Here is a 72,089-nt window from a genome sequence, read left to right as displayed (position 1 = left end):
GGGGGGGTCGACTTATAGTCGCGTCAGACCTAAATTTCCAAACTTATAGCCAGGGTCGGGGTGCCACTTTCTCCTCATTAGGCTACACTGCACTGCCCCCTCTCTAGCTCTCCCTCCCTCCTGTCTCCTCCTAATCATAACTGTTGCCAGTTTTACCTACAAACCTCCCTTCCCAGCCGCTATGGTGCCTTCCGCTCTCTCCCCTGGTGGCCGCCTCTCTCCCCCGTGTTCAGTGACAACAGCGTAGCAGAGCTGACATACGTTACCTAATCCATCGCTGCGCGCTGTGTCCTTTGATCTCCTCCTCGTTCATGCCGGCGAGCATACTATAGCGTCTCTCCCGCTTCCAGTACCATGTGACATCGGGAGTCACATGGTACTGAAGCGGGAGAGACGCTATAGTATGCTCGCCGGCATGAACGAGGAGGAGATCAAAGGACACAGCGCGCAGCAGTGGATTAGGTAACGTATGTCAGCTCTGCTACGCTGTTGTCACTGAACACGGGGGAGAGAGGCGGCCACCCGGGGGAGAGAGCGGAAGGCACCATAGCGGCTGGGAGGGGAGGCTTGCAGTTAAAAAGAAATAGGTCACGTATGACAGCTCTGCTACATTGTTTTCACAGAACACGGGGGTGGGAGGCGAGGGGGCCACCCGGGGGAGAGAGTGGAAGGCACCGCAGCTGCTGGGAGGGGGAGTTTGTAGGGAAAACTGCCCATAGTACTCGATGCCTAAATATGTGCATATATCCGCTCTGCATAAGTGAAAAGCTGAAGCAGCACCTGGGGACCAGGAGGAGTTAATGGCCGCAGAGTTTTATGCACTACAGCCATTAACTTCTCCTGGTCCCTAAGTGCAGACATTACTTCTCTTGGACCGCAAGTGCAAAACCAGTAACCCCTCCTAGTCCCCACCTGCAGCCATCAACTTTCCTAGGCCGACTTATACTTGAGACTTTGAAAAATACCAGCTTTTGGGGATCAAATTTGGGGGTCGACTTATACACGGGGTCGACTTGTATCCGAGTATATACGGTATATATATATATATATATATATATATATATATATATATATATATATATATATATATATATATATATATTGGTGTGAAAAACTATTTGCCCCATTCCTGATTTCTTATTCTTTTGCATGCTTGTCACACTTAAATGTTTCTGCTCATCAAAAACCGTTAACTATTAGTCAAAGATAACATAATTGAACACAAAACGCAGTTTTAAATGATGTTTTTTGTTATTTAGTGAGAAAAAAACTCCAAATCTACATGGCCCTGTGTGAAAAAGGGATTGCCCCCCTTGTTAAAAAATAACTTAACTGCGGTTTATCACACCTGAGTTCAATTTCTGTAGTCACCCCCAGGCCTGATTACTGCCACACCTGTTTCAATCAAGAAATCACTTAAATAGGAGCTATCTGACACAGAGAAGTAGACCAAAAGCACCTCAAAAGCTAGACATCATGCCAAGATCCAAATAAATTCAGGAACAAATGAGAACAAAGTACTGTAATTGAGATCTATCAGTCTGGTAAAGGTTATAAAGCCATTTCTAAAGCTTTGGGACTACAGCGAACCACAGTGAGAGCCATTATCCACAAATGGCAAAAAAATGGAATAGTGATGAACCTTCCCAGGAGTGGCTGGCCGACCAAAATTACCCCAAGAGCGCAGAGAAAACTCATCCGAGAGGCCACAAAAGACCCCAGGACAACATCTAAAGAACTGCAGGCCTCACTTGCCTCAATTAAGGTCATTGTTCATGACTCCACCATAAGAAAGAGACTGGGCAAAAACGGTCTGCATGGCAGATATCCAAGGCGCAAACCACTTTTAAGCAAAAAGAACATTAAGGCTTGTCTCAATTTTGCTAAAAAAAAATCTCAATGATTGGCAAGACTTTTGGGAAAATACCTTGTGGACCGACGAGACAAAAGTTGAACTTTTTGGAAGGTGCGTGTCCCGTTACATCTTGCGTAGAAGTAACACAGCATTTCAGCAAAAGAACATCATACCAACAGTAAAATATGGTGGTGGTAGTATGATGGCCTGGGGTTGTTTTGCTGCTTCAGGACCTGGAAGGCTTGCTGTGATAGATGGAACCATGAATTCTACTGTCTACCAAAAAATCCTGAAGGAGAATGTCCGGCCATCTGTTTGTCAACTCAAGCTGAAGCGATCTTGGGTGCTGCAGCAGGACAATGACCCAAAACACACCAGCAAATCCACCTCTGAATGGCTGAAGAAAAACAAAATGAAGACTTTGGAGTGGCCTAGTCAAAGTCCTGACCTGAATCCTATTGAGATGGTGTAGCATGACCTTAAAAAGGCGGTTCATGCTAGAAAATCCTCAAATAAAGCTGAATTACAACAATTCTGCAAAGATGAGTGGGCCAAAATTCCTCCAGAGCGCTGTAAAAGACTCGTTGCAAGTTATCGCAAACGCTTGATTGCAGTTATTGCTGCTAAGGGTGGCCCAACCAGTTATTAGGTTCAGGGGGCAATTTCTTTTTCACACAGGGCCATGTAGGTTTTGAGTTATTTTTCTCACTAAATATAAAAAACCATCATTTAAAACTGCATTTTGTGTTCAATTATGTTATCTTTGACTAATAGTTAACGGTTTTTGATGAGCAGAAACATTTAAGTGTGACAAACATGCAAAAGAATAGGAAATCAGGCAGGGGGCAAATAGTTTTTCACACCACTGTATATATATAAACACCCTATGGATGATTGATATCGTGATTCAGTGTGGCTTATATTGATTATTTTGCGCATACTGTATACCTGTTCATCACGTCTTGTGGTTCTAATCTGTTTTTATGGGATATGTTCCCTAATAAAATGATTTGCTTATACTATATAGTTCCTCTCAGCAGCTCGCCGTTTTCTTCTTACAACGATGCCTTCCAGTTCTGACAAGATTTTGTCAGAAATGAAATATATCAGTTGCTGTCAATTACTCACTGAAAGGACAGATGTGCAAGGTTATGTCAATGTTTCCTTATGGCTCAAGTGAGCGATATTACAGTGTAACAGTGTGCTGACCAGAAAGCTGTTACACGGTCATTGCCATTTTCAAAATGGAGGATGGAGAATGCCATTGATCACAGCAGACACACAGGACGCAGGAGAGGAGAAAGAGATTGAGGAGCAGAATACACAGGAGGTAAGTATGACGTGAGTATGTTTATTTGGACTTTTAATTTTCAGTTCAGTTCAATGCCCAGCAATTCATTCTTAAGGTAGCCATACACTGGTCTATTTGCCATCAGATCCGACCAACAGATAGATCCCTCTCTGATCGAATCTGATCAGAGAGGGATCGTATCGCTGACTTTACTGCAAACAGATTGTGAATCGATTTCAGCATGAAACTGATCACAATCTGTGAAGCTGCTGCTGCCACCGCCCCCTTTCCCCACATACATTACCTGCTCCAGCCGGTGCGTGTCCCCTGGTCTCCGCTGTCTTCTCCGTGCTCGGCTCCTCCAGCTTCACTGAACTTCCTGCCGGGGAAGTTTAAACAGTAGAGGGCGCTCTACTGTTTAAACTTCCTGCTGGGACAGGAAGTTCAGTGAAGCTGGAGGAGCCGAGCACGGAGAAGACAGCGGAGACCAGGGGACACGCGCCGGCCGGAGCAGGTAATGTATTGCCGGTAGCGTTGATCGTCGGGCATTCGAACGCCGCTATCGACGCACTCCCGACCCGCCGGCGATCGAGCGAAATCTTCCGCACGGACGGATCAACGGGAATCGACGGGAACAATTAATTTCAGACGGAAATCGATCGTTCTGTCAGCGTTTGCGCAACGATTTCAAAGCAGATTCGAAAAACTAAAGGTGACCACTGACCATACATCTCTTGACTTGGAGGCCGATCGACCATCTGCATTGAATGAAAATCACAGTGACCGAATCTGCTGTATATCGGCAGGAAAATCGTTAGGTGTATGGGCCCCTTTAGCAAAATATTCTCATCAGTGGCTACCTACTGGAAAACTGAATTTTACAAACTGGACAGAACCAGACGGGAGAGTGGAGACAGCACACATAGGAGTAGCTACCAGGAACAAAGGCCACCAAATGCCTCCCCGTTAGTAAGCACAGAAAGACAAAGAGCCCCCAGCAGATTTAGGGTTTATCCTGAGCCTGGGGGCCATCAATTCTCACTTTAAGTGGATTGAATTACCAATCTGTTAAAGAGAACTCTTATTAAGTCCGGTGACCTGCTGCCCTAGCTAATACCTTAATTGTTCAATGTTTCACGGCAGGTACATGTTAGGTGTTACTGCTTTAAAAGGCAACTACATGTTGCAGAATCTTTAACAGCCAAACACTAAACAATACCTGAGTGGTTCAAACAAATGGTCAGTGCTCGAGATTATCTGGTCAGGTTGTGCAGGGTTTGCCCAATGCAAAATAACATTCTCTTCTTTAGATTAAATTTTGTACATGCGTATTCACATAGCTCCCAACTGTCCCTCTTTCAAAGGGACAGAACCTCTTTTGTAACCCAATCCCTCAGTCCGTCTTTCTTCCTTTCCTTATTTGTTCCTCTTTAAAGAGGAACTGTCGCGAAAAATTTAAACAGTGTTTAACTGACTATAAACTTTATCCCCATAAAACTGATATTTCTATTATTCAAATGTTAAAATTGAGAAGAACTAACAATGATCGAAAGGACCAGTGTGGTTTGAATGATAAAATGACATCTCTTGCTTCTGAATTCTGGAGATAAGCATGGTGAGGGGCGTGATGGGGCGCCCTTACACCTATTTCATGCCCTCCATAATTGAACCCCTATTAGAGTTGCCCGGTGGTAAGGTGGCCATAAATCTCATGACTTGGCTGCCAATCGACCATCCGATTCGATAATTATTATCGAATCGGATGAAAATCTTTGTTGCCAAGAGCATGCCCAATGAATGATGCAACCAATTTTGGTCCTCAGTTGGTCGCATGAATCTATTGGACATGCTGTAAGATGTTGGCCATCGTAGTTGATCAGGTGCATGGTGGTAGGCAGCAACGAGTGATATTGGATGAGCGACAAAACCCCGGAACTGTCCCCCCATGGTAGATTTCAGAGCCAGCGGCGGACATGGACCGTTACCACCATGCGCCCAATCAGCTACGATGGCTTGACATTTTGCAGCATGTCCAATTAGTACATGAAACCAATTTTGGGCAAAAATTAGTTGCATTGTTGATCAAGCATGCTCTTGGCGGCACCAATTTTCATTCAATTCTGTTGCACACACTTCCTTAGCTAGGAAATTCTCTCAACCTGCCAGCTGAGGCAGCTCAACTGGAAAAGGAAATATGCCAGGGAACCATTGCAAAGTATTCAAGGAACCCTGGGGTTCCAGGGAACTCTGGTTATGAAAGACTGCGCTAAATGGTTCTCGTCCAAGGTGGTCAACTGTGGCTGCCTCTGCTGAGAATCTAGAATGTGTATGGTGGACCTCCTCCATAGCAACATAATTCATTGTTGCCCATGGAATTGAGTTCCAAATCCTGTGGGAAACAGTAATTATGCATGCATATGCACTATAAAGAGGAACATTAGGGAAAAGGGGAAAAATAATAAAGCAATACATTGCAAAGTGAGAAGTTAAGAAATAGAAGAGAGATCAAAAAATGATTGCTATTCACCATGTAATTTGTTCTTGTTGTTTGATCCACAATGACCCTGTACGTAACCATCTTTCCTATACAAATCTCCGTCAGCATACCATGGGTTAGCCCCGCCCCCTAACCCCCTCAGGACATGTAACTATAAATTTGAAGATGACTGCCTGGCTCACTGCTTTTTTTCACCTGTCCAAATTCCCTCAGGACTGAAGATGGTAATATAGGAAGCTCCTGTTTTTATTTTACTCTTGCCTGGCTGTTTTCTTGATAGCCTCCGCTCAGGTTCTGTCCCTCTCCTGAGCGATGCTCTTGCTCTATATAACCTCTAAATGAGCGTTTTGACAAGAGACCCCTTCTGCTGGTCTGTGGGGTATGAGGAGTTCCTGCTTTGCTACGCACTAATAGTGCTTATATATGCCCTACGTTTTCGGTAGCTTTACCTTTTCGGCTGTCAGATGGGTATCCAGTGTGGAGCGCGCAGTCTGCGTTCCAATACAGCCCAACACGGGGGAACTACTTCCTACTTCCGGTCCTGCATTCCAACTCGGACAGGAACCGGAAATACGTCACGCGCAGGCGCTCTGCGAACAGGAGGACGCCGATCCGGACATGAAGAGAGTGCAGTCTCTCACAATGGCGCGGATCAACGGAGCGCGCACGCCTTCTTGGAGGAGGTAGGGGGAGTAATCAAAAGCTCCCAGCAATGTTACCTTTTTATTATGGGGCAGATTTATATCATTTGTTTGTCAACACTAGGTACTGCACACGCGTTGATCGGCCCATGCTTGTGACAGATCACATACAGCAGGTGGGCATTCTTTTATTATAGACTCTCCTTTACTGCACAGTAGTGACACACTCTGATTACTTATGGCTATCACAGTCGCACCCAGTTAAGGGCGGTCTCACCTATTATGATATGGGCTCAGGAGAACTTATTACATCTACAGGCAATACATATACCAGGAATACAGAACACAATAGCGGACAGTCTGAGTCGAGCTCGTTACGACAACAACGAGTGGTCATTGAATACGGAGATCTTCAAGATGATCTGTACATAATGGGGTCAACCACAAATAGACCTGATGGCGACACCGAACAATTCAAAGTGCAAAATATTTTTCTCCCGATACAGGTTCAAGGAAGCGGCAGGATGGGATGCACTGACAACAGAGTGGAGCACCAATTTAGCCTACGTGTTTCCGCCGATACTGATGATTTACCAGGTACTCAAAAAGATACAGCAAGAGCACACAGTAGTCATAGCGATCATACCGAATTGGCCTTGCAGACCTTGGTATCCTTTGTTACAGGAACTATTGATAGCTCCGCCAATGCCGTTACCCTGCCCATTGAATCTATTATTGCAGGGACACCTGTTCCACCCCAATCCAGCCATTCTATCATTGACGGCCTGGAAGCTGAGCGGCAAAAACTAAGAACATTAGGTTGTTCTCAAGAGGTAATAGATACACTGGTACAAGCAAGAAAGAACACAACGAATACTACTTATTACCGCATATGGTCTAAATTTATGGAGACAGCAATTAGGAATCAAACAGATCCATATAAACCAAAGGTGACGGAAGTATTACATTTTTTGCAGCAAGGTCTAAATCTAGGATTAGGAGTAAACACACTCAAGGTACATATCTCCGCAATATCAGCACTTACTGATCAAAGGTGGGCACTTCATCCCCTGATCATCCATTTCATCAAAGCAGTTACGAAATTAAGACCAGCAAGGAAAAATCTGTACCCACAGTGGGACCTGCCGCTAGTATTAAAGGCACTAACTAAAACACCATTTGAGCCGTTACAGCAATGTACGCTACAGAATCTGACAGCTAAGATAGTATTCCTCATTGCTATCACTTCAGCTCGGAGAAGTTCAGAAATACAGGCACTGTCTTGCGCTAATCCATATTTACAATTCTTCCAGGATAGGGTAACCCTCAGACCTGTACAGGGATTAATTCCCAAGGTGGCAACCTCCTACCATTTTAATCAGGAGTGGAACTTACCAAACTTCATAGACGACACAATGGAAAACCCAAAATATCTCGATATTTCTACAATACTAACAGCCTACCTGGAAAGAACCAAGGAGATACACAAGACGGAAAGACTGTTTATTATCCCTACAGGATACAGGAAAGGACATGCAGCTACAACAAGGACAATTGCCACTTGGTTGGTAAGAACAATAAGAATGGCATATACAACTAACGGTAAGGAGCCACCGGAGGAAATAAAGGCCCATTCGACAAGGGGAATATCCTCGTCATGGGCAGCATACGCTAGGGTATCTCCAGAAACCATCTGCAGAGCAGCCAATTGGTCTACCATTCATACGTTCATAACTCACTATAAAGTTGATCCAGCAGCAGGTACAACTGCGGAGTTTGGCAAAGAGGTGCTATCTTTCTTAAACAAGTCTCATATTTGTACAGAATCTTGAATAAAGAGTGATATTGTTTTCAGCATCAAATATTGCCCACCCTGTACTTCTTTCTTGTTAATAGCTAAATCCCATAGTATGCTGATGGGGATTTGTATAGGAAACCGGAAAATTGTATACTTACCTAACCGTAATTTTCCTTTCCTGTACAAATTCCACGTCAGCATATGGGATTTCCCACCCATTGTTCAGTAATGGGGAATAGATCTAGTTACAAAAAGCAGTGAGCCAGGCAGCCATCTTCAAATTTATAGTTACATGTCCTGAGGGGGTTAGGGGGCGGGGCTAACCCATGGTATGCTGACGTGGAATTTGTACAGGAAAGGAAAATTACGGTTAGGTAAGTACACAATTTTCCGGTTTACTGCTGGATGACATGAAAAAAGAAAAAAATAGGGATGGGACGAATCCACAATTTCTTCGAATCCGAATCCGGATCCGAATCTAAAAAGGTTCTCGAATATCTCGAACCTTTCGAATCCCGAATCTAACGAATCCTGCACATAAAAATTGTGCGATCCGTGGTATAGTTGCCCGCAGTATAGGTACCCAGGCATAGGTAGCGAGGTAAAAGTGCCTTCAGTATAGCTAGCTAGGTATGGGTGCCTTCAATATTGGTAGCTTTCAGTATAGGTAGCAAGGTATAGGGGCTTGCAGTATAGGTAGCAAGGTATATGGGCCTTCAGTATAGGTAGCAGGGTATATGGGCCTTCAGTATAGGTAGCAGGGTATATGGGCCTTCAGTATAGGTGTCAGGGAATATGGGCCTTCAGTATAGGTAGCAGGGTATATGTGCCTTCAGTATAGGTAGCAGGGTATATGTGCCTTCAGTATAGGTAGGTAGCTAGGTATAGGGGCCTTTAGTATAGGTAGTAAGGTACATGTGCCTTCAGTGTAGGTAGGTAGGTAGGTAAAGGGACCTTCAGTATAGGTAGCAGGGTATAGGGCCTTAAGTATAGGTAGGTAGGTAGGTATAGGGGCCTTTGGGTAAGTAGGTAGGTAGGTAGGTAAAGGAACCTTCAGTATAGGTAGCAGGGTATAGGGCCTTAAGTATAGGTAGGTATGTAGGTAGGCAGGTATAGGCAGGTATAGGTGCCTTTAGGTAGGTAGGTAAGTATAGGGGGCCTGTAGGTAGGTAGGTATTGAGGCCTGTAGGTAGGTATAGTGGCCTGTAGGTAGGTAGGTATAGGGGCCTTTAGGTAGGTAGGTAGGTATAGGGGCCTTTAGGTAGGTAGGTAGGTACGTATAGGGGGCCTTTAGGTAGGTATAGGGGCCTTTAGGTAGGTGGGTATAGCGGCCTGTAGGTAGGTATAGCGGCCTGTAGGTAGGTAGGTAAGGATAGTGGCCGGTAGGTAGGTAGGTATAGTGGCCTGTAGGTAGGTATAGTTGCCTGTAGGTAGGTATAGGTGCCTTTAGGTAGGTAGGTAGGTATAGGTGCCTTTAGGTAGGTAGGTATGTATAGGGGGCCTGTAGGTAGGTGGGTAGGTAGGTATTGAGGCCTGTAGGTAGGTATAGTGGCCTGTAGGTAGGTAGGTAGGTATAGGGTTCTTTAGGTAGGTAGGTATAGGGGCCTTTAGGTAGGTATAGGGGCCTGTAGGTAGGTATAGGGTCCTGTAGGTAGGTAGGTATAGCGGCCTGTAGGTAGGTAGGTATAGCGGCCTGTAGGTAGGTAGGTAGGTATAGCGGCCTGTAGGTAGGTAGGGATAGTGGTAGGTAGGTAGATAGGTAGGTAGGTCGGTAGGTAGAAATCCCTCGCCCTCCCGCCAACCCCCCCACAGCCCCCTCCGTCCCCCGTGCCTCCTCCGCTCACCCCTGCAAGAATCTACTCACCTTTCCCGTGGAGCGCAGAGCGGCAGACCTCTTCGTTACTTCTTTGTTCCCTCTAGTGGCCGGACCGGCTCTTACTGATGACGTCATTGTAAGAGCCGGTCACTAGGGGGAACCAGGAAGTCGGCGAGAGGTCTGCCGCTCTGCGCTCCACGATAGGTGAGTGGATGGAAACTATGCGGGCAGGGGGGGCGAGCGGAGGAGGCGCGGGGGGGGGGGGTCGGAGGAGGACGAATGCGAGCGGCGGATGCGCGGCGATGCGGCGTCGGGATTCGGCGGATTCGTATAGTGGAAAATGGCGTCGGGATTCGAATCCACGAATCTCGAATATTTCCTAATATTCGAGGGATTCGTGGATTCGCAGGATTCGTCGTCCCACCCCTAGAAAAAAACAAAACAGACAGCACCAACTGCCATTATCTATAACCACACCCCCTAACAATGCGATAGGCTAAACTTTTTTTTTTTTTATAGATCTACATATGTACAGAGGGAGATACTGGTTGCTTGACAGTTGGAAACAACACCTGTTATTTCCCGCAATGCAACAAGGTTCCCATACAGGAAACTTTCAGGATCTAGGTCCTGACATCACACTGTGGGAGGGGTTTCTCCACAATATCAGGCATACAGACACCCCCCCCCCCCCCCCCCCCCCTGATGATTTATCAGAGAAAAGGTAAAGATTTTTCATGGGAAAGGGTGTATCAGCTACTGATTGGGATGAAGTTCATTCCTTGGTTATAGTTCCTCTTTAAGTGCGGCAAATTGACTGGCGTTCTTCTTTCTTGCCCTGGGGGACAGAGATTAAATCGCCTAACACATTTGTAAAGACAGGCATGTGAAAGGATTAGGACAGGCATACATGTATGGCAGCCATTTATAAAATACAAAAAACACCAACAAAAATAGTTATGAAAACCAGCTGAGAATTGCGGACACAGCCAAAGATGGGCTACTTCCCTCAATCTGTCACCACCTTGTGGCAGAGAGGCTACACGGCTCGGCTACATGGCTCATCCCTCATCTCTTTCAATGCTTCAGCTACCTCCCCTGTGATATCTGTAAATAGAGGTCAGCAGGATGAGCTTTTCTGCATGACCCCTTCACCTGGAATAATAATCCATCTCATTCGGTAAAATCCCGCTACAGAGCCCTTCACGCACCTTCAGCTTGCCTTAGCTGATGACAGGTGGCTTCCATGCTTCATAGCTGCCTTTGATTTGGCTGCAGAGTCCCCCAACCACTCAGAGGATCAGCCTGTTATCCTGCAGAGAGTCTTCACCTGGATTTAGGATAAACTGAAAGGCTCTGTAAACAGGGCAGCTCAGATCACAAGTTTACATAATCTGAGGCGGCAGGCAAACAGATCAGCCAGATTTATGGTGGAGAGAGGAAATAACAGATTAAGCCTTGTACAGACGTTACACTTCTGTTGCCCAAAACAATGATTTGAGGTGAGGGTTTGGTGGCTGTACAGGATTTCCACATCGTGTGCTCCAGTTGCTGATAATTTTAAAGGACAACTGACCTGAGAGGGATATGGAGGCTGTCATATTTATTTCCTTTTAAAGCGGACCTGAACTCAGAACTCTTCTCTGCTCTAAAAGATATGCAACAGCATAATAACCTTTAAACAAAAAACATTTCTTTCTAACAGCTGATACAAATCCTGCAATAAACATAGAAGAGGGAGACCGCTACACTCTCAATAGGCTATATCAACAGTACATAGAAGAGGGAGACCGCTCTGCACTGTTTCTACTTCCTGATTTATGTAAGCAGCCATATTGTCAACATCCTGTGCTTTCAAATGAGCTTATCTGCCATCTCTGTTATGGCAATCCGCTTCAAAACGACAAGCACCATCTAAAAGGTTCCTTTATTAAAGCTCAATTAAAATCTCATAGAAAAACACACACTAGTGGGGCTGGTCATGATTTGAGAAAGGACCTGGAATGGCCCGAAACGCCTGTGCGTCATCAATGGAAACAGGCCCACAACACTTTTGTATTTTTATATGAGATTTTAATTGAGCTTTAATAAAGGAACCTTTTAGATGGTGCTTGTCGTTTTGAAGTGGATTGCAATGCACTTGTGACTCCAAAGTTTGACTGCAGCACATCTATTTCCATTGGTGCGGTGGCAATTATCATCGATCTCTGCCACATTCAAAAGAGCAAAAAGAGGAAAAACCGGCACCAAATGCAATGACCGGCAGACACTTGGAGGGGGTTACTGGGAATTCCTATATGTGCCTCCAGCATACAGCGATATCCAACAATCCACAGAAGAGGCAAGCCGGGCACCAATAGTTTTCAATTCACCAATTTATTTCATCCCATCCATAGACATAACACAGGCAACGAATAGCTAGTCTGACAGCCGTTTCGCAAGCTAAAACTGCTTGCTTCCTCAGAGACCGGTCTCTGAGGAAGCAAGCAGTTTTAGCTTGCGAAACGGCTGTCAGACCAGCTATTCGTTGCCTGTGTTATGTCTATGGATGGGATGAAATAAATTGGTGAATTGAAAACTATTGGTGCCCGGCTTGCCTCTTCTGTGGATTGTTTGATCATCGATCTCTGCCATGGCAGTCATGTGACACGGGGAGAGATCAAACTACAACTTGTGATTAGACACAAATGAGGGGGAATTAAACAGGCTAAACTCTCTAAATACATACAGAGTGCATTTCTCCATGTTTTCCTACTGTCCTGTGCAAGAGTTCAGGGCCACTTTAAACAATGCAGGGGCGTATCTGGAAATCTCGGGGTCCCCATCGCAACGTTTTGTTTGCTCCTTAAGGCATTTTTGTTCCCCTCCCCATAGTAGCCCCCCAAGTATAGGCACCCAGTTCTAGCCCCCCAAGTAAAGGTAGCCACAACAAGGAAGATTGGGGTGCCGCGGACCCCCATTTCAATGTGCACTGTGGATCCCGCAGTGGCTACAGGCCACATAGCAGCTGCTATGGTGATCCCTAGGTCAATAAAACAATGAAAATTGCCTTTTATTCATAGACCCTGAACAAGCATGTTTCTGACAGATGACCATCCTTCAGATCAGGTGTTTTTGTGGCTACGCCAGTAATGGGTGTTAAGATCATGAAGGCCACACATGTTTTATGGCCCTTGTGAGATGGGCCCCCAGGCAGTGAAGGACACCAAGGGGAGGCAAGGGAAGGGGAGTGACCATTGGGAGGGGGCATCAAAGTTTTGCTGGGGGGCCCCATGAATTGTAGTTTCATTACTCAATAGAGGGCTTGGGGCCCCATGTAAAACTCTCACTGGGGCCCCAAGCTCCTCAGTTACACCACTGCTAACATGGCCTCATGAATTGTCTGCTGATCTTGCGAGAATCTCGTTAAGTGAGATTGGAGCTGTGTCGCTGCAAGATCAAACTTGAACATTTCTCATCTTGCTTTTACGAGGCATAGAAGCTTTCAAACACCATCCTGATGGAAAAATATAGCAGGAAGAAGCGTTGATAGTTGATGGGTAGTTACAATGTGTATTGCCCAAGCGTTGCATGCAATCCTTGGCTCAGCACTATGGAAAGGAAATGCACCTCCATGTAGCAAGCTATTTAGCTTAGAATGCTCTTTAAAGACTCTTACACACGTCCAACCAAAGCGCTCAACCAACCCGTCGACCTGATCAGCCACATGACCGAATAATTACATGACTGAATGACCAGTGAAACAACGGACTGCACGATATAGCTGTATTCAAAACAAGTAGAAGTCATTCAAAAACAGCCCTGTTTCTAGGGCCGGGTGGGACGTGGGACCACCCCGGGGTGCAGTGAAGGAGGGGAGAGCAGCGACACGCTGTGACTCAGTCACGGAGAAGGAGACCCAACTCCTCGTTCCTTCTCCTTGGGTCCCCCTCCGTGCTTTCCCCTCTATTGCAGCAATGTATGAGTGGGGGAAGCGGTCTTAGTGGAAACTCACTTTCTGGGCTCCAACGGAGGAAGATGTACCGCCATGCTCTTCTGTCTCTAGTGCCTCTCACTTGAGCAGCCCGGCAGTACGTCATCCTCGCTGGAAGCCTGGAAGATGAGTTCCCACTAAGACTGCTTCCCGCCACTCGTACAATGCTGCAATAGAGGGTGGAGCACGGAGGGGGACCCAAGGAGTGGGAGGAGTCAGGCCCCCCTCCCCACAACTGAGTCCTAACGTGTCACTGCTCCCCCTCCCTCATTGTAATCCCCCAGTGGGAAGGGGGGCCACCTATGCCTGGCTACCTATACTGGGGCACCTATAGCTGGCTACCGACACTGGGGCACCTATACCTGGTTAACCTATACTGGGGGCACCTAAAGCTGGCTATCTATACAGGGGCACTTATAGCTGGCTACCTATACTGGGGCACCTATACCTGGCTAATCTATACTGGGGCACTTATAGCTGGCTACCTGTACTGGGACACCTATAGCTGGCTACCTATACAGGGGGGCACCTTTACCTGACTAACCTACACTGGGGGCACCTTTAGCTGACTACTCTATACTGGGGGTGGGGGCAGTTATAGCTGGCTAAAATATACTGTGGACAAATATATCTGGCTAACATATACTGGGACACATATAGCTGGCTACCTATACTGTAGACACCTATACCTGGATACCTGGATAGGGGCACCTGTACCTGCTCTGGGAGCAATTTAGCCTAGAAACTGCCCTGTTCAAACATCTTGTACACAAATGGCACACTGCACAATATCAGCCTAACAGTTGTGTGAGTTGCACGTGTGTAGGAGCTTTAAGATATTGCATTGGAGAAGACCAGGACTTGACAATGTTTGAAAAATGCTTTGAGAGCCTCCTTTAAGCGCATTTCTGAATGCAGCATAGAAGATGAAATGGCGAGGAACGAAAATGCAAAGAAAGTCTTTGGACTAAACTGTTGACTTGGGTTAGGAAGACATCAATTAGTAAGAGATCAAATAAAGGCCACAGTTATTATGGATCTTCCGTGTAACGTGACTGAACACTTCAAGTTTTGTCTAGCATCTCAAACGTTCCTCGAATGACCATCTCATTCTATGAATTGGCTGCATCTGAGGCGCTGATCAAAGACTAGACCCGGCTTCTGAAACCGCTTCAAATAGGTCTCCCAGCTGTCTAAATTCTCACCTTGCACCTCTGCTATGATCTCACCTTACTGCTTCTGTCACCAAAGACATTTGTGCTGCTTAACTTGCTGGCTGGACTCTGAGCGCTTGGGTCAAGTTACTAGAGTAATGACACAGAAAAGGGGCAGCCACCAGCCCTGGCTTTCCCTGGATTCTTTTGAAGAAATATATCCTTGAATCTTGTCTGCCTAAAAGTCCATTATAAACAAATACAGGTAAAACTCCAAAAATTAGAATATCGCACAAAAGTAAATTTTTTATCAGTAATCCAACTTTAAAAAGGTTAAACTAATATATAAAATAGACTCATTACGCGCTAAACAAGATATTTCAAGCATTTAATTGTAATAATTTTCATGATGATGGCTATGGCAGTGGGGTAACTACAATTCATCCCCCCCCCCCTGAAATACGTTGATTCCACCCCCCCCCCCCCAACCACACACACACACAATCACCACAGGTCTTCCCTTGCCTCCCCTTTTGGCCCATCTCCCAGGGGTCATAAAACAAGAGTGGCCATCATGATCTTCATACCCATAACAAGTATATCCACAAAAACACCAAATCTCCAGTATAGTCCCCTGTATCAGAGGAAGGGTAGGTTATCAAATTTTCCCACTGATTTTCCAGGTGATGGTTGATTTTTAGAGTGACGAGTTTTCGTTCCCGCTATCTCGCAAATGGGGTACAGGTGCGTGAGCACGCTAACGATGCTTAGCAATGTGCACTGATTAACGACCGTCATGGCGGATTGGATCTTTAACATCTCAGACAACATTTCAGAAGTACTGCGATCACTTAAGGGCTCGTTCGCGCCCCTTGTGTAACATCGCGCACACCCACCGGCCGGAAGATGGAGGAAGATGGATTGGGGAGTGCTTGTTGTCAGGGACATGTCGCTGGATCCATCTCCCTGCATCACTGCGGTATGTAGTCCCTCAGACAGCAGAAACGTCCCTGCGCTTTGGTCCTCCAAACTCCACACGGGCAGAGCACTCTATAAGCCTGAGACCAATGTCTGCCGCTGCTGCTGAGCCAGACAGAGGTATGGATGGAGGAGGCTGCCTGAGCTGTGCTGTGGGTACCGGACTGTGGGGGGAGCTCGCTGCACGGTGGGAGAGAAGGCACAGCACAGGCGGAGAGTCACAGGGGAGCGGGATCACTGAGTGACAGTATGGCTAGGTTTGCCCATAGTAAAATATTGGTACTTAAAGAGACTCTGAAGCCTCTTAAAAATCCTTTTTTATGAAACAATCTTGTTTAATACATTAGCCCTACCTAAACCGCCACATTCCCGCAGCTGTAAACTATCTGAACCCCCCCTAACCCGCCCTCCCTCTCCCTCGCAAAATCCACGACTTTCTTGGTCGTGGATTTTTCTGCCCTAAGCTCTTCTGTGTGAGGCAGAGCTATGAGCTGCAGCCCTGCCTCACACGCGTCTGTCAGTGGCGGATCTCCGCCTCTCCCTGCCCCTCTCAGTGAAGGAAGACTGAGAGGGGCGGGGGAAAGGCGATGATCCGCGCTGATGGATGCGTGTGAGGCAGGGCTGCAGCTCATAGCCCTGCCTCGCACAGAAGCGCTGCACGGATCCCCCCCCAGTGAGTTAGGGGGGTTTTAGATAGTTTAGGTAGGACTAAGGGCCGGTTCACACGGACGCTTGGCGGCGTCTACCGTCAAGCGTTCGGGACCCATCGGCTAAACTCTCCCATTCAAGTGAATAGGAGCGTTTAGCATTGCGCGGTTACCGTCGATTACCGTCGATTGCATAAACGCGGCGTTCTGATCCCGATTTAACGCATCGTTTCGGCTGTCCCTAGAAGCCGCATGCAACGTCCAGGGACAGCTAGCCGGCGCGGCTTCATGTCTGCGGGGACGAGAAACGCCGATCGCGACGATCTCTGTACCGCCGCCACTGAACGGGACGTCACAGGACGACGCGACTTCCTGGCCGCCCCAACGCCGCCTGCCGTCCGTGTGAACCGGCCCTAATGTATTAAACAGGATTGTTTAAAAAAAAAAGGATTTTTAAGAGGCTTCAGAGTCTCTTTAAAGTGGATCCAAGATAAACTTTTACTCATTGCATAATTGTGTTCCTTTCATATAGTTTATAGGGCATTCCTCAAGCCAAATATTTTGTTTTGTTTTGTGTTAATACTCTAATTTCCTATAAACTAAACAAGCCCTGCCCACAGCTCCTTTTGTGCCTTGGCACTGTAGCAAGGACTTATGGGAGCTCAGTCTGGGCAGGAGGAGGTTACTAGACAGAGATTTTAGAGGCAGAGGGGAGGAGGGAGAAGGAGAGTAGACTGAATTTACACACAGGCAAGCTCATAGCATCTCCAGCCCTCAGCCTGTGACAATGTGAGGAACAGAACATGGCTGCCCTTATTGTATCACAGGAATAAATAATCATAAACTTTTGAAGCTGTTTGCAGCTAGATATGCTGTGTAAACTATCTAAACTTTAGATAAGATATATAGACAAGTCACTTGTTATAGTTAGTTTTTCATCTCGGATCCACTTTAATAACAATATTTTACTAACAAGTTACTGTGCCCCCTTTTTTCCCCGGGCCTTCTTGGTCGAACTTAGTCTCAGCAGCTGGTGGTGGTCTTCTTTGTACCTCCTGTGGCCACAATACACAAGAAGCCATCCAACAGTCCAATAGTTTATGTAACATAAAATAAATACGCCCTCAAACTGTCGTATGCCAGCATAGAGCCCTGCCATTAGAATGTGTCTGTGTATTATGTCCTGGATTTAGTGAGCCTAGCTGTTGAAAGATGGGGCTAAATGGTTGTTTATTCTAATTCCAGGGCTACACAGAGTTCTCACTTTACTGTGTACCATTCATCATAACAAATAAGCTGACAATGGCCCAGATCACTTCAGGCAGCTGATGTCCCATTGTGGGCGGCCAGTCACCAGCACCAAATAAACAAGGATCACTGAGGGGGCGGAAGTGAGGATTCTACAAATCCAGCCACACTCTCTACATGTCACCTGACTCATAATTATCAGCAGAATAGATTATGTCAGCAGTAGCCGCATAACAAGAAGATAGGGACAGCAAGTATAAAGGTAGCCATACACTGGTCGATTTGCCATCAGATTCGACCAACAGACAGATCCCTATCTGATCGAATCTGATCAGAGAGGGATTGTATGGCTGCCTTTACTGCAAACAGATTGTGAACCGATTTCAGCCTGAAACCGTTCACAATCTGTGGTGGTGGTGGTGGTGCTGCCGCCGCTTCCCCCCCGCCGCATACATTACCTGCTCCGCCGGCACGACTCCCGGGTCTCTGCTCTTCTTCTCCGCTCTGGTCTGGTCTCCAGCATGCTTCCCTTCTTCCTGTCTGGGGGAAGTTTAAACAGTAGAGCGCCCTCTACTGTTTAAACTTCCTGCTGGGACAGGAAGAAGGGAAGCCGGACCCGGAGACCAGACCAGAGCGGAGAAGAAGAGCGGAGACCCGGGAGTCGCGCCGGCGGAGCAGGTAATGTATTGCGGCTCTATTGCGTCGGTCGTCGGGCACTAGAACGCCGCTAGCGATGCGCTCTTTACCCGCGGGCGATCGACGGTTATTTTCCGCACGGCGCGATCGACGGGATCGTACGGAATGGATCGAAATTCGGCGTGTAGTGCGAACGATTGGCAGCAGATTCGATCCCAGTGATCGAATCTGCTGTCGAAACGGCGGCAAATCGGGCCAGTGTATGGCCAGCTTTAGTCACAGGAAATGCAACTGAAGTAGCCGTATATATAAAGCAGAGCAATACATCGGGATATATATCACTGTGTGAATCATCACTGCATACAGTTCATTGTGATAAGGTATCCGCACACTATTCGATTTTACCGCCACGTTCGCTGTAACAGGGAACGCAAGGAAATGTAATGGGAAAGTGGCGCAGCGCATTACCCATGAATTGCATTGCATTCAGTGAAGTACAGTGAAGCATACGGTCAATAGACAGTATGCATAGTAAAGGTTTGCGCTCTCGGACTCTTCAATCTTTCTATGCACAACACAATGCAGGCCCCCCTTCAGGGTATGACTCAGCAGATCCTCTAGTCTAGTGCAAACCTTGAATATGCATTGTTATTTAGCAGCAAAACCTTGGACTATGTTTGCTGAACTTGGACTCTTTCTTACAATAATACTGCATACAAGTAGAGATGGCCCGAACCTCCGATTTTCGATTCGCGAACCTACCGCAAAAGTTCAGTTCGCGCAAACTTTCGCGAACCGCAATAGACTTCAATGGGGAGGCGAACTTTGAAAACTAGAAAAAATTATGCTGGCCACAAAAGTGATGGAAAAGTCTAACACCTGGAGTGGGATACACACCAAAAGTCCCGGGGGGAAAATTCGGATTGGACGCAAAGCAGCGTTTTAAGGGCAGAAATCACATTAAATGCTAAATTGCAGGCCTAAAGAGCTTTAAAACATCTTGCATGTGTATACATCAATCAGGGAGTGTAATTAGAGTACACTGACACACCAAACTCACTGTGTAACTCACTGCAAACAGCTGTTTGCGTAGTGACAGCCGTGCTGGACTGGTGCGCACCATGGCGAGATTGCTCTTCCTCACTCAGTGATGTCAGATAATGTCTGACTGCCTTATCAACATTTAATGGTTCTTTCTCTACTTTAAATTACTTTTTCTGCTAGCTGTTTACTGCTTGTAATGAGAATCTGTTATGGAGGGCAAGTCTGCCATTGTGAGTGACCACGGGTAATGGCCAGGGAATCAGGGTTCGATTCCAGTCCGGAGTGGGAGCCTAAGAACTGGCTACCACCACCGCACATCCAAGGAAGGCAGCAGGCATGCTGAGGGCAAAGGAGCAGGAACGGCTACCACACATCCAAGGAAGGCAGCAGGCATGGCATGCACGTCCCGAGGTTGTGACCAAAAATAACAATACAGGAGGACTTTTGAGTCCCTGCTGTAGATGACACTGATAGGCTGTATTACCTGTAACGAGAATACAATGTGCAGTCACACAGGTGCAGTTAACAGGTATGCACAGAGTGGTATATCACACTGCGTGCATTCACGTAGGTAGGTGGGTGCACTGAACACAACAGGTAGGTATATGCAGTACTGGGTATTACAATGTGCACCTGTCACACACACAGGCGCGCTGACGTGATCGGACATCCTCCGTGCTGTACTGCGCAGGCTCAGAACTACTGAGCCTGCGCAGTACAGCCCGGAGGACGTCCGATGATGTCAGCGCGCCGGCGTTAAACGAACAATGGAGCGCAGAAGAAGCCCGACCTGGCCGCCGGCCTGGCCGGGTCGGCCACCGGAGACCACCGGCAGGCACGTGCAGAGGGGGGTGCTCTGGGTGCCCAGGCACCCCTCCCTTTTTAAAATCAGCAAAAAAGGCCCCTCTGATCGCGCAAAATAGGCCCCGCCCCCTACCGCGGTAAGCCCCGCCCACCCGCGAGAAGCTCCGCCTCTGCCTGGGGCATTTTCAGGTGAAGAGGCCTGGATAGGAATCCTAGTGTGGCATACTGACCTCACACTCCACCTAGGACCCATACTGACATCTACCTCCCCAAGCACCCATAGTGACTTCTCCATCCACCTAGCACCCACAGTGACTTCTCCCTCCACCTAGCACCCACAGTGACTTCTCCCTCCACCTAGCACCCACAGTGACCTCTCCCTCCACCTAGCACCCGCAGTGGCCTCTCCCTCCACCTAGCACCCACAATGACCTCTCCCTCCACCTAGCACCCACAGTGACCTCTCCCTCCACCTAGCACCCACAGTGACCTCTCCCTGCAGCTAGCACCCACAGTGACCTCTCCCTCCACCTAGCACCCACAGTGACCTCTCCCTGCACCTAGCACCCACAGTGACCTCTCCCTCCACCAGCACCCACAGTGACCTCTCCCTCCCACAGTGACCTCTCCCTCCACCAGCACCCACAGTGACCTCTCCCTCCCACAGTGACCTCTCCCTCCCACAGTGACCTCTCCATCCACCTAGCACCCACAGTGACCTCTCCCTCCACCTAGCACCCACAGTGACCTCTCCCTCCACCTAGCACCCACAGTGACCTCTCCCTCCACCAGCACCCACAGTGACCTCTCCCTCCACCAGCACCCACAGTGACCTCTCCCTCCCACAGTGACCTCTCCCTCCCACAGTGACCTCTCCATCCACCAAGCACCCACAGTGACCTCTCCCTCCACCTAGCACCCACAGTGACCTCTCCCTCCCCAGCACCCACAGTGACCTCTCCCTCCACCAGCACCCACAGTGACCTCTCCCTCCACCTAGCACCCACAGTGACCTCTCCCTCCACCAGCACCCACAGTGACCTCTCCCTCCACCTAGCACCCACAGTGACCTCTCCCTCCACCTAGCACCCACAGTGACCTCTCCCTCCACCTAGCACCCACAGTGACCTCTCCCTCCACCAGCACCCACAGTGACCTCTCCCTCCCCAGCACCCACAGTGACCTCTCCCTCCACCTAGCACCCACAGTGACCTCTCCCTCCACCTAGCACCCACAGTGACCTCTCCCTCCACCAGCACCCACAGTGACCTCTCCCTCCACCTAGCACCCACAGTGACCTCTCCCTCCATCTAGCACCCACAGTGACCTCTCCCTCCACCTAGCACCCACAGTGACCTCTCCCTCCACCTAGCACCCACAGTGACCTCTCCCTCCACCTAGCACCCACAGTGACCTCTCCCTCCACCTAGCACCCACAGTGACCTCTCCCTGCACCTAGCACCCACAGTGACCTCTCCCTCCCACAGTGACCTCTCCCTCCCACAGTGACCTCTCCCTCCACCAGCACCCACAGTGACCTCTCCCTCCCCAGCACCCACAGTGACCTCTCCCTCCACCTAGCACCCACAGTGACCTCTCCCTCCACCTAGCACCCACAGTGACCTCTCCCTCCACCTAGCACCCACAGTGACCTCTCCGTCCACCAGCACCCACAGTGACCTCTCCCTCCACCTAGCACCCACAGTGACCTCTCCCTCCATCTAGCACCCACAGTGACCTCTCCCTCCACCTAGCACCCACAGTGACCTCTCCCTCCACCTAGCACCCACAGTGACCTCTCCCTCCACCTAGCACCAACAGTGACCTCTCCCTCCACCAAGCACCCACAGTGACCTCTCCCTCCACCTAGCACCCACAGTGACCTCTCCCTGCACCTAGCACCCACAGTGACCTCTCCCTCCCACAGTGACCTCTCCCTCCCACAGTGACCTCTCCCTCCACCTAGCACCCACAGTGACCTCTCCCTCCACCAGCACCCACAGTGACCTCTCCCTCCCACAGTGACCTCTCCCTTCACCTACCACCCACAATCACCTCTCCTTCCCCAAATCTAGCAGTGATCCTGCCTACACCAGCACCCACACTGACCTATCCTTCCCCCAGCACCCACAGTGATCTTTCCCTCGCCCAGAGGCTACCCTCCTGTCCCCTGCAGCACTTACAGGGACCTCCCATCCCAAAAGCAGCACCCACACTGATCTCTCCCAACACACAGCATCCACAACTACTCCCTCCTCCAATAACTACAATGACCTCTCCCAGCACCCACAGTGACCTCCGCTTCCTCCAGCACTCATACTGACCTCTTCCTTCCACAGAACCCACAGTGACCTACCCTTCCCCCAGCACCCACACTGACCTCTACCTCCCCTAGCAGCAACTATGCCATTCATAGCAGTACCCACAGTGACCTCCCACTCCCTGCACCCACCGCAATCCCACCAATATTCAGCACCCACATTACACTCAACCAGTAACCCCCACTATAGCAGGCACCCAGTACTTGCACCAAGCAACTTTCACCCAATACTTATATCCGACCTCCATATGGCACTTAGTACTTGCATCATTCACCCTATAGCTGGCACCCAGTACTCACACCCACTTGGCACAGTACTTGCACATTATCTGAACTCACATAAACCAGTACTAGCACCCAAAGTACCTGCACTCAGAATCCACATGACACACAATGCCCACCCATAGCTAGCACCTAGTGCAGGCAATGCACCAAGTATTCGCACCAATGTACCTTCACCCAACACCCACATGTTTCATCTGCAGTAGTTCCAGTTGCACTAAGCCTCCACTTGGTGCCCAGCACAAACACCAAACACTCACATATGACATCTAGTACTTGCACCCAGAACTCACAAGGGCTTGAGTAACTGCAATCAACACCTACATGATGCTTGACACCAACCCATACAGCCAGAATGCACATGACACCCTGTGCCAGCACCCAGAACCCACATGGCACCCAGGTTCTGCATTTAGCACTCACATGACAACAAATACCCCACTAACCAGCACCCATTACCCAGATGTTACCATGTACTGGCTCCCAGTAGTACTGGGCCAGTACCCACTTGGCACACAGTATTTGCACCTAAGACCCACATGACACCCTATAACCCCCATAATCAACATCCACATGGCACAGTACTCACACAGCACAAAGTTCCAAAGCCATTATATGCACCTAGTACCCATCCATGGCCAGCACCCAAATAGCACCCAGTACCCATCCTTGGTCTGAACCCATATGAGACTCAGTACTCTCCCATGGCACACATCCAGACCACACATGGCACTCCCTGCTCACTCATGTCCAACACTCACATGGCTCCCTGTACCAATTAGTACTCACATGGCACCCACTATTGTTTATCGCCTTCTGCTACTCATTCAGCACCCAATACAGCATAGCACCCACTACAAATAAACACCCAATACAAACCGGACCTTGGTACCCACAGCAGCTTGACACGGACTGTACTTTGGCACATCGGCACCCACTGCAACTTAGCACAAACTGGACCTTTGCATCTTACCACCCACTGCATCTGTGCACCCACTGCACCTTGGCACTTACTGCAGTTTTGCATCTACTAATGCTTAGCAACCACTGCATATTGGCAACCACTGCTTCTTTGCCTGAAAAGAAGCTTGGGTGCTGATCTAGAGGGACAGAGGTCCCAGTAATGAAAGGTGAATCCATGCCTACATCAGGCTCCACTGTGCCCACACTAATAGTGCGCACCTATGACTGCTGATTTGAGGGTGGTGGCACCAAAGAAGTTGGTTGGAAGAAGACACAAAGTCTGCCTGATACTTCTATAAAGGTGTGTGTGTGTGTGTGTGTGTGTGTGTGTGTGTGTGTGTGTGTGTGTGTGTGTGTGTGTGTGTGTGTGTGTGTGTGTGTGTGTGTGTGTGTGTTTTGGTGGTGGTGGTGGGGGGGGGGGGTTACGACTGCCTAGTGCTTTCTGGAGAAGGGGTATTACATACACAATTTAGCACGATTTATCGATTAGGGCCCCTTTTTCAAATTTGAGCACCCCCCCTTGAGAATCCTCTGCACGGCCCTGACCACCGGGAGCCTGCGGAGCGGCGCCGAGGGCACCCCCTGCCTTCCACGGGCTGGAGGAAGCCCCAGGTAAGTGGATATGGATTTTTATTTTTTTTTGTTAGTCCCTGAACCTTCCCTTTAAAAGAGCTGTTGTGGGTGCTATTTTAGCAATTAGAAATCAGCAAGGAGCAAGCTAACAAGCCTACGAGAGCTTAACTAATCTTTCCCTATGAGAGAGTCTACAGCAGCTGTCCCTACTCTAATTAGTGCAGGCACACGAGTGAGTGTAATGGCCGGCGGTGCCTGCCTTTTATAAGGGGGGAGTGGCTCCAGGAGGGTGTGTAGCCTGATTGGCTACAATGTGCCTGCTGACTGTGATGTAGAGGGTCAAAGTTGACCCTAATGGTGCGTTATGGGGGCGAACCAAACTTCTGGAAAAGTTTGCCTTAGATGGCAAATGCGAACCACCGGAAGTTCGCCGGTGAACCGTTCGGGCCATCTCTACATACAAGTTGGTGCATTGTCTTAACAGGTGTATAAGACACATTTTAAGTGACGACTATAGGATACACTTTTATCTGTCCATTCACTTTGCATATGTGAATTATAGTGAGCACTTTGTTTTATATTTTATAAATAGATAGTATGCCCCAGGCTGTGTTCCCACTACTTTTTTTGTCGCATCACAAAACTGACAGTGAACGGATCCTATTTAATAAATTGGATCCAATTTGGACCTGTTGCGGTAAGCAGCAGACCAGTGAGACCACACTTCTGTGCTGTCTGCCATTTTTCCCAACAGCCAATTGCATTTCCCATATACCCTATGGTTAAACACACCTGCCCCAGGCACCGGCTAGACCACAACAGGCCATCAATGCTGCACGTCGTCATACCAAAATGTACCCGCCGCACTGTTCAGGTTGCATAGGTGATGCACTGCAGTGTGGCAAGCTGCATTACAAAGAACCCGTCATGCTGCATTGGAACAAACCACTGTGAACGTAGCCATAACCACTTTATACACTACTAGTGACCAGGCCATTTTTTTACAATTAGGCACTTCACAACTTTAACAGTTTATTGCTCGGTTGTACAACTTAGTAACCAAATGAATTTTACCCCTTTTCTTCTCACAAATAGATCTGTCTTTTGGTGATCTTTGATTTCCTGCTGCGATTGTCAGTTTTGTTTTTTTATTTATAAAAAAGAGCAAATTTTTGTATATTTTTATCCCTTCCATCCCTTCCCCTTTCTCTGCTAAATTGGCCCATCACTATGTTTTTTTATATGGCTATGGCAGGGATTAGATTGTGAGCCCATCAGAGGGACAGTTAAGCTGGCCATACACTGGCCCAATTTGCCGCCGTTTCGACACCAGATTCGATCACTGGGATCGAATCTGTTGCCAATCGTTCGCGCTAAATGCACCCGCCGCTCTGATTTCCTCCCGAAATCGGATCGGTCCGTCGATCGCGCCGTGCGGGAAATTACCATCGATCGCCCGCGGGTAGGGAGCACGTCGCTAGCGGCGGCTGATCCGATACAGGTATACATTACCTGACGCTGGCTCCCGGCATCTTCTCCGAGCTGCACCGCTCTGTTCCTGCTTCCATCCCAGCGTACATTAACTTCCTGTGTCACTCCAGTGACCAGGAAGTTCAAATAGAGGGCGCTCAGAGTGACACAGTGTACGCTGGGATGCGGTGCGGGATGCTGGGATGCGGTGCAGCGCGGAGAAGAGGACTCGGAGCCAGCTTGAGGTAATTTATGGGGGGGGGGGGGGCAGGCGGCAGGAGCAGCTCAACAGATTGTGATCGGTTTCAGGCTGAAATCGATTCACAATCTGTTTGCAGTAAAGGCAGCCATACGATCCCTCTCTGATCAGATTCGATCAGATAGGGATCTGTCAGTTGGTCGATCTAATGGCAAATCGGGTCGGGGGAAAATGAGCTGAACTTACCCGGGGCTTCTAATGGTCCCCCGCAGACATCCTGTGTTGGCGCAGCCACTCACCGATGCTCCGGCCCCGCCTCCAGTTCACTTCTGTAATTTCTGACTTTAAAGTCAGAAAACCACTGCGCCTGCACGCCCGTGTCCTCGCTCCCGCTGATGTCACCAGGAGTGTACTGCGCAGGCACAGACCATACACAGACCATACGTTCCCGCCGCTGCTACCGCCGTGTGTCCGCCGCTACCGCCGTGTGTCCGCCACTACCGCCGCTTTTTCCGTCAGGCTTCCGTGCTGGGTGATTGGGGAAGAGGACCGAACGGTCCTCTACCCAATCGCAGTGCCTGGAGTGAATGGACGTGACCGCGAACAGTGGCTACGTCTATTCACAATAACAGGAAATGTAACAATTAAATAAAGTGAAGGAAAAAAAAAAAGTGAACATTTCCTATGAGTGTTCACTAGCGCCATCTTGTGGCCAAAAAGTACATTACACCTACAAAATACATTAATTTTCAAGTACATACAGATCTTAATAAAATTACACTTCCAACCCTCCTCCCCCCCCCCCCCCCCAAAAAAAAAAAACACTTGTAAAAAAAAAATCAGCTAAAAAAAATAAATAAATAGTTACCTTAGGGACTCAGCTTTGTTAATTTATATTTTATGGGGAGAAATTAATTTTAATTTATTACATAGGGGCTTGTAATTATGGCCAGAATAAAAAAAAACACAACAGAAAAATAACACTTATATTTCAAAATAATGTACTGTCGCCATACATTGTAATAGGGACATCATTTAAACTGTTTAATAATCGGGACAACTTGGCAAATAAAACGTGTTTGTTTTATCCACAGGAGAATGTTTAATTTTAAAACTATAATGGTTGAAAACTGAGAAATAATGATTTTTTTTTCTTTTTTTTCTGTTGTTCTCATTAAAACGCATTTAGAATAAAAAAATTCTTAGCAAAATGTACTATCCACAGAAAGCCTAATTGGTGGCGAAAAAAACGAGGTATAGATAATTTTCTTGTGATAAGTAGTAATAAAGTTATTAGGGAATAAAAGGGAGGAGCACTGACAACTGAAAATTGCTCTGGTCTGTTAGGATAAAAACCCTTGGGGGTGAACTGGTTAAAGTCTGAAATTCCAGAAGTGAACCGGAGGCGGGGCCGGAGCATCGGTGAGTGGCTGCGCCAACTCAGGATGTCTGCGGGGGACCGTTAGAAGCCCCGGGTAAGTTCAACTCATTTTCCCCTGACCCCCCTACAGTATCCCTTTAAGTGACAAGACAATATACTCTGTGCGGTGCTGCTTTAGATGTCAGCGCTATAGATATAATTCCTTTTTTTAAAAAAAAAATACAAAACAGCCTGCCAGCGCTAATCAGCCGCTGGCAGGCTGATCGCTGTCCTCCGCTCTGTTTACTGACGGGAGCTCATGCTCTTGCAGGCGCAAGCTCCCATCTACTCTTTGCGTTACTGAGGAACAAGGGAGCCACTCTGTGCCTACCGATCGGCGGTCGCAGAGAGGTTAAACCAAGTTCACTTTATTTGGGTTGCGTAGGGCCTGTGTAACAATCCCCAAAAATGTGCATACTTGTGTAAGCTAGCCTTTTTCTATATCCAATCAATGTCATATTTCAAAATCAATCTTTTTCTCAATCGGAAATAGAAACTGAAATCAAATTGCATTGCGTGGTACACAGCCCTTATGCTTAGTACACACCATGCAATTTCCCATCTGATTGACAGGAATTGGATGACTATTTTCGACATATCCGATCTGGTTCCGATCGATAGCGGGTTCTGAAGTTATCATGGGAAAAACTATCCCGTTATCGACTAGGAGCAGATTGGACATGGACACAAGATACAACTTCCTGCTAGATTACCCGTCAATTGGATCCGAAATTGAATGGTGCACACTCAGCATGAGGCTGTGTTCCCATTTGTTCTGGACCACTTGCAGTCTGCGGAAGCCAATGGTCCACCGCAGGGATGAAGAGAAACTACGCCAGTGCGAATTTACGCATCGTAGTTTGCATCTACGCTGCTACGCATCGTAGTTTGTAGGTGAAATTTCAAAACTACGCTTACGAATTTACGCGTAGCGAAGTACCATTACGCGAAGCTTACGCCAACTATGCGTAGTTAACATTTGTTTTGCGTAGTAAACTACGAATGCGTTACTCGCGTCTAATTTTCCGCGTGCGATTGTATGCTTACAAATTTACGCATTGGAAAGGGACGGTACGCATAGAAGAGTTCCCGGTATAAACATAATACAGAGAAATGAAAAATTTTCTGCATGCGGGCATAAGCATCCGCATACACTACGCTTCACACTATGCGTAATTGTGTATTTTAACGCGTAGTCTACGAAATGCATACAAAGCGAATATTTGATTTCAAAGTTGTAGTTTGGCGAAGCGCAATTTGCATAAAATTACGCGTAGTTCTAGCGTAGCGAAGTTGGCTGACTACGACCATCCCTGGTCCACCGTGGTCCGGCTGTAGGCTGGGACATATGTGATCCCTCAGATACTAACACATCCATGTGCCTGGGATTATCACGGACTGCACAGATGTCCGCTTACCACAACAAATCCCATGGATCCGTTGCAGTGTGACAATCATGAGCGGCTCCTATTTTTTAAATCCTCTGCTCAAGTGGGAACAGAGCCTAAAGGTGGCCATACATCTAGCGATTTGGCTGTACGATCGACCATTCAATTCGATCATTTTATAGAATCGAGAGGGAATCGAGTGTGCTACAGAATTCCCATTCAATGAAAAATAGCTGATTTCATGTCGAATCAACCAGCTTAGTCGATCGAGCAGGATGCAAGTTATCGGTCGATCGCACAGGAATCGGCTACTGTTCACACGTCATTCGATCAACTCTGAATCGATTTTTGTATTTAGAGCATGGAGACACAACATCGTTCAGATCAATTAGTGAAGGTGAATTGCATAGGATATCACCTATAGTGTGTGGGCCAGTAGTCGATTGACTTTCGATCAACCATACTGAAGTTGATTCCTTAATAAAGTCGATCACTTTGTCGATTGAATCAGAATCACTAGATGTATGGCTACCTTTAGGCCTCTTTCACAGTGGAATGGTGCGTTTGATGCGTTGTTAAGGTCGCATAACGTGCCCCTAATGCAACGCATTGAAAGACTATAACTTAGTACATTCTTTTTGCCCTGCGTTTGGTGCGCCGTTTTGTCGCACAGTGATGGAATGAAAACAGTGCATGCATTACAAAAAAAAAAACCATTACTAAGCATATGCAACACACAAAACACAGCAGATTTATTGACAAGACAAGACAAATAACATTTATATTGCGCTTTTCTCCTTGCGGACTCAAAGCGCATGTTATTGCTAAATGCACAGCATGCAGCACTTTCTAAATATTGCTACACGTTACACACAACGCAACGTGTGCACTGTGAATGTCGCACAGACTTAATTTTGCTGTGCGTTAGTCCACGTTAAAACCTTTTCTAATGTGTGACTTTAACGTCGCACTGTGAAAGAGGCCTTTTAGAGTGGAAAGGTGTGTGTGACAGTGAGCAGGTGTGGCGGGCCGTGCAGAAGGAGCAGAGTATAAATGGGCTGCTCTCCCATGCTGCCTGTCACTGATCTCCCTCTCTCGGTGTGAGTGACAGTGAGCAGGTGTGGCAGGCGAGGCAGTGAAATGCAGAAGGAGCAGAGTATGAATGGGCTGCTCTCCCATGCTGCCAAGGCCGGGCCGAGGCAGAGGCGAGAGAGGCTCCAGCCTCAGGGCGCAGTGTAGGAGGGGGCGCAGGGCGAGGCAGAGGCGAGAAAGGCTCCAGCCTCAGGGCGCAGTGTAGGAGGGGGCACACAACTCACTCAGCTATAATTCCCTTATTGTGTTTGAAGCAAAGAGAAATAAGAAAAGGAGATACATGTCAGTGACTGCAAGCCAGATAACTAGAGATTAAGGTGTTGGGAGGGTTGGGGGCCCTGGGGCGCCTCTTAGTCTAATAGCAATCAGTGTGTGACGGCTGGGGTGCGAGGGATGGAGGGGCGCACTTTGGTGTCTCAGCCTTGGGTGCTGGAGGACCTTGTCCTGGGTCTGCATGCTGCCTGTCACTGATCTTCCTCTACCGGTGTGTGTAAAGGTGGCCATACACTGGCCCGATTCGCGGCCGTTTCGACAGCAGATTCGATCCTGGGATCGAATCTGCTGCCAATCATTCGCGCTAAACGCACCCGCCGATCCGATTTCCTCCCGAAATCGGATCGGTCCGTCGATCGCGCCGTGCGGGAAATTACCCTCGATCGCCCGCGGGTAAGGAGTGCGTCGCTAGCGGCGGCCGATCCGATCAGGTATACATTACCTGATGCTGGCTCCCGGGCATCTTCTCCACGTCTTCTCCGCGCTGCACCCGCTCCATCCCGGCGCTTCCTGTCACTGCAGTGACCAGGAAGTTCAAATAGAGGGCACTCTATTTGAACTTCCTGGTCACGGAGTGACACTGGAAGCGCCGGGATGGAGCGGGTGCAGCGTGGAGAAGATGCCCGGGAGCCAGCGTCAGGTAATGTATGCGCGGGGGGGGGGGGGGGGACAGGTGGCAGCGGCGGCTCCACAGATTGTGATCGGTTTCAGGCTGAAATCGATTCACAATCTGTTTGCAGTAAAGGCAGCCATACGATCCCTCTCTGATCAGATTCGATCAGATAGGGATCTGTCAGCTGGTCGGTCTAATGGCAAATCGACCAGTGTATGGCTACCTTAACAGTGAGCAGGTGTGGCGGGCGGTGCAGAAGGAGCAGAGATGTATGAATGGGTTGCTTTCCCATGCTGCCTGTCACTGATCCCCCTCCCCTGATGTGTGTGACAGTGAGCAGGTGTGGCGGGTGGTGCAGAAGGAGCAGAGTATGAATGGGCTGCTCTCCCATGCTGCCTGTCACTGATCTCCCTCTCTTGGTGTGAGTGACAGTGAGCAGGTGTGGCGGGCGGTGCAGTGAAATGCTGGAGGAGCAGAGGTCAGGTGTATGAATAGGCTGCTCTCCCATGCTGCTTGTCTCTGATCTCCCTCTCCTGGTGTGTGTAATCTCGCAGAACATCTTCACTCTTGTTATCAGTTGGGGATAATAACCTGCTAAGATGCTGCTGTAAGAAGCGCTTGCTGAAAGCTTACACAGTCACAGCGAGGTCAACCTGCTATTAGCAGCCTGCTAAAGGCATTTCAAAGGAGGCTTCATCATCTGCACCAGGTGACTCCTGCAGGTACTCTGAATGGCTCCTGGAGAGAAACAGCTAAGGAACTGCATCTAAACAGTAAATAATGAAATTAAATAAAGTGTAAGCTAATGCTATTATTTTTCTCAGAATTATTGAGCAGGTTATCTTTATTGTTTGTTGCCATACATGTCTCATTTTACTTCATTGATATCCGTCCGATTCAATTATTTGTCTGAATCTGTTTTAAATCGTTGCTGCAAACAATTCCTGATTGAACAATTTCTGGCTGAAATTGGTCAATCATGTTGGAAGAAAATTTATTTCGATCAGCAGCGGTTCAGGGGCACGTTGCAATGCAGCTTTCAATTCGACGACTGATGAAGCTACTCTGACCTGTCCAAAACGGGGTTCTGGTCTCTTCTCTCCTCGCTGGCTGCTTCTTCCTGTTTTCACTTCCAAGTGTGATGTCCCAAATGCTAGTGGCCAAATACTAGAGACCTCTAGTGGTCACCAAGATGCACGCCATGGTGCCTCTAGTGTTTGGCTATCTGGCAGTTCCCCCCATAGCATTCCCTGATCTTCTAGTGGACACCCTCCCATCAGGGCCGGCCCTAGACTTTTTGCCGCCTGAGGCAAAATTAGAAAAATTGTCGCCCCCCCCCCCCCCCCAGCCGTGGGGGGGCGCCGAGCTGGAGGGGTAGCGGGCAGAAAGGGGGTATCGGACCCCCCTCCCTCGCCTGGGTCCCCCGATCTGCGCACCAGCCTGCATATGATGAAGATTTGAAGAGGCAACGGGTGGGGGAATCACTCACCTCTTCCGCGTTCCATCGTGCGCTCCACTGACGTCACTTCCTGCAAGGCCGTCCACTTACAATACAGTGGGCGGCGTTGCCGAAAGTGACGTCAGTGGAGCACGCGATGGAACGCGGAAGAGGTGAGTGATTCCCCCGCCCGTTGCCTCTTCATCATATGCAGGCTCGTACGTAACGCTGGAGGAGGAGTGCAGATCGGTGGACCCAGGCGACCCCCCTCCCCGCCGCTAGGCCCAATACCCCCTTTCTGCCCGCTACCTCTCCAGCTCGGCGGGCGGCCCCCAACGGCAGCGTCTATGGACAGGCGGGTGCCGCCCCCCCCAGATTTGTCGCCTGAGGCAAATGTTTCACCCCGCCTCATGAGCGGGTCGGCCCTGCCTCCCATGCTCCCACGGGCCTCCCATTGAGGCACTACAACTCTCAACATGCCACCATAGAAGACCCACAGCTCCCTGCATGGCCTCATCAAGGCATCACAGCACCCAGCATAGCAGCACAGCACCCGGTATGCTCAAATAGAGGCACCACAGCACCCAGCATGCCCACCACTGAGGCACCACAGCTGACTCTGCCTGGGGCCATCTGAGGTACCCCAGAATAGATCTGGGGCACGTGCCACTGATCTTTGGGGCTAGCAACGCCCCTGACTAGGGAGTGAAGAAATAGCAGCGGTGGAGAGAACTGTGACTGGGATTGCGCAGTGGACAGGTGAGAGTGCTGCCTTCAGCTACGCCGCTTGGCCTGGGAGGGGGGCGCTAGGAGACCTGGTAGGCAGGGGAGCACAGATCTTCAAAGATTTCTGCTGAAAATCTGTGTTCAAGCAGAGAGATCTTTCTCTGATCAGATAATGCTAGGAAAGATATCTATCTGTTGGCCATATCAATCAGTTTATGGCCAAGAGAAGTTGAGGCAAACTCTACAATTACATGACTGTCATTAACATTGGGAAGTAACTCTTATGCTGGGAATACACAATGCGTTTTTTCAGCAGATAGATGGTTCGATAGATAATTTCCGACATGTTCGATTACTTTCGATCGTTTTACTGATCGATTTCTCATAGAAGTGAATGGAAATTGATAAGAAAAGATAAGATAATCGAGCAGGAAATCAAGCGGAAAAAAAAGTCGAAAATCGATCGAACAGAAAATTGACCGAAAAAACGCATAGTGTATTCCCAGCATTAGAGGGCCATGTTGGCATTTCCCTCTCTTCCCTTGGGAAAATGACCTCTGTTTTTATGTGTGGGAAAAAAGTAAGAGGACCTCTCCCTGTGGGGACACACAAGTATTAAGGGTGGATTGGAGATCGGTGGGACAGGTTTTGTATCTGGTGCCATATTTTTGCTAGTCAGTTCAATTTCATTTTGAGATGCAGAGATTAGTGTTGGGCGAACATCTAGATGTTCGGGTTCGGGCCGAACAGGCCGAACATGGCCGCGATGTTCGGGTGTTCGACCCGAACTCCGAACATAATGGAAGTCAATGGGGACCCGAACTTTTGTGCTTTGTAAAGCCTCCTTACATGCTACATACCCCAAATTTACAGGGTATGTGCACCTTGGGAGTGGGTACAAGAGGAAAAAAAAAATTAGCAAAAAGAGCTTATAGTTTTTGAGAAAATCGATTTTAAAGTTTCAAAGAGAAAACTGTCTTTTAAATGCGGGAAATGTCTGTTTTCTTTGCACAGGTAACATGTTTTTTGTCGGCATGCAGTCATAAATGTAATACATATAAGAGGTTCCAGGAAAAGGGACCGGTAACGCTAACCCAGCCGCAGCACACGTGATGGAACAGAAGGAGGCGCAGGAGGAGAAGGCCACGCTTTGTGAGACACAACAACCCCGGCCTTGCATGAGGGCAAGAAGCGTGCGGATAGCATGCTTTGTACCGCCATGCAGTCATAAATGTAATAAAGATAAGAGGTTCCATAAACAGGGACCGGCAACGCTAACCCAGCAGCAGCAGCAGCAGCAGACGTGATGGAACAGGAGGAGGCGCAGGAGGAGAAGGCCACGCTTTGTGAGACACAACAACCCAGGCCTTGCATGAGGGCAAGAAGCGTGCGGATAGCATGCTTTGTACCGCCATGCAGTCATAAATGTAATAAAGATAAGTGGTTCAATAAACAGGGACCACGCGGCAACGCTAACCCAGCAGCAGCAGACGTGATGGAACAGGAGGAGGCGCAGGAGGAGAAGGCCACGCTTTGTGAGACACAACAACCCAGGCCTTGCATGAGGACAAAAAGCGTGCGGATAGCATGCTTTTTACCGCCATGCAGTCATAAATGTAATAAAGATAAGTGGTTCAATAAACAGGGACCACGCGACAACGCTAACCCAGCAGCAGCAGACGTGATGGAACAGGAGGAGGCGCAGGAGGAGAAGGCCACGCTTTGTGAGACACAACAACCCAGGCCTTGCATGAGGGCAAGAAGCGTGCGGATAGCATGCTTTGTACCGCCATGCAGTCATAAATGTAATAAAGATAAGTGGTTCAATAAACAGGGACCACGCGGCAACGCTAACCCAGCAGCAGCAGACGTGATGGAGCAGGAGGAGGCGCAGGAGGAGAAGGCCACGCTTTGTGAGACACAACAACCCAGGCCTTGCATGAGGGCAAGAAGCGTGCGGATAGCATGCTTTGTACCGCCATGCAGTCATAAATGTAATAAAGATAAGTGGTTCAATAAACAGGGACCACGCGGCAACGCTAACCCAGCAGCAGCAGACGTGATGGAACAGGAGCAGGCGCAGGAGGAGAAGGCCACGGTTTTTGAGACACAACAACCCAGGCCTTGCATGAGGACAAAAAGTGTGCGGATAAAGCAGCAATGCTTTTTGCCGCCATGCAGTCATAAATGTAATACAGATGAGAGGTGCAATAAACAGGGACCGGAAACGCTACACCATCCCAGATGTTCATTGGTCATGTTACTTGGTTGGGGTCCTGGAGTGTTGCGTAGTCATTTCCAATCCAGGATTGATTCATTTTAATTTGAGTCAGACGGTCTGCATTTTCTGTAGAGAGGTGGATACGCCGATCTGTGACGATGCCTCCGGCAGCACTGAAACAGCGTTCCGACATAACGCTGGCTGCCGGGCAAGCCAGCTCCTCTATTGCGTACATTGCCAGTTCGTGCCAGGTGTCTAGCTTCGATACCCAATAGTTGAAGGGTGCAGATGGATTGTTCGACACAGCTACGTCATCTGACATGTAGTCCTTGACCATCTTCTCCAGGCGATCGGTGTTGGAGGTGGATCTGCACGCTTGCTGTTCAGTGAGCTGCTGCTGCATGGGTGTCAGAAAATTTTCCCACTCCAAGGACACTGCCGATACCGTTCCCTTTTGGGTACTAGCTGCGGCTTGCGTTGTTTGCTGCCCTCCTGGTCGTCCTGGGTTTGCGGAAGTCAGTCTGTCTGCGTACAACTGGCTAGAGGAGGGGGAGGATGTCAATCTCCTCTCTAAAGTCTCCACAAGGGCCTGCTGGTATTCTTCCATTTTGACCTGTCTGACTCTTTCTTCAAGCATTTTTGGAACATTGTGTTTGTACCGTGGATCCAGAAGGGTATAAACCCAGTAATTGGTGTTGTCCAGAATGCGCACAATGCGTGGGTCACGTTCAATGCAGTCTAGCATGAATTGAGCCATGTGTGCCAGAGTCCTACCAGAATCCTCATCATCCTCTTGTGAGCGTTGTGATAGTTGTTGTGATGCATCATAGTCGTCACCTTCCTCCTGGTCTGCTTCTGCTGACCATTCGCGTTGAATTGTGGAAGTCCAACGTGCACCGCTCTGGCCCTCGTCAGTGGTGGCATGAAATTCCTGCTCCAACTCCAGCTGTTCCTCCTCCTCTTCTTCGTCATAGCTGCTGGGGCCAGCGTTCCCTGAGGCGGATGGCCTGATGTTGGTACCATCACGCTGATCGTTTTCTCCTTCAGATTCCCCCAGTTGCATCATGACAGCTGTTTCCTTGATTTTTAACATCGACCTCTTCAGTAAACACAGCAGTGGTATGGTAATGCTGACTGAAGAGTTGTCACTGCTCACAAGCAACGTGGATTGCTCAAAATTTTGGAGGACTTGGCAGAGGTCCAACATGTTGGCCCAATCGGATCCACAGAAGCTTGGCAGCTGGCCGGATGCGCCTCGGTACTGCGCCGTCATGTACTGGACCACTGCACTCTTCTGCTCGCAAAAGCGGGCTAGCATGTGCAGCGTAGAATTCCAGCGCGTAGGGACATCACACAGCAAGCGATGGTGGGGGAGATTGAAGCGCTCCTGCATCTTGGCGAGTGCCCCCGAAGCAGTACTGGAATTTCTACAATGTTTGGCCACTCGACGCACCTTCAACAGAAGATCGGCCACGCCTGGGTATGTCCTCAGGAACCGCTGAACTACTAGGTTCATCACGTGCGCCAGGCAAGGGATGTGTGTCAGCTTAGCCAACCTTAAAGCGCGAATGAGATTACTCCCATTATCACACACAACCATGCCCGGTTTCAGGTCCAGCGGTGCCAGCCACAAATCCGTCTGTTCCTTTATTCCCCTCCAAATTTCCTCCCCTGTGTGCTGCTTATCCCCAAGGCAGATTAGCTTCAGCAACGCTTGCTGACGCATGCCAACAGCTGTGCTGCACTGCTTCCACAATCCTACTGCTGCTGGGTTAGCGTTTCCGGATGAGGTACAGCTTTGAGATGCGTTGGAGGAGAAGGAGTCAGAGAGGTAGGTGCTGCTGTTGTTATCCAGTGGGAGGGACGGCGGTGCAGCTGTTTGCGGCGTGGGCAACACCCGCGCCGTAGCAGGTGAGGAATCGCTGCCAGGCTCCACAAGGTTCACCCAGTGCGCGGTAAGGGAGATGTATCGACCCTGGCCGAACGCACTCGTCCAGGTGTCAGTGGTGAGGTGAACCTTGCAGGCAACGGCATTCTTCAAGCTTCGGGTTATTTTGCTGACCACGTGCTCATGCAACTCAGGCACTGCAGAGCGTGCAAAGTGGTAGCGGCTGGGAACCACGTAACGTGGGATGGCCACTGACATCATGCCCTTGAAGCTGTTTGTCTCCACCACTCGATATGGCAGCATTTCGCAGGCCAGAAGCTTGGCTATGCTGGCTGTTACTGCCACGGCCCGGGGGTCATTTGCTGGCAATTTCCTCTTGCGCTCAAACATCTCCGACACAGACAACTGAACCGTAGCGCTGCACACGGAAGGGCTGTTGGCTGTTGTGTTTGATGAACACTGGGAGACCTCAAGAGCACTACTCCGGAAAGTGACAGTGTCAGCGTCGTCTGATGTTTGTGAATGTTGTGAACCACGCAATGGCTGGGCTACTGCTGCTGCTGAGGCGGGTCTGGTGGTGAGTCTGGTGAACCCAAGGGAGGCAGTGTTGTTGCTGGTACCCTGTCCTGACGCGTTTGCTCACAGAGTGGGATGTTTGGATAGCATGTGACGGCTCATGCTGGTGGTGGAGAGGTTGTTAATACTTTTCCCCCTGCTCAGGCGGGTCTTGCACACCTTGCAAATCGCCATGGTAACATCCTCAGTGCAGTCTTCAAAGAAAGCCCAGACTTTGGAGCACCTGCCTCCTTGCTGGCGATTTCTGTTTGCTCCTCTTTTGCCTCTCACTTGAACTTCCACGCTTGTGGTGCCTGAAATAGCGCGCCGCCTACCTTGTGGCACAAGGCGAACTCGTGCAGCAGTGGGTTCTTCAACAGACTCATCTGTGCTGCTGCTACGACGGCGATGTTCTCGTTCACAAACAAAATCTGGGTCTCTGTCCACATTGTCCATACCCTCCTCTTCCATCTCCTCAAACTCGTCATATGTCATTGTGGACCGCCGCCGTGGAGTAGAGCTCCCCACAACAACCTCTGCGCAGCACACTCCAACGTCGTCTTCCAGATCTTGTCGGCCGACCTCCTGCAATTGCAACCCCTCCTGCCCAAATTGCTCTGGGATTTGGGTTTCCGAGTCCTCCTCGGACTCGCCTTGTATTTCAGTGCGCGGTGCATTTCCCACAGTTAACGGTTGTGAATCCAGGCACAACATTTCTGGCTGTTCCTCCATTGACCTTTGAAAGGTGGAAGTTTGTTGGGCTGGGAATAGCTCCTGCGAATACCCCATTGTGTCCTGAGGTAATTCATCGGACTGGTTATCTGGCAGTTGTGTGCGTGGTGTCGCTGCCGGTTGTGTCAGCTTTGTGCCCACTGGCTCCTTGTAACTGGCTGAGGACTCGGACCTCGTGCGTGATGTGCTGGTGCTGCTTAACCCACTGCTGGACGCTTGAGAGGTCATCCAAGTAATTATCTGGTCCTGTTCTTTTGGATTTGTGAGGGTTGTTGTCCTGGACAACATGGGCGGTATTGAGTGGGTTTTCTTGGGTGCTCCCCTGTGGCCTGTACGTGAACCGTCAGGGGAAACACCTCTTCCCTTGCCCCTCCCTCTTTCACCGGATTTCTTCCTCATTTCACTTATTCTTACAGTACACGCTGACTGGCAGCAGTACAGTGGCAGTACAGAAATGCTATACAGTACCACTATTCCCAGCAGCGACACAGAGCACAATGCTATACAGTGACGGGTGAGCGGTGTACCACTATTCCCAGCAGCGACACAGAGCACAATGCTATACAGTGGCGGGTGAGCGGTGTACTACTATTCCCAGCAGACACAGAACAGTAAACAGAATGCTATATAGTGTGGCTGAGCGAGCGGTGTACCACTATTCCCAGCAGACACAGAACAGTAAACAGAATGCTATATAGTATGGCTGAGCGAGCGGTGTACCACTATTCCCAGCAGACACAGAACAGTAAACAGAATGCTATATAGTGTGGCTGAGCGAGCGGTGTACCACTATTCCCAGCAGACACAGAACAGTGAACAGAATGCTATATAATGTGGCTGAGCGAGGTACACAGAGTGGCAGTAAACAGAATGCTATATAGTGTGGCTGAGCGAGCGGTGTACTACTATTCCCAGCAGACACAGAACAGTAAACAGAATGCTATATAGTGTGGCTGAGCGAGCAGTGTACCACTATTCCCAGCAGACACAGAACAGTAAACAGAATGCTATATAGTGTGGCTGAGCGAGCGGTGTACCACTATTCCCAGCAGACACAGAACAGTGAACAGAATGCTATATAATGTGGCTGAGCGAGGTACACAGAGTGGCAGTAAACAGAATGCTATATAGTGTGGCTGAGCGAGCGGTGTACTACTATTCCCAGCAGACACAGAACAGTAAACAGAATGCTATATAGTGTGGCTGAGCGAGCGGTGTACCACTATTCCCAGCAGACACAGAACAGTGAACAGAATGCTATATAGTGTGGCTGAGCGAGCGGTGTACCACTATTCCCAGCAGACACAGAACAGTAAACAGAATGCTATATAGTATGGCTGAGCGAGCGGTGTACCACTATTCCCAGCAGACACAGAACAGTAAACAGAATGCTATATAGTGTGGCTGAGCGAGCGGTGTACCACTATTCCCAGCAGACACAGAACAGTGAACAGAATGCTATATAATGTGGCTGAGCGAGGTACACAGAGTGGCAGTAAACAGAATGCTATATAGTGTGGCTGAGCGAGCGGTGTACTACTATTCCCAGCAGACACAGAACAGTAAACAGAATGCTATATAGTGTGGCTGAGCGAGCGGTGTACCACTATTCCCAGCAGACACAGAACAGTAAACAGAATGCTATATAGTGTGGCTGAGCGAGCGGTGTACCACTATTCCCAGCAGACACAGAACAGTGAACAGAATGCTATATAATGTGGCTGAGCGAGGTACACAGAGTGGCAGTAAACAGAATGCTATATAGTGTGGCTGAGCGAGCGGTGTACTACTATTCCCAGCAGACACAGAACAGTAAACAGAATGCTATATAGTGTGGCTGAGCGAGCGGTGTACCACTATTCCCAGCAGTCACAGAACAGTAAACAGAATGCTATATAGTGTGGCTGAGCGAGCGGTGTACCACTATTCCCAGCAGACACAGAACAGTGAACAGAATGCTATATAATGTGGCTGAGCGAGGTACACAGAGTGGCAGTAAACAGAATGCTATATAGTGTGGCTGAGCAAGCGGTGTACTACTGTTCCCAGCAGCGACACAATGACAGGGGGGACCCTGGCTAGCGTGGCTGGAGCGCGAACTACCCTGCCTGCCTACCCAAAGCTAAACCCACAGACAAATGGCGGAGATATGACGTGGTTCGGGTATTTATTTACCCGAACCACGTGACAGTTTGGCCAATCAGAGCGCGTTCGGGTCCGAACCACGTGACCCGTTCGGCCAATCACAGCGCTAGCCGAACGTTCGGGGAACGTTCGGCCATGCGCTCTTAGTTCGGCCATGTGGCCGAACGGTTTGGCCGAACACCATCAGGTGTTCGGCCGAACTCGAACATCACCCGAACAGGGTGATGTTCTGCAGAACCCGAACAGTGGCGAACACTGTTCGCCCAACACTAGCAGAGATACAATGCTGTTTTCATAGCTGCTAATTAGGGATGCTCATTCGGATTCCGCGGAAATGCAATTTCCGAAATTCCGATCGGAAATTGCATTTCCGCATCGGAATGCGGAAATCAGTAATGCAAGTGCGTTAGGCGGATTTCCGCCAGAAATCGCGGACATTTCCACCGGAAATCGTAGAAATTCCGCCCGACTTTAACATTGATTTTCTCAAAAACTATAAGGTCTTTTTGAAAACTTTTTTTGCATCTTGTTCACAAGATTCAATTTAATAACCCCTGAAAATTTGGTGTTTCTAAGACTTACAGGGGCTTTGCTATTAACCGCTAAAGTCGGCGGATTTTTACTGTAATGTAAAATGCAGAAAATCGGCTTCTGCCTATTTTCTGCATTTACATTACAGGAAAAATCTGCCGACTTTAACGGTTAATAGCAAAGCCCCCGTACGTCCTAGAAACACCAAATTTTCAGGGTTTATTAAACAGAATCTTCTGAACAAGATGCAAAAAAAGTTTTCAAAAAGACTTTATAGTTTTTGAGAAAATCGATGTTAAAGTCGGGCAGAATTTCCACGATTTCCGGCGGAAATTCCGCATTGGAATGCGGAAATTGGTAGCGGAAAGTGGAATCGGTATTTGGCAATGGCGGAATGCGGAATTACCGCGGAATCGGAAATTGGCATTTCCGACCATCCCTACTGCTAATTCCAGCATTTGTCTCCTCCTCCCCGCCCTTCATCCTCCTAACATTATACCACCCCATTGATGATGAAAACCCACTTCCTGACACCTAAATTCAACCTGTCACTTAAAGAGGAACTGCAGTGAAAAATGACATAATGAATAAAATTGCTTAATTTTTACAATATTTACATATAAATTATTTAGTCATTGTTGGCTTATTGTATAATCTTTCCTCTCCCTGATATACATTCTGACATTTATCACAGGACAGGTGGTGTTATTTTTAGTTCTGCCAGGTGATCTGTACGGAATCGTTTGTTACTGAGAGTTCTATGCACAGAGAGAGCTATTGCTTGCTTGGCAGCTGGAAAAAAAAGCTGTTATTTCCCACAATGCAACAAGGTTCATAGACACAAATTGTCAGGACCATGGTCATGACATCACACTGTGGGAGGGGTTTCACCACAATATCTGCATACAGACCCTCCTGATGATCTCTAAAAGCTTAAGGCTTCTTACACACTAAGACGTTGCGTCAGGTGCTACGTTAAGGTCGCATAACGAGCACCTAACGCAACGCATGGTGGTGGTGGCAGAGGACGTTAGCAAAGAGCCGCGTTAAGTAGCTCTTTGATGCGTCCGTGATGCGTAATATAGTACGCATGCGCTGGTGGAGACCATGTGAGTGGAACACTCCGCATCACGTGGTCCCGCCAGTTACATTGCTGTGCGTTGGGGAGCGTTACAGGCTGCACTAACGTGCGCCTGTAACGTCTCACTGTGAAAGCAGCCTAATAGTCAGAGTGCTCAGGCATTACATTTCTTTTGTGTTAAATGAGCTGAAGCAGCTAAAAATCTGTCTTGAAATTTTGATCACATGATCACAACTAAGTATATGGTTATTCAGCCGTTGTAACTGGGGTTAATTCAGCTGCCTGTATTGCACTGTCCCCAATGTCCAGACTGCAAGAAAGAACACACTGTCTGAATCTCTATAAAACATACCACCCTAAAGCAATGGCAGCCTGTGGTGCAGGAGATGGTCAATGTCTAGGCCCCTGACCAATGTCCAGACTTCTACCCCATGTCCAGGATTCTACTCAATCATCAAGCTCCTAACCAATGCCCAGGCTTCTTCCTAATGCTCAGGCTCTAGGCCAATGTCCAGGCTTCTAACCGATGTCCAAGGTCCTATATAATATAAAGGCTCCTGACTAATGTCCAGCCTCTAGGCCAATGTTCAGGCTCCTAACCAATGCCCAAGCTAGTAACCAAGTATTTTTACAAGTGATTTATTTTGTCATCTTATCAAGAGCTATCAATCCGGACAATAGCAAGCTTTGCCTCTGAGTCCCTGCACAGATCTAGGAAAATATTTTTTGCATGGAGTGGCCCTCTTTACTGACACCCCCCTCTTTCTGATTCCGAACTTTAGCCTCTTCATTAATGTAAATCCCCTTCTGATGATGCCTTAGCCAAACTGCCAAACTCTCCATAATATTCCATAACATGAACCCTCCCTCACAATGCTTAACCCCAACTTATATTTTTGATTATTTTGCTTTTGACTTCAGTGCTGGAGTGTAACATACTGTTCCTCCACCAATATTCTCAGCACCAAATCCAGCACTGCATGGCGATTGTCATGCCTTCATGGATTAGGCAAGAGAAGTGGACTTCCTGTGTTATTCTAGTTAATGAGGTGTGGATGTCAGTTGGTGACAGTGGGACCATATGCACGGTACAGGGATAGAAGGCAAAAGTATCAACATGGAACAGACCAGATATCCAAGCAGGCAGGAACTGTGATACTTTGTAGACAAGCTAAGTTAAAATACATTTGTGGACAGAGCTGTGGACAGAAGCACAAAAAGGATCAGGGAAGCCAGAGGCGTAGCTAGGGTTTTCAGCAACCGGGGACAAAGACAATATTTGCGCCCCCCTCTGGACAAAATGGGCTTGGCCACGCATCAGAATGTGGTCGTGGTCATGGGTGGAGTAAAATGTTCAAATGCTGTTTAGATAGCCAGATGTGCCCCCCGTTGCCCATTCAGATAGTCAGTTGTGCTCCCCTTTAAATAGCCATATGTCCCCCCTTTAGATAACCAGATGTGCCCTGATTTTTCTGCTGCCGTTAATGCTTCTGCCCTCCTCTGCAGAGGGAGGGAAAGAAGCAGGGGCACTTCAGGTAGCCAATGAGCCGCCTCTCATGCATGTGGGGGTGCAGTGGCTGTGTTGAGCACCCTCACAGCGCTGCGCCCGGGGACATATGTCACCCTTGTCCACCCATAGCTACGCCTCTGAGGGCAGCAAACACAGGTGGACATGGACTATGTTGTCTGTAGAGGCACTTATCAAGGTGTTGACCTTTGCATATTTTTGCAGGCTCAAAAACTTTTTTAAGGTGACATGGACTATCCTGTGACATTTGTGGTGTAGTCCAATAGAGAATGTAACCCATTCCTACACTATTAGTTCAAGGGACGTATAAAATGCTACATATGGAGTTCAGGTAGTCATCGAATACTAAGTAGTAAGCATGAGCCACCTGGACACACCTGAAACTGCACTAAATGATCAGGAACTAAAAACAAAACCTTTATCATGAGCGTGCCAGAATTTATGTTTGTTCTCTATTGTATGCACAGTACTTTGCTATCATGTACCACACTTTTTTCATTAATACTTTGTAACTTCAACACCTTGCACTCAATACTTCACTGACAAAGCCCCTCTGGGGTGAAACATGTAGGGAACGTTTGAGGTGTTTTTAGTCACTGCTCATTTAGTGCAGTTTCAGGTGTGTCCAGGCGGACTTTGGCTCTACTCAAGCTTAAGCCCCCTCTACACCATGAGATTTTTTGTGCGATTCGACTTTGATTGCATGATCTTCTTCAACGGTATGATCGAAGACCCAATAAAACTAATGCCTCCACACTATGCGTTTTTTCTATCAATTTTGAACGGTTTATCGACTTTATCGGTTTATTTGCATCAGTCGCATTCAATAATCAGATAAAATCCAACCTGTCCAATTCCATCTCGTTCGAGAGTTTGGTCGAAATCGACCTAATAATCACAAAGAAATATTTGATTCCGCCGTTTACTGTATTCAGGTGCAGTTTCGATTTTGATGGATTTTTCGATCGCAAGTAGAATCGAACACTCATATTGCATGGTGTAGAGGGACCTTTACTCAAAGTCCCAACCCAAATACATGTTACGATTGATTGTCCACTACCTTTTCTTTTCATATCTTAACATGAATACTATTAAGGCCATTTTATTAATATGAGTATAAAGTTTTTCACCTTCAACAATCTGAATAGAAATGGTGACCATCATAAGTGTTCTGCCCTCTGCTTATCGGTCATCACTGGGTGGACTTTTTATACTTCCACAGTATATTGTTGTGAAAAGCAGGTCATCAAATACGTTTAGAGAGAGATTATTGACACTCCTACAAAGACTTATAACCTCTTTACACTGCCATGGGATATAAAGTGCCGTGAAAGCAAGCACAGGTTGTTGCACTTCATATAATCTGAGTACAGGGGGGAAAAAAGGTTCCTTTTAATTACAGGTATAATGTTATATAATCCTCCTCCTGGGGGCTTCCCATACAACATTAGCTGAACTAAGAAGGAAATGGAGGTTAATCCTTCTATTGAACCCAAGGGACATGACACCATGTTCCATTAAAGGGAATTTTATTTAGGAATGAATTTCCAGCTGTAACAAAAAGACACGTAGTAGTGCTCCCTCTAGTAATGGCATTCTCTTTTTAACTGCTTTTTTTAACAGCTTTTTTTCTTTGTTTGTTGTGTTGCAGCACAGTGGCATAGTGGGGCAGCAAGGGGGCGCAGTGGTTAGCATGCTCGCCTTGCATTGATGGGTCCTCCCCAGTCCAAATCCCAGCCAGGGCACTATCTGCATGGAGTTTGTACATTCTCCCTGTGTCTGTGTGGGTTTCCTCCAGGCACTCTCGTTTTCTCCCACATCCCAAAAACATACAGATAAGTTAATTAGCTTCCCTCTAAATTGGCCCTAGAGTACGATGCATACATAGATATATGACTATGGTAGGGATTAGATTGTGAGCCCCTCTGAGGGACAGTTAACTGACAAGTAACTGACAAGACTATATACCCCGTACAGCACTGTGGAAGATTTCAACGCTATATAAATACTAAATATAATAATAATATTGTACATAGTGCATGCTGTATGGTACAGTAACAGTCAGAGTACGAGAAATGAATTAATATATGAAAAATGACAAAGAGCAAGCAAAATGTTCAAGTTTGGACTGGCTGCGAATCAGCCCCAATCTTGCTAAAAGTGGCACTGTGGCAAGACAATTTTTCTGTCCGATTTTACTGCAATTCAAATGGAAACGATCAGTTGTACAGCAAAATCAAAAAGGTTTTTTCTTTTATTATTATTCGACTGAGAAATCTGATCACGTTTCTGTTTCTTTCAATTTATTTTTGAGATTGGACATGTTGGAATATTCAGACCAACTTTACCAAGAAATGTATAGTGTGTGATAGATACCGTAAGTTGTATTTATTTTTATGAACAACAAAAAGGATGGAATTACCATATAAAAGAATGTGTGGGTATTTAAAAAAAGATGGAAATAGCATGGCATGTAAAGCAAAAATAATATATTCAGAAAAGTGACTGCAGTAGAATTATAATAAATTGTAACTGTATTGAACTTGGTTTAGTTATTTAATAATCCGATCCGAACATTTGTATAGCGCTTTTCTCCTGTCGGACTCAAAGCGCTCAAGAGCTGAAGCCACTGGGACGCGCTCAAGAGGCCACCCTGCAGTGTTAGGAAGTCTTGCCCAATGACTCCTTACTGAATAGGTACTGACCCTAGCCAGGATTCAAACCCTGCTCTCCCATGTCAAAGGCTTGATAAACATTCTCTAAACTTTCAAACAAGCAGTAAATAGGATTAGTTTCATTGAATCAAAAACATTCAAATAGATTCTTGAGAGATCAGCAACCAATTCTCACTGTTATCAACTGTTATAAATCACCTTTTCCTCCGGCACCAGCAAACTCATCAGCGAGAGTTGCACACACGACTCATCACAGCAAGCAGGAGATAGACTTTCTCAGGCTTCTTCAAAGTTTGATGGAGTTTATTAAGTACACAGCTAAACAGATATAGTTCATCATATCCTAGCCAAGCAAATCCTCATGTTGCGTTACATGTTGCGTTACAGCAGTGTGATTATCTTCCTGCTGAAGATAATCAGGTCCTCTTATGTCTATTCTAAGTTACATCTAGACTAACTATGTACAGCATACATTATATCAGAGTACATAAAGAAGGAAATTATTAGGTGTTCCAGTCAGCAGATAGAAGAGCATGAAAGTAGAAATCAGAGTGAGCTCCGTCAGCCCCTCCGGCCCTTTAATACCGACTAGGAAAGAGTTAAATGTGACCTCATCTTAGCCATCCCCCAGACCCGGCTATTGGCTTTGACCCCTCGTGGTGTCATAATACACACCTACTCGATTAATATTTAATGACCACTTTTCACTTACTTACAAGAATGTGGTATTTTGTAAATATGGCCTATGTTGATTGTTCTCGTAATCCATTTGTCTGTGGCAGTGTAGGCCTGTGGCCTTCCTTCAGGAACATGTTCTCAGTATCTGCTTGTTATTCATCTGCTTCAAGCAGACACTGAGATGCTTCTGCCTGCATCACAAGAAACTCTATTTATTTTAAAGGTATACTCTGCGGACAAGCCTTTTACCTAAACTCAGTCCAAATAACTGAGGCCTACTTAAATTATAACACTCACCATGAAGCCACATTATTGCAGCCGGACGTACTGTATATCTCCAGCAAAAGCAGTGTACTATCTTCTGGACACATTTTAATGCTGGGGATGGCTGTACTACCACAATAGTGCTCTATAGGTATATCTGGCAAATATACTACAAAGATTTTTTTTTAATAAAAAATGATATTCAATAGAAGTAAAATGATCATAAATAGTAGTAACATTTATTATTATTATTATTATTCATTATATTTATAAAGCGCCAACATATTACGCAGCGCTGGACATTAATTTAGGTTACAGACAATATTTAGGGGTGACAAACAGCAATATGACAATACAGGAATACAAGAAAAACCAGATCACACACCATAGTATGAGTACAAGGTAATGCTTAGTCAGTCACTGGAGGGGAGCATGAAGATTAGGCAAGTTAGGCTCACTCAAATGCATAGCATGGGTTCACAGTAATGGAGGTGCATGATCAGGTAGGACACAAAAGGAGGAGGACCCTGCCCAAAGGCTTACAATCTAGAGGGAGAGGTAAGGACACGAATGGTAGGGGACCAGAGTTCAGCTGTGGGTTTAGAGCACTTGTGAGGGGTGGTAGGCCAGAGTGAAAAGGTGAGTTTTGAGGGCTTTCTTGAAGATGTTGAAGGAGGGGGCTGCTCTAATGGGTGGAGGTAGGGAGTTCCATAGTGTTGGATTTATTAGGATCTTTTGATTGAATTATTTATGTGGTATGAATCTCAGTACAGTATTTCCTCTTTGTTCTTAAAGATTATTTACAGCGTAAAATCTACTGCCACATAAAAATTGTAGCTGAACAGCATTCAAACAGTTAAACACAGCAGTACATAAGGGTGGGACTGCATAAGAATATAAAGCAATATATAATTATAGGAAGCGTTTCTGATGCTGAAACCAGGATAATTACCATAAAAGTAGGTATCCTGATTAATATACTGTAATTTATACTATATGTCATTACAGTTCCTCTTTAAAGGGAATCTGAAGTGAATATAAACTTATTATATAATTATTTGTATGTGTAGTACAGCTAAAAAATACAACATTAGGAGCAGAGACATGAGTCTAATATTGTTTCCCGTATAGGAAGAGTTAAGAAACTCCAGTTGTTATCTGTGCAAAAGAGCCACTGATCTCTCAGACTTTCAAAGTTGCAGAGAGCTCTGTCTTCTGAAGCTTATGATCTCAAGTGCCTGTCTCTGTATTTTTTTTTTTCTGCAGAGGAAAGTTTAAAAGTTCACTGGCCTGCTCTGTAAAATCATTTAGAATGCTGAGTTGTGTGTAACCTGCAAATATTAGAGAATGATGCAATGTTATAAAAATAACAAAAACATATAACTGAAAATAAAAATATGAGAACATTTTCTTTGCTACTAATGTTCTAGTAATTATCCTTACTACAAATACAATTCATTATATATATATTTTTTTATTTTTATTTTTTTTGCTTCAGTGTCACTTTAAGGTACTGCTGTGAAATGCAGGCATTCGTTTTTTGTTTTAATTTTTACTCCCGATACACCCGAAGTCAGCATCTTCTTTTTTATTATTTGATCTGCTAAATCTAATCTAAGATGCTAAAAAATACACTTACAGAAATTCTGGCACCTGTAAACATTATCAAAATCATTTATATATTCATCTTTTTCATTTATGACTTTAGCATATTTCTTTGATCTCATTAGGATAAGTGATCCTCCGAGCAATCAATGCGTAATGCAATTTCTGCTGAATCTGAATTTGTTTTGCGTACATTAAACAAAGCAAAAAAAATCAGAGATAGCTTTGCTGGCACAATTATGTGTTCCTGATAAAATAGCGCGGAGAACTAGCAATGATGATACTTCCAACTGCCAAATCTGATGAGCATTACGGTAGTAACCACACGCATGTCAGTGGTTGGCACGCGGTGTGGTTATTGCCTGGCAAAAAACCAGCAGCATGTAGCTTCCAGGGTCGGTGGCTGCCAGCTCAGATGCACATGCAGTGGTGGCTGCAAGTGCTGGACGCCTGCAGAAAGGTGCATGTGCAGGGCCGGATTTACCATAAGGCACTGTAGGCATATGCCTACAGGCGCCTGATGATGGAAAGGCGGCCCCACTTCCCTAGTGCCTCCCTCCCTCCTTCCCTATGAAGACTCCAGAGCTGAGTGTAAATGAGAAGTTACTCACCTAACTCTTGTCATTCCACTGACGAGATTTTCCTTCAGTTGGGGGACACCTCTAGCTACCTAATACTTGGGGTACCTCTGGCTACTTAATACTGAGGGTAGCTCTGGCTACCTAATACTAAAGGGCACCTGTAGGTACCTATGAAGGGCATGGGGACTAAGAGAGAAGACAGTTTGGACAGCCTGCACACTTGCGGTGCGGTTCAGCATGGCTGTAGGTTCATTTAGGGCGAAGTCTAGGGAGCCAGGGCATCTGTGCCTATAGGCTCCTGTGATGTAAATCTGGGCCTGTCAGGGCCGGATTTAGGGCAAGGCCACATAGGCCATGGACTAGGGCACCACAGGAGCAAGGGCACCAAAGCAGCAGGCTAAACTGATGCAGCATTTGTTAGCTTGAAAATGCTGCAGTGCAGGGAGATCAGGCAAGCGCTTGACTGCAGTACTCTGCTGCCAGCCCCCTGTGCAGCGGCTGCCCTCCTCTTTGTGCACGTTGGCATTGTGGCCAGCAGCTACAGACTTGGGCAGCATTGCAAAGCAGCAAGTGGAGGAAGTGGAATATCAGCTGCCAGTCACTCACATATCCGCTCGTCTCCAATGTAGAAGCTTCCTCTTCCCCTCTGACTCGCTTGTGCCGATGATGAGTCAAGTGTTGAGAGATGCCAATTGGAGGGACAGATGCACAAGGGCAGCTGATGGAAACAGAGGGGAAGAGGAAGCTTCTGTGCTGAAGATGAATGGAGAGGTGAGTGACACTGACAGCTCCTGCGGTGTGAAGGTGAGCTGGCTACCTATACTGAAAGGGGGGTGGGAAAAGGAGGTATTAAGGGAGTCATCTGGCTACCTATACTGAAGGGAAAGGGGTGAGGAGTCATCTGGCTGCTTATACTAGAGGAGTCATCAGGCTACCTATACTAGAGGGAAGGGGAGGAGTCATCTGGCTACCTATACTGGGGGGGGGGCATCTGACTACCTATACTGAAGGGAAAGGGGTGAGGAGTCATCTGGCTGCCTATACTGGAGGGGTCATCAGGCTACCTATACTAGAGGGAAGGGGGGAGGAGTCATCTGGCTACCTATACTGGGGGGGGAGGGCATCTGGCTACCTATACTGAAGGGAAAGGGGTAAGGAGTCATCTGGCTGCCTATACTGGAGGGGTCATCAGGCTACCTATACTAGAGGGAAGGGGGGAGGAGTCATCTGGCTACCTATACTGGAGGGGGGGGCATCTGGCTACCTATACTGGAGGGGGGGGGGGGCACCTGGCTACCTATACTGGAGGGGGGGGGGCATCTGGCTACCTATACTGGAAGGGGTGGCTGGGGGCAGTGGCCTTGGGCGGTAAAGTGTACAAATCCGGCCCTGGGGCCGGTGCATGTGCCCTGCACAGAAACAGAGACACCCAGCCGTTCATCTGAAAGAGCCCATACTTTTCACATAAATGTTTGCAATTACGGACATACGTAATTACGAATTGGACATTTAACTGATTTAGTGGAATTTATTAGTAGCTTTGCTTAATTTCTGTGTAATGTTAGCATCATTTCATGAAGACTTTATTGGGTTGATAGCAAAGCTCCATACATGCTATTGTGACCAAAATTGCAAGATATGTTGAGAGGAAAGTTGAGAACAAAGCAAAACTTTTTTTTTTTTAAAGACCTTGTAGTTTTTTGAGAAAATCGATTTTAAAAATGCAAAGGAAAAATGTTTTTAAAACTCAGAGGAATGACAGTTTAAAACCATTTTGCCTTTGCATTTTTCAAATTGTTACACTGGTGATGATGGTGCTGATAGTACTTATGGGGGATTTGCTATTAACCACTCAAGTCAGCATGAAATGAAATTAGGCAAAATTGTGAAAGTACGGTTCCTGATTGTAGGTTGGTTATGTATTAGAGAAGACACTAGCAGCTTGTGATAAGGCAGAACTTTAAAGTGGACCTGAACTCTTGCACAGGACAGAAGGAAAACACAGCAAAATGCACCTTGTGTGTATTTAGAGAGTTTAGCCTGTATTCTCCCTCATTTGTGTCTAATCACAAGTTGTAATCTGATCTCTCCCTCTGTCACATGACTGCCTATGGCAGAGATGGCAGATAAGGTCATTTGAAAGCACAGAATGTTAACAATATGTCTTCTTCCATGAATCAGGAAGTAGAAACAGTTCAGAATTATTTTAGGATTTGTATCAGCTGTAACAAAGAAATGTTTTTGTTTAAAGGTTGTTATGCTGTTGTGTATCTTTTAGAGCAGAGAGGACTAAAAGATAAAAGGTAAAAGAGCGTTCTGAGTTCAGGTCTGCTTTAACTGGTAACCTTAGTATTTGCAGCAGTGCCATCTACTGGTCAGGTGGTGTTAATACTCAATACTATATAAAGTACATGCAGTTACCTCCAACACTGATTATGTTTACAAATGAAATTATGATTTTACCCAAAATTTTGCATTACGATTTCACATCTTATTTGTGAATGACAATGCGAAATTACAATTATTATCACTACCCGACTGACATGTGGCAGCCTACTACTGAAATCACATAGAAACAACCCTGCTTGCTACAAGAGATGATAAACAAAACGCAAATAATTCTGAGTTGATGCAAGATTATGTAAATTATGTATGTACATTTCGATTGGACTATTTTTAATTTGCATTAATACACCTATGACATTTCCATAATCCTGCATAAACTCTGAACGATTTGCATCTCATTGATCATCTCTTGTGGCAACCAGGGTTATTTCTAAAGCTACGTACACACATACGACAACGATCGTTGGTTGTGAACGACAAAATAACTTTTAATTGACGAAAGAACGACCTAAGTAAAGTTAGCATTTAAAGGTGTGTAACGATCTGATCGTTAGAACGAACGTTACATCACGTAAAGCAACTATTGCGCTTGCGCATAAAAATGAAAAGTTCCATGGAGAAATAGCGAAATGCGCATGTCAAGCCTAGTATGAACGACCGTTTTCAAACAATGTACTACTTTTGCAAACGATCGTCGTTGGAAAAAATCCGCCAAGCTAAATCGTTCGTTTTTAACGATCTCGCTCGTCCGTCGTTAGACTTGATGGCCGTTGGCTGCTTTTTTTTTAAACGATGGTCGTTTGAAATGATCGGGGAACGATCGTTTCAAACGACTATAGTCGCATGTGTGTACGCACCTTTAGTAACAACAAAGCCATCAAGGAAGTTTGCATTATAGATTTTACTATAGTTTTTTTCTAATCTTATCCCCATGGTACTTTAATTCTGACTCATTTATGGGAGCAACAAAAATGTTTCACAAAAACAATTCCATAACGATACTGATTCTTCCCTTCCATCCTTGTGTGCCATCTTCTAACTACTCCAAGTTAAGTTTAATTTTACCATTTTGTCATTTCATACAAGGAATGACCCTATTGTGCTATTCAGCTGGTAGTCTTAGCGTAACAATGATCGTGTCATATCGCTAAGCCATTTCCTGGAAAGCCAATTGTCGCCCGCGCTCTGCCAATCAGGAAGGCTTAAGTCAAATTACACCGAACAGAGATGAAATGCTGACAGCACTTCACAATGATTTCCACGAGGCTGACTTAAAAATGTCACATAATAGGAATTTATGCTCTATAGAAATCTGAGTATCTATACATACATTCCTTATTTCACTAGATGTAGAATGAATTGCATTGGAGGCATTGACAGTGTATTTCCAATCTTAGTTCATTTTTCTAGGGCCTTCACCATCTGAAAAGTAATATGAATAATTTTTCTAAGACCTGATTCAATTCATTTTAAGTTTTCTTATCAGAGATATTTGGCCCTTATTCAGTTAAAGGAATACTGTAAGGGGGTTGGGGGAAAATGAGTTGAACTTACCCGGGGCTTCTAACAGTCCCCGCAGACATCCTGTGCCCACACAGCCACTCACCGATGCTCCGGCCCCGCCTCTGGTTCACTTCTGGAATTTCAGACTTTAAAGTCTGAAAACCACTGCGCCTGATTTGCCATGTCCTCAATCCCGCTGATGTCACCAGGATCGTACTGCGCCGACACAGACCATACTGTGCCTGCGCAGTACACTCCTGGTGACATCAGCGGGAGTCAGGACACGGCAACGCAAGCACAGTGGTTTTCAGACTTTAAAGTCTGATATTCCAGAAGTGAACCGGAGGCGGGGCCGAAGCATCGGTGAGTGGCTGTGCGGGCACAGGATGTCTGCGGGGGACCATTAGAAGCCCCGGGTAAGTTCAACTCCTTTTCCCCCGACCCCCCTACAGTATTCCTTTAACTTCTTCAAGCAAGCTACAAAACCTTGTGGAGGCCATCTGTATCCCGATGGTATGACAAAAAGGTGATCTGAGTCTCTGAAGGCCTGTGTTGTTTGGATATAAGCTTTAACTAGAGATGAGCGTAATGACGTAATTACGATTTCGCGAAATTTCGCGTAATTAGTGTAATTACGATTATGGCCGTAAGTACATAATCGTAATAAAGAAGGATTTCGCGAAATTTTGCGTAAGCGTAATTTTTGCGTAATTTTCGCATTACAGTGGGTATTACGAAATTAATGCGTATGGCCATGCTCCCAAGCGGAAAAGTTGACGCATGGATCAATGTTAGGTAGCCGCCGACTTTAAGGGTTAAATCTATGAAAATCTATGAAAATAATACACTATTGTTACCTGTGCAAAAAAAAAACATTTTCCGCATTTAAAAGACATTTTTGCCCTTGAAACTTAAAAATCGATTTTCTCAAAAACTATAAGGTCTTTTTGAAAAAAAAAAAATTCCTCTTATTCCCACTGATCCCCTTAATATACCCTGGGAATTTGGTGTTCCTTAACTTTAAGCAGCCTTTGCTATTAACCGTTAAAGTCGGCGGGTTTTTAAATGTATACATTTTTACTTTGAAACTTTAACATCGATTTTCTCAAAAACTATAAGGTCTTTTTGAAAAAAAAAAATTCCTCTTATTCCTTCTGATCTCCTTAATATATTCTCCAAATTTGAGGCTCTTAGCATTTAAGGGGGCTTTGCTATTAACCCTTAAAGTCGGCGGCTTTTTTATATTATACGGAGCGTTACGGTTTAACGCGAAATTACGGTAGCGTTTAATGCGAAATTACGGCATGAACGAAATGCGAAATTACGCGTTGAAAATTACGCTTACGGTATTTTCAATCACGATTTTAATGGCAATTACGCTACCGTAATTTCGCATCGTAATCGCAAATTTCGCATGCGTAATTATAGTAATGCGAAATTACGAAAATTTCGGCTCAACTCTAGCTTTAACTGTAGATGGTACATCCAACTAGTGTTGGGCGAACAGTGTTCGCCACTGTTCGGGTTCTGCAGAACATCACCCTGTTCGGGTGATGTTCGAGTTCGGCCGAACACCTGACGGTGCTCGGCCAAACCGTTCGGCCATATGGCCGAACTAAGAGCGCATGTGATTGGCCGAACGGGTCACGTGGTTCGGACCCGAACGCGCTCTGATTGGCCGAACTGTCACGTGGTTCGGGTAAATAAATACCCGAACCACGTCATATCTCCGCCATTTGTCTGTGGGTTTAGCTTTGGGTAGGCAGGCAGGGTAGTTCGCGCTCCAGCCACGCTAGCCAGGGTCCCCCCTGTCATTGTGTCACTGCTGGGAACAGTAGTACACCGCTTGCTCAGCCACACTATATAGCATTCTGTTTACTGCCACTCTGTGTACCTCGCTCAGCCACACTATATAGCATTCTGTTTACTGCCACTCTGTGTCTGCTGGGAATAGTAGTACACCGCTTGCTCAGCCACACTATATAGCATTCTGTTTACTGCCACTCTGTGTACCTCGCTCAGCCACACTATATAGCATTCTGTTTACTGCCACTCTGTGTCTGCTGGGAATAGTGGTACACCGCTCGCTCAGCCACACTATATAGCATTCTGTTCACTGTTCTGTGTCTGCTGGGAATAGTGGTACACCGCTCGCTCAGCCACACTATATAGCATTCTGTTTACTGTTCTGTGTCTGCTGGGAATAGTGGTACACCGCTCGCTCATCCACACTATATAGCATTCTGTTCACTGTTCTGTGTCTGCTGGGAATAGTGGTACACCGCTCGCTCAGCCACACTATATAGCATTCTGTTCACTGTTCTGTGTCTGCTGGGAATAGTGGTACACCGCTCGCTCAGCCACACTATATAGCATTCTGTTCACTGTTCTGTGTCTGCTGGGAATAGTGGTACACCGCTCGCTCAGCCACACTATATAGCATTCTGTTTACTGTTCTGTGTCTGCTGGGAATAGTGGTACACCGCTCGCTCAGCCACACTATATAGCATTCTGTTTACTGTTCTGTGTCTGCTGGGAATAGTGGTACACCGCTCGCTCAGCCACACTATATAGCATTCTGTTTACTGTTCTGTGTCTGCTGGGAACAGTAGTACACCGCTCGCTCAGCCAGAGTATATAGCATTGTGTTTACTGCCACTCTGTGTACACCGCTCAGCCAGACTATATACCATTGTTTACTGACACTCTGTGTACACCGCTCAGCCAGACTATATACCATTGTTTACTGACACTCTGTGTACACCGCTCAGCCAGACTATATACCATTGTTTACTGCCACTCTGATTCTGCTGGGAACAGTAGTACACCGCTCGCTCAGCCAGACTATATACCATTGTTTACTGACACTCTGTGTACACCGCTCAGCCAGACTATATACCATTGTTTACTGCCACTCTGATTCTGCTGGGAACAGTAGTACACCGCTCGCTCAGCCAGACTATATACCATTGTTTACTGACACTATATAGCAGACTATATAGCATTGTGTGTACACCGCTCAGCCAGACTATATACCATTGTTTACTGACACTCTGTGTACACCGCTCAGCCAGACTATATACCATTGTTTACTGCCACTCTGATTCTGCTGGGAACAGTAGTACACCGCTCGCTCAGCCAGACTATATACCATTGTTTACTGACACTCTGTGTACACCGCTCAGCCAGACTATATACCATTGTTTACTGCCACTCTGATTCTGCTGGGAACAGTAGTACACCACTCGCTCAGCCAGACTATATAGCATTGTGTTTACTGCCACTCTGTGTACACCGCTCAGCCACACTATATAGCATTGCGTACTCTGCCAGTCAGTGTGTATATTGCTGGGATCAGTAATACTCCACTCACCGTCAACCACTATATGAGCTCAACATGAGTTCCCCAGAGACCTCCGCTGTGAGCAGCACTCCCAACAACAGCAACAGCCAACGCCCCACGCAAGCTATAACATCCACCCCAGCAGCCAGTGGTCAGCAGCAGCCCTCCCCGGAGGAGAACGTTGTGTCCATCAGTCCGTCGCCAGAGCGATTAATGAGGGCTGCCATTGAGGAGATGATGGGGCCTGATGTGGAGGAGGAGGTCTGGCTCAGGCCAGCATCCCAAGTTAATGTTGAGGACGATGAGGGGTCTGTGTCTGGGGATGTTGGGGTGGCAGAGGTGGTGGGTGGGTCAGACTCAGGAGAAGAGTTGTATGATGAGGATGATGATCGGGACCATCTGTATGTGCCTCAGAGTCCGACCCCGGAAAACATGTTGTATCGTGTGTTTAGGTACTAAAATCTGCGTTCCCTCCCAGTAGTGTTGGGCGAACAGTGTTTGCCACTGTTCGGGTTCTGCAGAACATCACCCTGTTCGGGGTGACTATATAGCAGACTATATAGCATTGTGTTTAATGCCACTCTGTGTACACGGCTCAGCCACACTATATAGCATTGTGTTTACTTCCACTCTGTGTCTGCTGGGAACAGTAGTACACCGCTCACCCGCCACTGTATAGCATTGTGCTCTGTGTCACTGCTGACAATAGTGGTACACCGCTCACCCACCACTGTATAGCATTTCTGTACTGCCACTGTACTGCTGCCAGTCAGCGTGTACTTTAAGGATAAGTGAAATGAGGAAGAAATCCGGTGAAAGAGGGAGGGGCAAGGGAAGAGGTGTTTCCCCTGACGGTTCACGTACAGGCCACAGGGGAGCACCCAAGAAAACCCACTCAATACTGCCCATGTTGTCCAGGACAACAACCCTCACAGATCCAAAAGAACAGGACCAGATAATTACTTGGATGACCTCTCAAGCGTCCAGCAGTGGGTTAAGCAGCACCAGCACATCACGCACGAGGTCCGAGTCCTCAGCCAGTTAAAGTCTGGGCTTTCTTTGAAGACTGCACTGAGGATGTTACCATGGCGATTTGCAAGGTGTGCAAGACCCGCCTGAGCAGGGGGAAAAGTATTAACAACCTCTCCACCACCAGCATGAGCCGCCACATTCTATCCAAACATCCCACTCTGTGGGCAAACGCGGCAGGACAGGGTACCACCAGCAACACTGCCTCCCTTGGGTTCACCAGACTCACCACCAGACCCGCCTCAGCAGCAGCAGTAGCCCAGCCATTGCGTGGTTCACAACATTCACAAACATCAGACGATGCTGACACTGTCACTTTCCGGACTAGTGCTCTTGAGGTCTCCCAGTGTTCATCAAACACAACAACCAACAGCCCTTCGGTGTGCAGCGCTACGGTTGAGTTGTCTGTCTCTGAGATGTTTGAGCACAAGAGGAAATTGCCAGCAAATGACCCCCGGGCCGTGGCAGTAACAGCCAGCCAGCATAGCCAAGCTTCTGGCCTGCGAAATGCTGCCATATCGAGTGGTGGAGACAAACAGCTTCAAGGGCATGATGTCAGTGGCCATCCCACGTTACGTGGTTCCCAGCCGCTACCACTTTGCGCGCTCTGCAGTGCCTGAGTTGCATGAGCACGTGGTCAGCTAAATAACCCGAAGCTTGAAGAATGCCGTTGCCTGCAAGGTTCACCTCACCACTGACACCTGGACGAGTGCGTTCGGCCAGGGTCGATACATCTCCCTTACCGCGCACTGGGTGAACCTTGTGGAGCCTGGCAGCGATTCCTCACCTGCTACGGCGCGGGTGTTGCCCACGCCGCAAACAGCTGGATAACAACAGCAGCACCTACCTCTCTGACTCCTTCTCCTCCAACGCATCTCAAAGCTGTACCTCATCCGGAAATGCTAACCCAGCACCAGCAGCAGTAGGATCGTGGAAGCAGTGCAGCACAGCTGTTGGCATGCGTCAGCAAGCGTTGCTGAAGCTAATCTGCCTTGGGGATAAGCAGCACACAGGGGAGGAAATTTGGAGGGGAATAAAGGAACAGACGGATTTGTGGCTGGCACCGCTGGACCTGAAACCGGGCATGAAGCTAGACACCTGGCACGAACTGGCAATGTACGCAATAGAGGTGCTGGCTTGCCCGGCAGCCAGCGTTATGTCGGAACGCTGTTTCAGTGCTGCCGGAGGCATCATCACAGATCGGCGTATCCGCCTCTCCACAGAAAATGCAGACCGTCTGACTCAAATTAAAATGAATCAATCCTGGATTGGAAACGACTACGCAACACTCCTGGACCCCAACCAAGTAACATGACCGATGAACATCTGGGATGGTTTAGCGTTTCCGGTCCCTGTTTATTGAACCTCTCATCTGTATTACATTTATGACTGCATGGCGGCAAAAAGCATTGCTGCTATATCCGCACGCTTTTTGTCCTCATGCAAGGCCTGGGTTGTTGTGTCTCACAAAGCGTGGCCTTCTCCTCCTGCGCCTCCTCCTGTTCCATCACGTGTGCTGCTGCTGCTGCTGCTGCTGCTGGGTTACCGTTGCCGGTCCCTGTTTATGGAACCTCTTATCTTTATTACATTTATGACTACATGGCGGTACAAAGCATGCTATCCGCACGCTTTTTGTCCTCATGCAAGGCCTGGGTTGTTGTGTCTCACAAAGCGTGGCCTTCTCCTCCTGCGCCTCCTCCTGTTCCATCACGTGTGCTGCTGCTGGGTTAGCGTTGCCGCGTGGTCCCTGTTTATTGAACCACTTATCTTTATTACATTTATGACTGCATGGTGGTACAAAGCATGCTATCCGCACGCTTCTTGTCCTCATGCAAGGCCTGGGTTGTTGTGTCTCAAAGCGTGGCCTTCTCCTCCTGCGCCACCCTCCTCCTGTTCCATCACGTGTGCTGCTGCTGGATTAGCATTACCGGTCCCTTTTCCTGGAACCTCTTATATGTATTACATTTATGACTGCATGCCGACAAAAAGCATGTTACCTGTGCAAAGAAAACAGACATTTCCCGCATTTAAAAGACAGTTTTCCCTTTGAAACTTTAAAATCGATTTTCTCAAAAACTATAAGCTCTTTTTGCTAAATTTTTTTTTCCTCTTGTACCCACTCCCAAGGTGCACATACCCTGTAAATTTGGGGTATGTAGCATGTAAGGAGGCTTTACAAACCACAAAAGTTCGGGTCCCCATTGACTTCCATTATGTTCGGAGTTCGGGTCGAACACCCGAACATCGCGGCCATGTTCGGCCTGTTCGGCCCGAACCCGAACATCTAGATGTTCGCCCAACACTACATCCAACGGACGAAGAATTAAATTACTCTCCTGCATCCTAAAACTAGGCAAAGCCCATTACTGATTAAGATGGAAAATCAACGTTACTTTCAGAAGAAATGACTGAACTGGGTACAAAACAAGCCTATCTTCATAAAACACTACATTTGATTGTAGTTCTGAAATTTGCCTACCAGAGGTAATCACAATTAGGAATACTGTTTTTTTCTGAGAAATTGCTGCTGGATCTTCCTTCGGAAGGTAGAATAGACTAATTTCCATCCAGGCCCTTTTGTAAAAAATGAAAGTAGGTTATTATAATATACATTAAAATATTTTGTAGGGATGCTCATTCTGATTTTGTGGAATTGAAATTTCCGGTTGGAAATCAACATTTCTGATCGGAAATTAGAAAACTGAAATTGGATTTACTGTTTCATCATATATACTATTTTAGCCCAATCACAGAACTCAGAAGCATTGGACCAATCAGAGAATGCAGAGTCAACTCAGAAGTATTTGGCCACTCAGAGACTGCAAAAATGACCAAAAACAAAGAGATGCAGTTGGTTCGTGTGCAGCCAAATGGAATGGGACATACTGTACCTGCGCGGAAAGAGATCAAGATGGTCAGGAAATGTGAAGAGTTGTAGAGTCATGAAATGCAGTAGTCCTGTAAATTACTGTAATGTAGTAATTCCCTCATTCTAGTAAATATGTTTTCTTCACCCTCAGAACACTATCCTTAGAACGCGAACCGCCAGAATCATGGTGCAAAATTACGATTATGTGAAATTTGTGCTTATCGCTACCTCTACAAATTCAGCATTGATCATTCTTCATAGAGGGAGAGGATCTTCTTGACTTGAAAGAAGAATTTGCATGATATGGCGTATCTGACTCATCACTAGACAAGGAAATTCCCCTAGTAGATCTTTTTGCTGAACACCTTTTATATAAGTGTGATCAAGGTTCTCTGGACTGTATTGTAGATAGGGATGGTCGGGATTGCCAATTTCCGATTTCGCGGAAATTCAGCTTTCCTTAATTGCCGATTACCGCTACCGCTTTCCGCTACCGATTTCCGCATTCCGATGCGGATTTTTGTGGAAATTTCCGCTGACTTTAACATTGACATTCTCAAAAAGTACAAGGTCTTTTTGAAAGATTTTTTTTTGCCTCTTGTTCCCACTCTTTTACTTAACATACCCTGGAAATGTGATGTTTCTAGCACCTATGCGGGCTTTGCTATTAACCATTAAAATCGTCAGCATACCGCATTTGGTAATGCGAATTTTCTGCTATTTACATTTCCACCAACTTTAACCACTTTACCCCCACTGCTGCGGATATCTCCGTCCCTTTTTCCATCCTTTCACCCCCAGGGACGGAGATATCCGCACCTCCCGCGCTACCGCCACTGTCCGCGCTCCAGCTCGCTCATGCGCGCGCTCCCACCACACTTACACGCCACCGCCTGCAGGTCGCCGGACGCTTGCAGGTCACATCAACATAAAATCACTGTGGCCATCTTGTGGCCAAATAGTAAAACTACACCCTAAAGCATTTTTCACATACACATACATCTCCCACACTCCCCAATTTTTGTTTTTGTAATTAAAAAAAATTACAATAAAAAAAAACATAAATAGTTACCTTAGGGACTGAACTTTTTAAATATTTATGTCAAGAGGGTATAACACTGTTACTTTATAAACTATGGGCTTGTAATTAGGGATGGACGCAAAACTGAAAAACATGCACCTTTATTTCCAAATAAAATATTGGCACCAAACATTGTGATAGGGACATAATTTAAACGGTTTTATAACCGGGACAAAAGGGAAAATAACTTTCATGGGTTTTAATTACAGTAGCATGCATTATTTAAAAACTATAATGGCCGAAAACTGAAACATAATGATTTTTTTCCTACATTTTTTTCCTATTTTCCCATTAAAACACATTTAGAATAAAATAATTCTTGGCATAATGTCCAACCTAAAGAAAGCCTAATTGGTGGCGAAAAAAACAAGATATACTGTAGTTCATTTCATTGCGATAAGTAATAATAAAGTTATAGACGAATTAATGGAAGGAGTGCTGAAAGGTGAAAATTGCTATGGTGTTTCAGGGGTAAAAACCCCTCAGTTGTGAAGTGGTTGACATTGGGTGCAAAGTCTTTTTGAAATATTTATTTTCATCTTGTTCCCACTCTTCTACTTCACATACCCTGACAATTTGGTTTTTCACGCTCCTATGGGGGCTTTGCTATTAACATCTGAAGTCAGCGTCATACTGCATTTGGTAATGCGGATTTTCTGCTTTTTACATTTCTGCCAAATTTAGAGGTGAATAGCAAAGCCTCCAATGCCCCCCGGGTATGTTAAGCAGAATAGTCGGAACAAAAGGCAAAAAAAATCTTTCAAAAAGACCTTGTACTTTCTGAGAAAATCAATGTTAAAATCGGCGGAAATTTCCACGAAAATTTCCTCTATTTCTGTGAAAATTCGCCTACCACACTTTTATTACTGATTTCCGAATTCCGATGCATTTCCGAAAAATCCGAACGAGCATCCCTAATTGTAGAAGTATGCCTCTCTGGTGAGTTTGCATTCGCTCTCTGGTGAGTTTGCATTCGAACAACGATGTTCCACTTCCTTTCCAGGCATGAGCTTCCAAATTCCGCGGAAGCTAAAATACCGAAATTCCGCCGGAAGTGGGGTTTCCGCATTGTTCTGCGGAATCCGGAAACGTCAAACCGGAATGCGGAATAATGCAGAATTCCGGCAAAATCGGAATCGGAATGAATTGACCAATCAGGAGATGCGGAACGAGTTGACCAATCATGACAACAAGCTCATGGACGCGAAATTCCGCCTGGGCGCCACCCCCCAAACAGTGCGCATATAAAAAAATAGCATTTCCGTAAAAAAAGGCTGAAATTTAAGAAAGCACACTTTTCAATCACGTTTCCGTAATATACAACAACTTTATTGACAATAGACAACATAGACACAATCATTCGAAAATTACGGAAGTCCGGATAAAAATTACGGAAAATACATGCGGAATACCGGGGAATACCACGGAATACCGCCGGAATGTGCCGGTATGCTCCTTTCCAACTTGTGCAACATAGTGACCCAAGCCAGGATCATCTTTTTCCATTTCAATAAGACAAGACTAAGTGTCTTCTTCTCTGTTGTCAGAAAAAGAAACACTTTTAATTGCACCGTACTTACCAACCTTACCGATTTGATTTTTTGTACTCTCCTTTACTTCTCCTCATTTTAAACAACTGCAATAAAACAAAATATACCTATTCAAATATCTATGTATATATCAATAAAATGTAATAGAGGGAATATGAGACCTAAAAACAAAAAGAGTTGTCACGATTAATACTTAAAGGACTTACGAGGCCTGTTTTCTCCCCAAAAAAATAAAAAAGTGAGATACCTGTGTCAGTTTGTGAGGCACGGAGGACGCCGTCCGCGCCCTCCGTGCCGTTCTGCCGGGTCCCCGCCGCTCAGTATCCCCCCGAACGTCCCCCGACCGCACGGCCCGGGTCGGGATCTTCAGCCTCCACAAAGATGGCCACCGGAGCTGGCCGCGGCTGCGTAGTCCGCATAGCCGCGAGTGCGGCTGCGCAGCTCTAAGGCCAACCCCCGATCCACGCTACAGGAAACAGCCAGGGTTGGCTATGCAGACTGCGCAGCCGCGGCCAGCTCCGGCGGCCATCTTTGTGAAGGCTGAAGAGCCCGACCTGGGCCGTGCGGTCGGGGGACGTTCGGGGGGATACTGAACGGCGAGGACCTGGTGGAACGGCACGAAGGGCGCGGACGGCGTCCTCCGTGCCTCACAAACTGACACAGGTATCTCACTTTTTTTATTTCTTTGGGAGCAAACAGGCCTCGTAAGTCCTAAAGTGTAACCAGAGGCGAACCTCGGGTACAAAAATGCAGACATACCTAAAGAAGAAGGAAGCCTCTGGATCTCATAGTGTTCTCATCCTCCGGTCTCCCATTGTCGAGGCCCCCCCCCCCAAAGACTTCCGACAAGGGACAAGAGCCTCGCTCCTCTTAATACGAGAGTGTGGCTGTACTGCGCAGGTGCGAGTATGGTTGCGTCTGCGCAGTAAGCTGAACTGTTCATGCACAAGGAGCACAGGTGCAGCCATGCTCATGCGGGTGCAGGGCAGTCATGCTCGTGCCAGTAGAGGAGCTTCACTCTGACTTTCCTGAGGGTCCTGGGCAGCGACGGAAGTCCAGAGGACAGTGTGGGAAGCCGTCACAGGGAATCCCGATCCACCCCATAGCGCAGCCTGGCGCCGATTGGCCAGACTGCACAAGGGGTATGCGGGGGGGGCGGTCATGTATCGCGGCGGGTAGTGGCGCATCGGCTGCGGGCGGCACGGGGTTACCGCTAAGGAGGTTAAAGGACCACTATGTCGAAAATTGTAAAATGTAAAATACATGTAAACACATACAAATAAGATGTACTGTATATTTCTTGTAGAGTAAAATGAGCCATAAATGACTCTTCTCCTATTTTGCTGTTGGTTACAGTCAGCAGTAGAAATTCTGACAGAACCAACAGGTTTTGGACTAGTCCATCTCTTCATGGGGGAGTCTCCTTTAGGCTTTTGTTATTTCTAAAGAGACAATCCCAGGAAAGGATTTATATAAAGATGCAGACTGCCAATGTACCTGTTTATACACTTGCCAGTTGGGCAGAGCAACTGCCATTCACTAAGTGGTTGAGAAAATTTAAAAAATAACCCTGAGAATCCCCCATGAGGAGATGGGCTATTTCAAAACCGGTCAATTCTGTCAGAATTCTACTGCCTACTGTAAGTGACAGCAAAATAGGAGAAAAGTCATTTATGGCTCATTTTACTCTGGAAGAAAAGTACATCTTATTTGTAGGTGTTTACGTTATTTTACGTTTTTACAATTTTCGCGATAGTGTAAAAGGGCCCTTAGCCTGCTTTCACACAGAGGCGTAGCTTGAATTTTCAGCTCTTTTGTGCCCCCTTCTAGACCCTCATGACAAGGTGTGAGCCATACGGTGGTCCTTCATGAGTGAACATGAAAACCCGCATTTTGTGTGAATACCGCCAGTTGCTGCCCACCATTCATACAGGGATTTCCGCCACACATCAAACAGAAAGATCTTTAGAAAAAAAACTGCCACAAAGTGCTATTTAAAAAAAAAACACAATTCAAATTTTGTGTGCAGGGCAAAATAAAATCTAAATTTCGAGTCCACAGAATATAGGGTAGGTTGAGGAACAGACCAGGCAGCAGGTAAGTGTGTCATAAAGGCACACGCCTAACTTATAAGTACCTGGAGCTGGAAGTATGTAACAGCACCCCCAGATGCAGCGCTCAGGGACAAATTTTCCTCCTTGCCCCCTTTCCCCCTCCCCCCAGCTATCCCAGTTATGACATAATCACTGCTCACCTCCTCCTTTCTGATGACTCATGCTGTCTTCTCTAGCTAGCATGGGTTCACAGCTGACAGCATGAGTCATCAGATGGGAGGGGTGTGAGGATGAGATGATCACATGGGAGACAGCAGCAGACAGGCTAGACTGAGCTTTAGTTGAATTTCTCTGTACTTCTCAAGTGGCTGTATAGCAGGAAGGGGAGATTAAGGTAACAAACAGCATGACAGTGGATTAAAATGCATGCACTCACTACAAAAGTCACTTTTTAAGTTTTCCAAAGACTTTTATCTGACGTGTTTTTGCGGCTTTCATGCTGGATAACACAGGACACTTTCTCAGCTCCTGTAAGGCCATGTTGATCAAAGATGTTTTGGTGGTACAAGTGGAACCTACACAAAATGAATCAGATGGTTTTAATTTTTTGACTAATTGCTGTTTAATTAGACACAGGTCTGTAACATATGACTCTGCTGCCACCTACTGGCAAAATTCTGATCTGCAATAGAAGTGTAAATGAGATAGAGAAAAAAGAAAGAAAGGTAGCTACCTACCTATGAGGTTGGAGTGAGCTTTGACATGCCCCACAATGCATCACTGCTGAATATGCAAATGATCCCTTTGTTAACCCCGATAACTAAACACACCTCCAGATCCGCTGTATTGCAATGATGTGTCAGCTTGTTAATTTTACAGAGCCATAATAATCCAACATGCACACAGACTGTTCGCATTGATTGATCCTCATCAGTGCATGGCATGGATTAATATGGCTCTATGGGGTAGGACTAGAAACACCCAGAGTTACAGATTGCGCAGCCATCTCGTGGTGAACCAGAATTCCTAGAAGTGTGTAAGGGGCTATAATAGATCAAAAAGCCTTTGCAAGCTTACACAGCGGGGAGCTTTGGGCTTGGTTTATAGCTTAATGTGAGGGAGCGTGCGCTATGCTTGCCTTACATAGCAGTGCTCACTGCTATGTAAGGAGCATGCCTTCCTTAGTTACTTGCCTTGCTTACATAGCAAAGCGTGTAACTTTAAATGCAGGCGGTCCTGTGAAATATTGCGACCATGATACTTTACTAGCTGCCACTACTATGTCAATTAACATAGTATAGTATGAAGTATAACAGTTGCGATATTTCACAGGACCGCCTATGTAAGCAAGGCACGTAACTAAAGAAGGCACGCTCCTCACATAGCAGCAGCGAGCGCTGCTATATAAGGCAAGCATAGTGCGCGCCCCCTCACATTAAGCTGCGCTGCTTTAGCTTTTGAATCAAGCCCTTTGTTTGTGTAGAATTGAGTGTGTATGTTTTGTTTATATATAATTTGAATGTCAAATATGTTATAATTTTTTTACTTTGACTGGTGCAACCACCTCCCAAGCCCGTAAGCTGGAAATTTGGGCGCCCGTTAGCGGCTGAACTTTGGGACTCATAGTTGTCCGCTATTTGTTGCCACATTTTACCAATATTCTTCTTGCCAAAATTGGGCACCAATCTTTTTCATCCACACAACCAAAGTGTGTGTGTACTATCCATGTGCTGATAACCTCAGATCTACAGGATCCCCTGCCCACATATATATATATAGTGTACTATTGTGTGCTGAAACAAGGACATTCCAGTCTCTTTGCAATTAAAGTGAACCTGAAGGGGGAAAAAAACCCTCTAGAGGTACATGCCTCATTAGGAGGGAGCCCCTGGGTCCTAAAGAGGCTTCCCCTGTCCTCCTAAGCAGAGGGGATCCAGCTCTGGGACCCCAAAAGTCCGCTTGTTGGTGCTTGTCACGCTGCACACAGGCTCACTAGCGGCTTTAGGCTTGGGCTCTGGAGGAAAAAGTTGAGCCTATCGGATCCGCTGTACTACGCAGGTGCGAGCCGTCTGCCGGAGCCGAGGTGGAAATCCACTATTGAGCCTGCGCGAATGGCAGGCGACTGTCATTATAGTTTTGTTTAGTTTGTGGCTGCCAGTGGATTGGTGCTGCAAAGGAGGATGGGGGAAGCCTCATTAGGATCCAGAGGCTTCCCCTTCCAAGGTAAATACCGCATTTATAAGACGCTCCTGACCATAAGGCCTCGTTCACATCTACCAACGCAGATGGGTGTGCGATCCGAACGCAGTGCATCCGATCGCACGCCATCTGCGCCGCTATCCGCTGCCCTGCTAATCCCATCCATTGACAGTCATGGGATCAGCTCTGTGCTTCCGGGCAAGATGCAGGCAGCAGTACGCAAGCGCTTCCCAGTGCATCGTACTGCTGCTCAGCGCAGTAGATGTGAACGGTAGAAGGGCAGTCTATGCCCTTCCTGCGTTTCAGCACATCATACGCGCTTTCATATCCGCACGGAAGCGCGTATGATGTGAACGAGGCCTAAGATGCAGGTAGAGGACAAAAACCAGGGGAAAAAATTATATACTAAACCTGGTGCATCCATGGTGAAGGGGCATCTTGTGGATTATGCCCCCTTTGTACCTCATGCCTTGTGCCTCTAGTGTGTCCCTGTATCCCCTATGTGTGCTTCTCTGTCTACCTTGTGCCCTTCTCTATGCCCCTTTGTGTCCACAGTTTGACCCCCTGTACAGGGAGTCCCCGACATTGCGGTGGGTTGGAGGTTTGTATTGGCAGGTGTTTACAAGTCAGGTACAGACTAACCAGCAAGCTCATGGTGACCCAGAACTCATTGGAGTGTGTAAGGGACTACAATGGTCCTAAAAGCCCCCTTACTAAGATGTTAAGAAAAACAAAAATTTGCTTTCCTAAAACAGAAAGAATTTGCGATAATTCAGGTTGGAGTGAGCTTGAGATGTCTCCCAGAGCACCACTGCTGAATATATGCAAATTAACCATTGTACCCTTAGAAGCTCAACACACCTCCAGAACCGCTGGAATGCAATGATGTGTCAGCTTGTTAAATTGTACAGAGCCATAATAATCTAACATGCATACAGACTGTTTCGGATTGTTTGATCCTCATCAGTGCATGGCATGGATTAATTTGGCTCTATGGAGTAGGGCTTGTAAACCGAAAGGTACAGACTAACCAGCAAGCTCATGGTGACCCAGAACTCATTGGAGTGTGTAAGGGACTACAATGGTCCTAAAAGCCCCCTTACTAAGATGTTAAGAAAAACAAAAATTTGCTTTCCTAAAACAGAAATAATTTGCGATAATTCAGGTTGGAGTGAGCTCGAGATGTCTCCCAGAGCACCACTGCTGAATATATGCAAATTAACCATTGTACCCTTAGAAGCTAAACACACCTCCAGAACCGCTGGAATGCAATGATGTGTCAGCTTGTTAAATTGTACAGAGTCATAATAATCCAACATGCATACAGACTGTTTCGGATTGTTTGATCCTCATCAGTGCATAGCATGGATTAATTTGGCTCTATGGAGTAGAACTTGTAAACCGAAAGGTACAGACTAACCAGCAAGCTCATGGTGACCCAGAACTCATTGGAGTGTGTAAGGGACTACAATGGTCCTAAAAGCCCAACCTGAATTATCGCAAATTCTTTCTGTTTTAGGAAAGCAAATTTTTGTTTTTCTTAACATCTTAGTAAGGGGGCTTTTAGGACCATTCTAGTCCCTTACACACTCCAATGAGTTCTGGGTCACCATGAGCCTTGTGCCCTTCTCTATGCCCCTTTGTGTCCACAGTTTGACCCCCTGTACAGGGAGTCCCCGACATTGCGGTGGGTTGGAGGTTTGTATTGGCAGGTGTTTACAAGTCAGGTACAGACTAACCAGCAAGCTCATGGTGACCCAGAACTCATTGGAGTGTGTAAGGGACTACAATGGTCCTAAAAGCCCCCTTACTAAGATGTTAAGAAAAACAAAAATTTGCTTTCCTAAAACAGAAAGAATTTGCGATAATTCAGGTTGGAGTGAGCTTGAGATGTCTCCCAGAGCACCACTGCTGAATATATGCAAATTAACCATTGTACCCTTAGAAGCTCAACACACCTCCAGAACCGCTGGAATGCAATGATGTGTCAGCTTGTTAAATTGTACAGAGCCATAATAATCCAACATGCATACAGACTGTTTCGGATTGTTTGATCCTCATCAGTGCATGGCATGGATTAATTTGGCTCTATGGAGTAGAACTTGTAAACCGAAAGGTACAGACTAACCAGCAAGCTCATGGTGACCCAGAACTCATTGGAGTGTGTAAGGGACTACAATGGTCCTAAAAGCCCAACCTGAATTATCGCAAATTCTTTCTGTTTTAGGAAAGCAAATTTTTGTTTTTCTTAACATCTTAGTAAGGGGGCTTTTAGGACCATTCTAGTCCCTTACACACTCCAATGAGTTCTGGGTCACCATGAGCTTGCTGGTTAGTCTGTACCTTTCGGTTTACAAGCCCTACTCCATAGAGCCAAATTAATCCATGCCATGCACTGATGAGGATCAAACAATCTGAATCAGGCTGTGCATCGCCGCTCGGCCTTTTGGCTTAGACCAAGTGTGTCTGTATTTGGTTCTGAGTCAGGAGGTTTAGTGGGGGGTCTCCTTTTGGGGGCCCCGGGAACATCAGAGGGGCGAAGGTCGTCTAACTGGTTGCTGCGATGACGGAGCCCAGGAGAACGCCACTGCGCAATTCTGTCCGAATTCAGGTGGATAAGGAGGCGGTGAAGGAAATCGGTCTGAAGACGGTCTGTGTCGAGGTGCTGCTGGATATCCTAGACCTACAGGTAACAGAGATCTATGCCATTCAGGAGTTTGTGGAATTGGGCACTTATGATCTTTCTCTTTATACCGAGGAGAAATGTCTTGCACTGTGTGAAAATTGGAAGAAGCTGGTTCTGGAGGGGACTTATCCTGTGCTGCAGAAGATCCAGATCACTCCCATGTTTGACCCTGGGGTGAAGTATTTGACTGTCCATTGTTTGAACCCGTTTATGGAAGTGCACACAGTGAGGACCTTTTTGAAGCAATATTGTGAGGATATTGGTAATGCTGAGAAACTGTATAACCCTTATAAGATGTATCGGAGTAAGATCAAGTTTAAGGTGGTTTTGAAGAAAGACTCTGATGGGTACGGTGGCACTGTGCACCCTCCGGCTGCCTTTACCGTGGCAGGTGAGAGATGCACGGTGTACTACCAGGGGCAGCCGAAGTATTGCCGATATTGTTTCCTATATGGCCATTTCAGGGACCAGTGCCCCAATAAGGCAGCCTGCCGCATTTGTAGGCTGAAGGGACACATGGCCTCTGCGTGCCCGGCCCCCCGTGTGTGTGATCTCTGCGGGTCGGCCGAGCACATGGCACGAGACTGTAAGATGACCAGGGGGAGGAGCTTATTCTCCTACGCTGAGGTGGCTCGGGAGAGCCGTAATATGTTTGCTGGCTGGGGTGCTAATACCACCGGGCGCTCTGTGCTGGCTGCTGCTGCTGATGTGTTACGTGCTACTGATACTGTACCTGATACTGTACCTGATGCTGAGGAGCGGAGGGAGGCGTCCGGGCCGGTGGCAGAGGAGGGCGGAGGTTCTGCCGGCTTGGCGTCTCACGTGACTGCTGCAGAGAGTGGTGGGCGTGGTCAGGAGAGCGGGGCTGCAGCGAATGGGGAGGTGTCTGTGGAGCGTGGGGAGGTGACTGGTGTGGGTGCTGAGAGTGGTGACGTCAGTGAGGTGGTCCCGCTCTCGGCGTCTCTGGATACTGTTGCCAATGTGATTGGGGAGTTGGAGGAGTTGCTGGATGATGCGGCTGTGATGGATGTGACGCTGGGTGGTGAGGAGGCGGATGTTGGGCTGCTGGATGTGGAGAGTGAGGAGGGTGATGAGTACAGTGAGGAGGATGGCCGCCAGGAGACTGGGGTGAGTGACGAGCGTGCGGCGGAGGTGACAGCGGCTGTGATTGCGGAGGTGACTGGTGTGGGAGTGGCTGGAGTGATTGTGGGAGTGGCTGGTGAGAGTCCGTGCAGCCAGGCGGATCTGTTTGCGGAAGATGGGAATGTGACGGCTGAGGAGTCCGTGGGTGATGATTCTTGTGTTCAGGCTGTGGAGCGAATGGAGGAGGAGACTCGTGGAGAGAGAGTGAGCGGAGCTGCACCGGCAGATGGTGACGTGTCTGGGGAGGAGGAGCCGGTGGGTGACGCTACTTGTGTGCAAGCCGTGCTGCGGGAGGAGGAGGAGGAGGCCCTGGCACGGAAAGTGGCTGTGCAGAGTGGGTCCGGTGTTGGGAAGACTGCGGAGGTGATTGCGGGGGTGAGTGAGGGGCAGGGGGTCACCCAGGAGCGGGGGAGACGGCGGGAGGAGGCGGGTCAGCCAGAGAGGAGGGAGGAGTCAGTATGCAAAGGTAAGGTGAGCAGTGGGATGGGCAGCGGGAAGGTGCAGAGTAGCCGAGCTGGAAGTAGTAGTTCCTCAGGAGTGGGGGGTGTGGCCAAGGTGCAGAAGAAGCAGAGTGCGGTGTTGCTGCCGAAGGTAGTAGGTTCTGGTGAGGTAAAGGAGGCACGGGGGGGAGAGGAGCCCATAGATTGGGGTGCAGAGATGGAT

Source organism: Hyperolius riggenbachi, chromosome 1 (assembly GCF_040937935.1).
Source record: "Hyperolius riggenbachi isolate aHypRig1 chromosome 1, aHypRig1.pri, whole genome shotgun sequence".
NCBI lineage: Eukaryota > Metazoa > Chordata > Amphibia > Anura > Hyperoliidae > Hyperolius > Hyperolius riggenbachi.
This window is presented reverse-complemented; position numbering follows the sequence as displayed.